The following is a 72,089-nucleotide window of genomic DNA, read 5'->3' as shown; positions in this document are numbered from 1 at the left end:
GATCCATCTACAAAAATATAGATATTCAATTATATTATAAATAAAATTTAATAATAATTTTACTAGTAGTAGTCCTAAAACTAGTTTAGTATTGACAAAACCACATTATTTAATTTAACTTATTTAAACAACTTAACAACCTTTTAACTTGAACTAGTTTAGTTTTGACTTAATTCCAACAACTAAATCCATCAACAAAACTACATTTTTTAATTGAACTTATTTAAATTTAAAGCTAAGTGTCAACACTAGATGGACACAAATCGATCTTGCAAGAAAATCAATTTTGTCATCAATAGGATCAACTAGTGTTGGTACTCATGCTTAACAAATATATTATTTCTAAATTTAAAGCTAAGTGTCAACACTAGATGGACACAAATCGATCTTGCAAGAAAATCAATTTTGTCATCAATAGGATCAACTAGTGTTGGTACTCATGCTTAACAAATATATTATTTCTAAATTTAAAGCTAAGTGTCAACACTAGATGGACACAAATCGATCTTGCAAGAAAATCAATTTTGTCATCAATAGGATCAACTAGTGTTGGTACTTATGCTTAACAAACAATCGATGGACACAAAAATATTATCATAAAATTAAAGCTAAATATCAATACTAGATGGACACAAACACATTATTCAAAACAATTGTACTTGAACTTTAGAAATTTAGAAGCACCAACCTTATCTCCTACTTTGATGAAAGAAGCAATATAGTCTTGTATCAACTTTTTTAGATGTTGAGCTTTCTCAGTTGCCTAGCACGAAAAGTTCTAAAATTAGTTAAATTTCAAGTTCAAGTTCTAATTTCAAGTTCAAGTTCTAATTCTAAGTTCAAGTTCAAGTTCAAGTTCTAAGTTCAAGTTCTAATTCTAAGTTCAAGTTCAAGTTCAAGTTCTAAGTTAAAGTTCAAATTCTAATTTCAAGTTCAAGTTCTAAGTTCAAGTTCTAATTTCAAGTTCAAAGTTCAAGTTCAAATTCTTCGTTCAAGTTCTAAGTTCAAGTTCAAGTTCAAGTTCTAAGTTAAACTTCAAATTATAAGTTCAAGTTCAAGTTCAAGCTCAAGTTCATGTTCATGTTCAAATTCTAAGTTCAACTTCAATAATAATTCAAACTAGTCCTAAATTCAAAATTCAAACTAGTCTTAAAATCACAAATTCAAACTAGTCCTAAAATCCCAAAATCTAACTAGTGCTAAAATCCTAAATTCAAACAACTCCTTAAATACCCCAATTCAATCTAATCTTACAATTCCAAAATCAAACTAATTAACTCAAGAAATACCGAATTTCAAACAAATCCTAAGATACCCTAATTCAAACAAACCCCACCATTAAAATTTTCATTTCACAATCAACAAACACAAACTAACAATTAAATAATCCCTAATTCAAACTAACCATCAAAAACCCCTAAATCATTCACTTACTAATTAACAATCAATCAAACTAACAATCACTAAAAAAACTAATTCAATACACTAATTAACAAATTCAATACTAAAATTTCAAGTTCTAAGTTCAAGTTCAATTTCTAAGTTCAAGTTCAAGTTCTAATTCTAAGTTCAAGTTCAAGTTCAAGTTCTAATTTCAACATCAAGTTCTAAGTTTAACTTCAAATTCTAAGTTCAAGTTCAAGTTCTAATTTCAAGTTCAAGTTCTAAGTTTAACTTCAAATTCTAAGTTCAAGTTCAAGTTCAAGTTCTAAGTTTAACTTCAAATTCTAAGTTCAAGTTCAAGTTCAAGTTCATGTTCAAATTCTAAGTTCAACTTCAATAATAATTCAACCTAGTCCTAAATTCAAAATTCAAACTAGTCTTGAAATCACAAATTCAAACTAGTCCTAAAATCACAAATTCAAACTAGTTCTAAAATCCTAAATTCAAACAACTCCTTAAATACCCTAATTCAATCTAATCTTACAATTCCAAAATCAAACTAATTAACTCAAGAAATACCGAATTTCAAACAAATCCTAAGATACCCTAATTCAAACAAACCCCAACATTAAATTTTTCATTTCACAATCAACAAACACAAACTAACAATCAAATAATCCCTAATTCAAACTAACCATCAAAAACGCCTAAATCATTCACTTACTAACTAACAATCAATCAAACTAACAATCAATAAAAAAAACTAATTCAATACACTAATTAACAAATTCAATACTCAAATTGAAAGAAATTAAAAATAATATTATGAAACCCTAACCTTCAATTAAAGGAGAAGGGCAGTGGATCGAGGTCAGGGTCAATTGGCCGGAGATGTTGTTGCTCTCCTCGCCGGCTGCTGATGTTGATTGCTTGGATCTCGCTGGCCGGAGCAGTTGAGGGAGAGACAGAGCAGCAAACTTTCGCTGATTGGAGAGACGAAAGAGAGGCGGCGATTTGTCTCGCCGTTCTCGCCGGTGAGAAGAGACGGGAGGGAGCAAGGAGAGAAGAGATGAGAAGAGGAGGGCGACGGGAGGAGGCTGGGCTGCTTGAGAGAAAAGAATGAGTTTTCAAAATTAGAGGGTTTGGTCTTTTTTTAGGTCAAAAATAGGAAGGTTAGGTAGATTTAATTTGAGTCATTGGATTAGTTAAGATGAGCGGCTAGGATTTGATCTAGGATTCACTTAAAGGATGGACGGTTAAGATTTAAACTAATGTTTCAAGATTTGGACAAAAAGGGTTATAATTGCAATGAATGAATGGCTAAAATTGCAACTAAAATTGATATAAGAGGCTATAATTCAAAAACGAAATTGGATTGAGGTGGCTAGAATTGCAATGAATTGAATAAGGAAAAAGCTAAAATTGAAAGGAATTAGATTAGAATGGGCTAAAAATTAAATGATTTCGAGAAAAATTAAATAAATGCTATCCAATTAAAATACTACCAATATTATAACATTTTATATAATAAAAATCACTTAAATTTTAAAACATTTGACTAAAATAATTTTCCGAGTTTTACTTATAATTTTAAAAATATTTTAATAATATTTATGATAATTTTATAAAGCATGCAAACTAAAATATATAATTTTTAGACAAAATCGATTAAAAATTTAAACTCGGAATATTTTTAAAAAAACACATATTTAACCAAATAGCACTTCCGAAAGGGTTATAGGTCTGTCAAAATTGGGTGTCAACATACCGACATCGTGAAGTCGATATTATCTAAATAAAATAATTATTTAAATATACCAACCTCTTTAGGTCGGTATTTATTAATTTATTTTAATATAAACTCACCTTTTGAGGTTGATTTTATTAATTAAAATTACATATACATATGCATACATACATACATACATACATATATATATATATATAATTTAACTACACATCAACAAAATTTTAATTTAATAAATTTAATTTATCGATCAAGTTAATTTTATAAATTTAAATTATATACCTTCTATATATAATTTAACTACACATCAACAAAAGTTTAATTTAATAAATTTAATTTATCGATCAAGTTAATTTTATAAATTTAAATTATATACCTTCTAATTATATAAATGTAATTTTATTGATCAACAAAAGTTTATCAATATCAAATTTAATATATAAATCTCCTTAAATTGATCATCGATATTTCTTTAATTGATAATGTATTTTATATCTGAACCACTAGTAGATAATACTTGATTTGTTAAACTACTCGAGGAATATATATATAATTAATCAACGTATTTCATACGCTGATGAAGTATCCTTTACATGTCATCATAATTAGGAGGTGATCACTACACTTGACATCCATTCAAGATTGAACGTATATAATAATCCTATCTCGCATTTCATACTGGAATGGATTATATGTTAGCTCTTCACCTCTATTACATCATGACATGAGATATTAAGTTTATGATTAGACGACGGACTGATAGGATTTGTACATTACTCTATAAATATAAGTATAATTATCTCCTAATTCATATCAACGTAGTTTCATACTCTAAATATGGATTATAGATATTTTTTTATTTATTTCACGAATTCTAACATTTTATTTGTAAAAGTATACAAAATTGTTACACTTTTTGAACAATTAATCGTAGGTGTAAAATAAAATTTTAATATTATGCACAATAGCAAAATTATGATTAATATGAATATTTTAAACATACCGACCTCCGGATGTCGCTTTTATTAAAAGTAATTAGATATAATAAAATATACCGACCTCATGAGGTCGGTATCACATTAAATTTTTAAGATAAATAAAAAGTAATCATGTTAATTAAATAATATTGACATCGGGAGGTCGGTATTTTATATTAAATTATTTTTTAACTTATATAAAACCGTCATTCGGAGGACGATTTATTTAAAGTTAATTGAAAATATTAATTTATTACATACTATTTAATTTTACCGACATCTGGAAGTCGGTATTATAATTTTTTTTGTTTTTTATTTTACACAAAACCGTTCTCCGAAAGACGATTTAAATAAAATTAAATCAAAATATTTCTCAATTTTGTTTTTTATATGTAGAAATGGGGAAAATCGCGTCTGCTAGTGCAGATATTTTTAAAAAGCGACAGACAACATCTCTATGTCCGTCGGTTTTTTAAAAAAATGTTTGACCAACATTTTGACCAAAAAGCGACAGACTAAGAGACATTGTCCGTCGCTTTCTTAAAATATTTGACCAGATATTTTGACCAAGAAGCGACGGACATAAAGATATTGTCCGTCGCTAATTTAAAAAATAATTAAACAATTAAAATTAATAAAAAGCGACAGACGGCGTGACTTTTCTTAATTAATAAATAATTATTTTTAATAAAAAGCGACGGACTGCGCCATTTTCTATATAAAATAATTAATTAGCAAAAATCCGCGAAAAAAAGCGACGGACTAAGTGATGCCGTCCGTTGCTTTAAAAAAAAAAAATTTAAAAAATATTTTAATTAAAAAGCGACGGACTAAGAGACGCTGTCCGTTGCTTTTTAAAAATGTTTGACTAGATATTTTGACCAAAAAGCGACGGACTAAGAGATGCCGTCCGTCGCTTTTTTAAAAAATTAATTAATTAAATAAAATAAATTAAAACGACGAACAGCGTGATTATTGTTTAATTTATAAATAATTATTTTTAATAAAAAGCGACGGACGACGTCTCTTTATATATTAAATAAATTATTATTAATTATATATATATTTTGCACAAAAATCCATAAAAAAGCGACGGACTAAGAGATGCAGTGCATCACTTTTTGTAAAATAATTTTAAAAATAATTATTTTAATTAAAAAGCGACGGACGGCATCTTTTAGTCCTTCACTTTTTTGGAGCGACGCTGTCCGTCGCTTTTTCTTCCGTCGTTTTTTAGCAATTTTTTAGTAGTGGTTAAGCTAGCCAAGTGGTCACATACGTATGTGATAGTGATACCATCAAATTAAAGGATGGAAGCAAAGCATGTGACAATTTGAAGAAGACATCTTCCTAACACCTCATCACCGACCCTAACATCTCATTTGCACAATTTCTAAATTCCACAAAATTGTTGAAAAAGGTGAATAGACCATTTCTATTTTGTATTAATAGCAAACTAAAAACAAAATATGTTGGTGAAGGGAGTGTTTCTCCTTTAATAATTCTTATTCGAGCCAAATCAAAATTAGTTAGGACCTCATAGGTATTAAATATTCTATCAAAATAAAATTTTAAAAAGTCATATTAAGTAATATCAAATAATAGTGTATAATTATAAATTTATATCAAAATCTACAATCTAATTTGGTAAAAATGAAAGTCAATTTGATTTGGTTGATTTTATCGATTTTTAAAGAATTATTGATACTTTGGTACGGTACTTTTTTTATAATAAACCTTATATGATGTAAATTCAATTGAGTTGAAACCCTCGAAATAAATATCAGATATTAAACATATAGCAAAAAAGGTAAAAAGAGTGAATTTCATGTTGAAGTAATACCTACCAACCAATAGGAAGTTCAGACTTGTACCTTTTCCGTTTTGGGCTTCATTGACTAATTAAGTCCTTTTTTTCCTCCGAAAATTATCAAGTGGATGAGGTTGTTTTTTTCTTAATGAAAGGTTTCATTTTTTAGTTTAAGATATAAAATAATTTCTTAGTAGTTAGTATAGAGTACTTTCCTCAAACGAGTTTTAATTGACATGAATTAAAATTAATTCGATTTCAGTATGAATATAAACCCCAAATAAAAAGTCTTCTTTGATAATTAATGTAAGAATGTTCTAAGAAACATAGTGTCCGTGAAACACACTCAACCCAAGTCCATTTCCAAGTCGTCTTTCCTTTTTCCCATCATGTCTTACCCATTAAGAAAAATAAGGAAAATACAAATATAAGCTAGAATATAACATTATTGTTTCTTAATAACTAAGATTTTTTTAACTACGACAGGTTCAAAGTAATTCTTTAATTGGATATTAAATTGACTTTTTAAGTTATCAAAAGTTTAACACTTCCAATTTTTATTAAAAGTAATAAAAATTAATGGTATGCTATATTTGAGAATGGGTTCAAAATAATTATTTAACTATATATTGAATAATTGTGGTTTTTGATAAATATGTTTTTTAATTTGGTTTCAGTTTGTAAACATGGCCTTCAATTTTGGGTGTATACAAATAGACACTTGAACTTGTATAAAGTTAAACAAATAGATATATGTGCCATGTGTGGTGTCCTACGTGGCCAATTTGCTTCCTATAGCAAGGCGTTCTACATATGTCTATTGTTCAACTTTATACATGTTTAAGTGTCGCTTGTGCACATTCAAAGTTGGAGGACATAGATGTCAGGTGAGATCAAGTTGTTAAATGGCATGTTTATGTATTTTGCCATGCCTATTTAAGGGAAAAAGGACAAACATACCCCGAACTATCGTAAATGGTATGCAGATACCCTCCGTCATACTTTTGGGACATTGGTGCCCCTATCGTCTAAAAACTAGAACATGTATACTCTTTATACTAACAGACATACACGTGTCATAATCTTATCCACAAACCCGACATTTATTAAATATCGGATCGATGGATACAATTGCGCCACGTATACCTATTTAGTCTCCCGTTAGAGTGAAGGGCATATATGCTCTAGTTTTTTACGACAGGGGCACCAATGTCCCAAAAGTATGATATAGAGTACATGCATACCATTTACGATAGTTTGGAGATATATTTTTCTTTTTTCCCACTATTTAATAACGAAATGTGTCTATTAAGTTTGACGGAAACTATGAAAAAAACTAGCGATAACTCACATTTCAAGATATAACTTTTGTAATTTCTGCTATTTTTTTTTGTTTATTTCTTATGGTACAACTTTTTTGAAATGTAATTTTTGTTGTCTTTTCTATCTCTTTTTTAATGCCTCGTGCATTTTTTGTATTGCATTTCTTAAAATTTAATGAAATCTTCTTGGTGTTTATGATTAAAAATTTTCGCCCTTCGTCAAATATAACAAATATAAAATTACCAAATATTTGATGGGAACAAAAAAAATTTACTTCTGACAAATTTTAAAAACTATAATTTGATACATTTAATGGGATATTACGAAATCAAATTTAAAATAAATTTATATAAACAATCAAACAAAATATAAATCATATTTCTAACTTAATTCTGAAATAACTCGCATATTCCACTTACCATGCCACCTTAGTAGTTCAATGTATACACATAAGATACTTGAACCAACCCTCAACACAAGGGAACCGATCATTTTTGTCATTTTATCCATCTTTTACTTCGGCGTAAACGCTCTCTTTTTTCAATAGACCTTATATGGTGTAAATTCAATTAGTTGAGACTCTCAAATTAAATATCGAATATTGAATATATAACAACAAAATATAAAGAGAGAATTTCGTATTAAAGTGATACCATCCAATTATTGGAGTTGTATTATTTGAGTTTTGTTCATCAATTAATTAAGTTTTTTTTCTTCGGACAATTATTAAATAGATGGAATTGCTTGTCTCTTAATAAAAGGTTTCGTTTTTAACTCAAAGGTACAAAAGAATTCTTATTAGAGAGCACTTTCCGCATAAATTTTTTCAATACAAATTTAAATTAATCGAGCCTATAACCCTTCGGGGTGGCCTAGTGATTTGGGCTTGGGCTTGGGCTTGGGACTTTTATGTTGGAGGTCTCAAGTTCGAAATCCCTTGCCAGCGAAAGCAAGGAGTTTTACCTTCTGGGTCGAGCTCATCGCACCGGGCTTGTCTAGTGCGGGTTACCTCTCTTATGTGATTTGCGAGCTATTGCATAGGAGCAACGGTTTAACCATGTGCACACCCAAAGGATAGCAACTGTGGGTTTCCCTTTGTCATAAAAAAAATAAAAAAATAATCGAGCCTATAAAACATTCACTCAAACAGCTAGTCCACTTCCTAGTCGTCTTTCTTGTTCCCATAATGTCTTGCCCATCAAGAAAAAAATAAGGACCATAAAAAATACAAGGTTGAATACATAACATTATCTTGACCGTTGATTATGTGTTAGTCAACTCATATCAAAATCAAAGGTTCAAATTTTACCATAAAATTATCTCGGTTGACTCAAATTTATTGTTTCTTAATCACTAATTCAGAAGACTCTAGAAGCCCTATTAGAGATATGACTAAGAAAATATGGTATGTTACGTTTGAGGATAGATTTAAAATATTTTTTTAATTATAACTTGAATATTTTGATCCTTTAACTTATCAAAAGTTAATGTTTTTAATCTCCATTATATATTTATTAAATTGCGTCTGTTAAGTTTGATTGAAAAAATATATAAAAAGAAAACAGCGAGGACTTATATTTAGAGATATAACTTTTGTAGTTTTTGCCATTTTTTGTTTGTTTCTTAAGTGATTAGTATTGCATAATTTTTGTGTGTAGTTTTTGCTATTTTTTTTCTATATCGTTTTAATGTCTAATGCATCTTTCTAAATTGCACTTTTAAAAATTTGATGAAATTTTATTGTTGTTTATGGTTAAATCTTTTTTTCCTTCGTCAAATATAAGTCATTAAATATTTTATGAAATAAAAATATTAACTTCGGACAAATTATAAAGATTATAATTTAATACATTTAATAAAATATCACAAAATTAAGTTTAAAATAAATTTATCACAATATAAATCTAAATCTCAAACTTAATCGACATATCTTCCTACCTACCAAATGACTCTTAATTGTTCAATGTGTGTACACATAACGCTACTTGAGCCAACCCTCGACATAAAGGACCCTTTTTTGTCATTTTCTCCATGTTTTCCTCGAAATTTTGTTTGTTTTTTTTCTTTTTTTCCGCCTATATAAGCATGTCCAAGTCTTCATTTTTTTTCACTACAAAACCTTGTTATTACTATCCACCAAAAAAAAAAAACAAAGAGACTTAATAGGTCAATGGCAGGGGAGAATTGCCATGATGTGATCAAGCTACTTGGTTCTTCAGATCGTGACTTTCTTATTCGCAACAATGGTGACAAGGTATCAATTGTTCCATTAATTCTTTGTTTGTTTTTTTTTTGTTATAGTAGCTGATGTTGATAAATGATAAATTGGAGTATGTGGCTGTAGTTTCTTGTTATTCTTTTGGTTTAAATATTTGTATATCCGAGTAGAGTAGAGGGTTGGTTCGATGGAATTTTTTTTTAATTATATATATGGTAGATGTTAAATTATTTTTTTAACTTCTTCCTTATATTTAATTATTTCTTCATAATTTGATCCTTTAGGGAAAAGTTTGGCTCGATCGTGTGTTAGGTAGATACTGAAAATCAATTTTCTCAAAAGAAGTACAAACGATATGACTTACGACAGGAGAGGACCTAAGAAGGAAGCAAAAGAGAGATGTTGGTACAATATGGGGTTTCTCCCTCAGGGGATCAAAAGATGTTGTATTAAAGTTTCAATGGATTAATAACTAATTCGGCTTTGTGCGGTGTAGGTCTCATTTAATGGGCAAGCACTCACTAGTCACTATCTTAGTTTCTTCCATTCTCCGAGACCTCTGGTTAAGGTTAGATGTGATCGCATCTATTCCACCTAGCTTTGAAATTCAAGATTCATTGTTCCCTTTTGTCTAAGTAAGACTTGTGGACTTCTTAACTTATCTAAGAAATGTTCTTATAAGATTGATCTAGGCCTTGGACAGTTTTTTGAGAATGTCCTCGAAAAGTTGTAAAAAATTGGATGATTACTTCTTTTTTTTTGTGACCATGTTTTCCGGGCTAGTTTTCACGCATTTTGACTAATTCAACGGAATATTTGACATCTCCCACCAGCAACAACAGGTACCAGATAACTCTATCCACCAAGGCTAGGACAGATGGGAAGGATGATTACTTTTTAATACGAAGTTCTTCAAACTCAATTGTGTTTGTACTGGTTTGTTATTCAGAAAGACATGATTATGATTTATAACCCGTTACTTTGCAAATCTATCTGCATTATTTACTCCACCTATGCTTTGGAAATGTTTAGAACAATATCCACAAGTTTGTAACATTAAAAAGAGTAATTTTACTTTTAAAAGAAACAAGATGAAATGACTTATAAGGAGAACGTACGAACATGATAATAGGGATGCATTAAATATGTAATTAAAATAAAATATAACATAGATGGAATATTCAAGATTTAGCCAGAAATTGTGGAAGTAAGTTTGGTTGATCTTGGTTTCTTAATTTTTAAGTGGTTCGGATTTGGCTTGATTCGAAACCAAAAACATCATTTTGTTGTCTTTTTATTCCTTTGTGGATGTTTGATTCTGTTTTGATTGAAAAAATTGTTCTTTTAACCAAATAATTACTTAATTTTTTCAAGGGAACTGTGGTAAAAAGTTGTTAGGACCAAGCGGTCTGCTTTCACGGAAATAGCTTTTTGTATCATTTCAAATATGATAATATGTTTGTAGTTACAAGGTATTATACCGAGCATAAGAAAGTGAGGTGTATATGCATTGTTTACCGTGTGCCTGACTTTTTAGTTTTACTGGTATAGACAGACATGTTAGGAAAGGAATAAAATGAATTTTTGGAAATTATAGCTAGCTCTGATTAACAGATAATTTCATTTATGGCAAGTTTTTCACAAACGTTTAATTCTCAGGTTAAGCTTGATACTTTAAAGGAGAAAAAAATCGGTTTGTACTTTTCAGCATCATGGTGTGGTCCGTGCAAACATTTCACCCCGAATTTGGTAGAGGCGTACAATGGGCTCCTACCAAAAGGAGACTTTGAAATTGTTTTCCTTACTGCTGATAAGGATGATGAATCTTTTAAGGAGTACTTTTCTAAAATGCCTTGGCTCGCTGTCCCATTCTCTGATTCTGAAACACGTAAACGTCTGAATGAATTGTTTGCTGTTAGGGGAATACCCCACTTAGTGATTCTTGATGCTAGTGGGAAGGTAGTGACAAATAGCGGGGTTGAAATCATTGTTGAGCATGGGGTGGAGGGCTACCCTTTCACTCAAGAATGGCTAAGCGAACTTAAAGAGCAAGAAGAAACCGCTAAAAGAGAACAATCTTTGAAATCTATCTTGGAGTCACAGTCCAGAAACTATGTAATTGCAGCTGATGAGAGGAAGGTTGATTCAAGATGCTTTTTTTTCGATCCTGAATTTTTTTTTCTCTTGTTTATTCATTAAAGTTTCTCTCATTACTTTTTCGTTATGTCTTGATAATTATTAGGTACCTATTGCTGATCTTGAAGGCAAGATTATAGGCCTATATTTCTCAATGACTTCTTTTAAAGGACGTGAATCCTTTACTCGGAAGCTGATTGAGATGTATGACAAGTTGAAGGCTCAGGAGGGAAACTTTGAGATTGTCATGATTCCTCTTGACGATGAAGATGAAGATGAATCTTTTAAGAAAGAGTTTTCTAGAATGCCTTGGTTTTCACTTCCCTTAAAAGACAAGACCTGCGAGAAGCTGGCCAGGTACTTTGAGCTCTCTACCCTTCCTACCTTAGTCATCATTGGAACAGATGGGAAGACTCTTCATTCTAATGTTGCTGAAGCCGTCGAGGAGCATGGTATCCTGGCATATCCTTTTACCCCTGAGAAGTTTGCTGTACTTGAGCAGATACAGAAAGCTAAACTGGAAGAACAAACATTGGAGTCGATTTTGGTTACTGGAGATCATGATTTCGTCATTGGAACAGATGGTGAAAAGGTAGGACACAAACATCACATGTTTGGTTATATTTTGTTTTTGTTCAATCTTTCGTCATCAATCATGCTTTGATTACTATACCACGATTAACATGACTGTCCTTTCTGTTGATATTTTACTCTTATCCTTAACTTCAACTAGTAACCAAAATTTCTCTCTGTAGATCCTGGTGTCTGACCTCGTAGGGAAGAATATTCTGCTTTACTTCTCAGCACATTGGTGTCCCCCATGCCGTGCTTTTACACCACAGCTTAAAGAGGCATATGAGACGATAAAAGCCAAAAATGGTCCATTGGAAGTGATTTTCATATCTAGCGACCGAGATCAAGCCTCATTTGATGACTATTTTGCTACAATGCCATGGCTGGCTCTTCCCTTTGGTGATGAGAGGAAGACATATTTGAGCCGCCTATTCAAAGTTCGTGGCATACCAGCATTGGTTGCTGTAGGGCCATCAGGCAAGACTGTTACAACTGAAGCCAGAAGTTTGATCATGTGTCATGGTGCTAAGGCTTTTCCATTCACCGAGGAGCGTATGAAGGAGATTGAAGCAGAAACTGCAGAAATGGCAAAGGGGTGGCCTGAGAAAATTATGCACAAACTTCACGAGCATGAACTTCTGCTTTCTAAGCGTTCTGGTTACAATTGTGATGTATGCGATGAGGCGGGACAGATATGGTCATTCTATTGCGAAGAGTGTGACTTTGATATGCACCCAAAATGTGCTCTAGAAGAGAAAAAGGAAAGCAACATGGATATGGATACCGAGGAAGATCAAAAGGATCAAGGCAAAGAGGAACAGAAAGCAAATGAAGGATGGATTTGTGATGGTGAAGTTTGTTTCAAAGGTTAATTTGTTGTTATTTATTGGTGGCTATGAGGAATTTGCTATCAAATCTTTAGTTAAGAAGCATATTTGTGTGTTTTGAAATTGTTCTTTGTGAGACACTTCTATCCTAAAATCTTCTGTTGTCACTTTTATTTATGCAATACAAGTTTCATTAAACATTGGACCTGTGTTTGATCCAGATTATACTGTCTATCTCCAGGTAAATTGTCTCTATGAGTGAAGTTATTTGTGCAAAGAATATGACATTGATTTTCTGAATCAGATTTCAATATTTTCGTTTCTCAGTGTTATGATTATCTACTCCATCGGAGAGTGTTGGTTTCACTATGATAAGCTTTTAAATTTTTTAGAATTTCTGGTAAAGAATGCAATGGTTTTATCCTTATGGTATTCCAAATGTTATGGATGCTTGATTCTGGGAACCTTTGCTTGTTTCACTCTAAGATGTTGTTCTTGTGTTCGAATTTTTCTTGCAGTACTTCTTTTCATGGACGTTTCAGGAAAAAAACACTATTGATAATTGTTTCTGGAAAAAAACACTAGCTCATGGGGTCCTTCACGCCCAGGTTCGACTAGAGCATGAACCTGGAGCCCAAACGAGAATGGACCTGGCTCTGACATGTCAGGTAAAGATGATTGACATGAAAATGATGTTCACTTACCTGGACTGGAAAAGCTTATAAGAATTTGCATCAATTAGTTCTTTTACTTTTCTCCTTCAGATGATAAGCTACATATGTACATGAAATATTACTATATGATTAATTAATGAAAAAAATCGTTTTTATCAGTAACACACTCAAAAAAGATACAGAAATAAAGAGAATTTTAATTAAATTGTTTGGAGAAGCCGGCAGGCCAAAGACAAAGTAGCATATATGAGGAATCTTGGTCAGTGGAGGAATCAAGATGCCACTGTCCATTCTATTAATAATAATAATATTCCATTTCATTTGTCACTATTGTATAGTCTATTTGATTATATAATATTGTTGCAAATTGTAACAAAATGCCCTTCAAACTTTAGTCTAGGCAGCTAATACTTCTAATCCAATTTAATATGTATTTGTGACAGGGCCGGCCAGGTTGAAACTTCAGATGAAATTGACCGGCAAGTGCTCGTTGTCCCTAATAAGTTTCCTTTAATAGAGAATCAAGAATGAAACATGTTGAGTGTTGTACAGTTTTGAGAGAGATAGGAATCAGTAACTGATGGCTATGGCAATCGATCTAGAAAGCTCCTCGAATGATCTCACAGTTGTACTGTCTTCAAAGGAGAGAGACTTTCTAATATGTACAAACGGCGAACAGGTGTGTATACTGGCACTATCCCTTCAAATGTTTCTAAATTAACCTTTTCTAAGTTGTTATAACGAGGTTTGACTGTATATACTTCCTCTATAATCTTATCTAAGAACGAGAAAGATTGAGCAAAAACAAACTGGAACACTGATCTTATGCTTGTTTGTAGGTTACATTGGGCAGCATAACAGGAAAGCTTGTGGGGTTGTATTTCTCCGGTTCATGGTGTGGTCCATGTCGCCAGTTTACACCAAAGTTGGTGGAAGCTTATGAGAGTCTATATCCTAAAGGTAACTTTGAAATAGTGTTCATTTCATCTGATAAAGATGACGAATCATTTAATGAATACTTTGGGAAAATGCCGTGGCTTGCTGTTCCTTTTTCTGATGCTGAGGCTAGAAAGAACTTAAAGCAGTTGTTCAAAGTAAGGGCAATTCCACATCTTGTGATTCTTGATGGGACAGGCAAAGTTTTGAGCAACGATGTACGAGTATGCAAGCTGGAAAGCTAAGCAGCATAGGCTAGAAGGAAATCTGGAAGAAACTGAATAACTTACCTGGCTCAACTCAACCTGACTGACTCATTTCAATATAATGCAATTTAAAACAAGTGCAATATAAAGAAAAGCTGTTTAAAACCTGCTATAAACTCTGTGGGTATACAAAGATACAATAAACCTGAGATGTATATAGAAATACAAATGAACTGATGTATATAAAAATACAATACTTTCTGTGTATAAAAATACAGTAACTGTTGTGGGAGTTTCTCTAACCGACAACCATCACATAGAGTTGTAGTGATGATACAACGATCGACCTCACGCTGCCAGAGCATCCTATACCCGGTCAAAGGTATAAGACCTGAACTGTTTAATGGATCCACTAGTCTATCTGGAAAAGGATTCATCTAAAAAGTATGATCCTTTTCTACCCATGGTGGCTAACATGGTTCTATGGGGGCTGTGTGTTCCTTGAACGCTCCCCCAACTCGGTGCTCGATACTACTCCCAAAAATATACTGGATCTTATGTTTAAAAAACATATTTCTTCCTGCTGATTTGAGATAATTACTCAAAAACTTAGCTCAAAGGCTATCTTGGAAATCTCAGTTTCCTCTTTTGCTTCATTTAGAAAGCGATAACTCTTTTTCTGAAAAACTAACCCGAAGGCTCTTTGGAAATCTCAGTTTCCAAAGCTTGTTTAAATGTGAAAACATTTATAAACTTCTTTGGGAATACATAGTCCCCATATACTTCTTTGAAGAAAAGAACTTCAAACCTTAGCTTTACTTTTAAAACAACCTCTTTCTTTAGTTTGAGAAAATTACTCAATGCTTAGCCCAAAGGCTCTTTTGGAATCGATGTTCCCTTTCTTGCTCAAATGTGTAAAAACATTTATAAACTCTTAGGGAATACTTAGTTCCCTTATAACTTTTGATAAATGAACTCAACTTTATACTCTTGACTTAACTTGAAACTCGATACTCTTTGCTTGACTGGAAACTCTATACTCTTTGCTTGGCTGGAAACTTGAGCCTTAAAATGAAGTTAAAACATTTATTAAAAACTCTTGAAAAAAACTTTAGAGACTTGCTTGACTCCCTTCTTAACTTCTAAGCTTGGATCTAACTTCACTTGACTTCTAACTTCACTTGACTTGGAAACTAACTCTCCTTGAATTTGATTATGGATTCAAGGTGTTTGATCACATGGTATGGACGAGTTCTGGACGTTTAAACGTACCTTGGAGTGTTGGAAACAACTATGAAACATAGGTACAATACCTAGGAACATGTATGAAAAAGTGGGGAAGGAATGGGAAGACTTGGCGCACTTGGCGCTCTGAGAGGCGCGGAGCGCCAGATCAAAAACTTCAGAAGGGTCTGGTTGGGGCTCTGGTTGGGGCTCTGGTAGGGGCGACGCCCCAAGGGCTGGACCTCAGAGTCCCTTTTGGGGCGCGCTGGCTGGCGCGACGCCCCAGCCCTTTTCCCTGAAAACTTGACTTTTCTCCTTCATTTTTCCAACTCTAAACCTCCCTTACCTTCAATGGTTTCAACCCCAAACACTAAGGATCATAAAATCACTCAACATACTAGAGATTCAACTCAAAAACACAACCAAAACATGTCTCAAATCAACAAGAACTTCAACAACACAATCAACAACATCAACACCACCACCAACAACTTCAACAACACAACCAATCTTTTTCTCATAAATAAAACGAGTTTGGCGTGTGGGGGAAAGGACCAACCCCAACAATATGAACTCACATACCTTAATAGGGATCACCCCCGACGATATCCACGACGATCTTTGACGAAACCTTGCTTGATCTTCTCTTTCTCCTCTTCCTCTCCTCTTCTCTCAAAAGCCCTAATTCTCACTCACTCTTTTAAAATGAGTAAAACTGATCAAAATCAGTCTAACACACTAATATATATCCAAAAGAAAAGGCTAGGGAAAAGACCAAAATGCCCTTAAAATTTCCGGACGGATTCCCTGCCAACTGCCCAACTTCCAAAGGGCATAACTCGCTCATACGAACTCGGAATCGAGCAAACTCGGTGGCGTTGGAAAGATCATTCCACGAGCTTCGCAAAAATAACTATAAATACGCCTAAATCATCCTGAGATATGAGTTATGACTGCTCAAAGTTGGCCAAAAACTCACTTTTCCCCATACTTAGCCAAATTTCCAGATTTTTAACTTCTTTCCAAAAATGACTATTTCCAATTCCAAGCTACTTCATAGAAATTTCAAATTGCCGGATGTTACACAAACTATGTAAAATTTTAAAGGTTCGACAAAAGTTATTGGGTTCATCTGAACCAGTAACCAAAGATAACCAAAAACCGGTCTTCATAACGAACCTGTAACCAAAGATAACCAAAAACCGGTCTTCATAATGAACCTGTAACCAAAGATAACCAAAAACCAGTCTTCATAATTAACCTGTAACCAAAGATAAACCAAAAACCGGTCTTCATAATGAACCTGTAACCAAAGATAACCAAAACCCGGTCTTCATAATGAACCAGTAACCAAAGATAACCAAAAACCGGTCTTCTTTAACTTTATGAGGATAAAAAGTATAGTATGAAAATAAGAAAGAAAAAGGAAAGATCCAAATGATTGAGAACTTCAATTTCAATGTATTGTAAAGGAAGCATCTTATAAAGCAAAGAGAACACAAGACTACATCCAATTCATCAATTTCAATATATTGTAAAGGAAGCATCTTATAAAGCAAAGAAAACACAAGACTACATCCAATTCATCAAGATACATACCAGATACGCAAAGATCATATTTTCCACAATGATCATGAAAGGATAGCCTTGTCGACATTTTACCTCTTCGTGCAGCCAAGAATTAGGAACAATGTGACTAAATTCAGGATGACTCAATGCCAGGTAAAAATGTATTATAGTGAAGTGATAAAAACACATTTACCTCGAGACTACGGGCATTCAAGTGGAGATCAGATGTTCAAGAGCAGAAAAAGACTCAAAAACCTTAGCAATGTCACATTTCCTACCCACAGTATTAACCAATTTTCAAGAGATATTAGAAGTAAGTGTTTATTGAGTGATCCCGTAGCTCAACCAACATCATCCAATTGAGGGTGCTTGAACAAATGTTATTGTAACACTTTGTAACTTCGGAATAACTCAACCTGAACCATCAATAATTTCATATGTGAAGTGAGGTACCTATCCTAATTAAGGAAAATCGAGTTTGGGAGGAGTGAAAGTAACTTGACCGTAAGGAGAGGAATGAAAAGCCAGGATGGCTTGGTAAGCAAGCAATCCGTTATGTAGGAGCCAACTCCAAGTTCATGGCTGCCTCAAAGGCTATCATTCGTAGGACGAGAAGCTAACCTACGCCCGTACATTCCAACCTGCCTCCTTGGGACTTAGCTCTGAAGATGAATTTCCGATTAACCGATCAGTTAGGAGAACCGTTAGAGGTAGGAAAAGATGCCGATACCATTAAAGAATTCTCCGTTCCAACGCTTCAAACCATTCACCAATTGGAACTCCATATAAAAAGTTATAGTAAGTGTTTTACTAAAAGTCGAGCATTTAAAAATTGAACTAAGAGTTCAGGAAATAGGGGCAGCGCGATGCGGAGCAGTGAAATAGGCAGTGTGGTGAAGTGCCCATCACACTGAAAGTCCCAGCGATGGGCAGTGCGGCGCGGTGAATTGTAGAAGTGAAAAATGGTTCGAAAATATGAGTAATCTTACCAGCACAATCGATTGGCTATTTCACCTTGTTCCCTTAAACACATAAATTATCATTCGAATCTATATATTCCAATCACTTGATTCAGTAGCTTTGAAAGGATATTTTGTGAACGAATTCTAGAGATAGATTGTTGAACATCTAGGTTTGGGCGTGAGGTTTATTTTATAATCTTCTTCTCACGTATGTCAATTTTGAAAACCTTCTTTCGAAGTACGTTATTTTTCCACATATCTAGTCTCTTATTCAGTGGCAAAGCCACCTTATGCTAACCTGAATTCCTGATACATCAATTTCTATCATGTTTAGAAGAATAATTTGTGATTTGCACTATTTATGTATGCGCTGTTTTGTGACTTACATTTTATTCTAATATTTTTAATAATTTACACTCTAATCTTTTAAGTTCTTTGCAAAATCATAAAAAAAACTTTTAAAAAAAAAATTATTTTTACAATAATAAAATATGGAATTACATATAAAGAAAAATAGAAAGTAATTTAATTAAAAATAAAAGTAATATTAAATACAAGTCATTTACCGTGGTATTTTCCATTAAAATGAAGAATAATTCATCGTTTCTAGTTCTTTTTCATGTTTTAGTCTCAACATTAATCTCTCTCGTGGGACAATAATTTTTTGAAGATAAGTATCTTTCATTTTGGCCAAACAATTGTTTCCTTTGTTTAAATAGTGATAATGCTACTCCATCAATCCATTACACCTTTCCTTATTTTGATTTATGCAAGTTATTAAAAGCTAACTCAAATGTTGTGGGTTTCTCTTCTCTTTTTTTCTCTTTTTTGTTAGGTGGAAATTTTCGTATATAAGTTGATGAAATGTTTGTTTCAGTCTTTGTTTTATTGACTTTGTATGTATATTAACAAAGAAAGATCAGAACAATCAATTAAATTATTAATAGAAAGAAATTTAATTTTGTTTTCAAATCCTAACAAATATAATAACTTGTTATTTTTTTATATTTGATCTTTATAAATAATTGAAAAAGGAGATTTTATTTTATTTTTATGATTTTGCAAAAACTAAGGAGATTAGAGTGAAAATCATTCAAAATAATGTGATAAGGTACAAGTCACGAAAAAATCAGGAATGCAAATTGCAAATTATTCTATTTAGAAGGTAGTATTTAGGGGTGTACATGGTCGGGTTGGTTCTGGTTTTTCAAATATCAAACCAAACAATTTGTGTCGGATTTTTGAATTTATAAACCAAACCAAACCAATAAAACTCGGGTTTTTCAAACCTCAATTTTTTCGGATTTTTCAAATTTTCGGGTTTTTTCAGGTCTTTCCGGCAAAGTATTCATACAAACATATAATTTACTTGTATTTCAAATATTTCTTTAGTCCTACCAAAATACAACTATCTAAGGTGTTTCTTAAGAAAATAACACAAAATATGATATGATTAATGACACTAAAATATCCAACAAAAAAATAATAATGAAATCGCGTAAAACAAATATTGCAAATTAATAAGTAATAATGACAATGATCATAATTTAAAAGTACTAAATCATGCTAAAATAAGTTTAATAAGTATTAGTTACATGACTAAATATTAAAGGAAATTAAAATTAGATTATGTATTTTAATTGTCTAAACCTATGTAAAACTAAAGAATAAATATTCAATATTATGGTCATTCTTAGTGTTGAATTGATTTTCTTTTTGCATTAGTATTAATTTGATTTTGATTTAAGCTTTATTATAATTACCAACATCTATGGACTATAATCTTTATTGGACCATTAAAAATTCTAACTTTCAAATATGAAATAGTATATTAAAAGATAAAAAATATGAAAAAATATAAGAAATATTTAAAAATTATATCAAAGTAAATATTTTTGCGTATAAAATAAAATTTTAAAATTATATATATAATGTCGGGTTGGTTTGGTCTCGGGTTGGTTTTTTTTAGTTGAAACCAAACCAACCCAAATATAATCGGGTTTTTTTTTCACTACCAAACCAAGTCAAACCAAACCACTAGTCGGGTTTTTTTTCCGGTTTGAATCGATTTGCGGTTTGGTTCGATTTTCGGTTTGGTTTTGTACACCCCTAGTAGTATTGATGTGTCGATGCTTTGAGTCACTAAAGTCGGACTTATTCTATTCAATTTAGTGATGTTGAGCGGTAAATATCTCACTTGATAATAAAACGTTATCTAATTGCCAAAACAATAAATATTTAGAAAATTAGTAGCTTCAATATTATTATTTTTCCTTGTTACTACTAAAAAATTGTCAAAAAACGACGGCCAAAAGCGACAGACTGCGTCGCTTTTTTGGTCAAAATCGACGGAAAAGTGACACAGTCACTTCCGTCGCTTTTTAGCTCGACGCTTTTCAAAAAGCGACGGACAACGTTGTTTTTCAAATAGCGACGGACTGCGTCCCTTTTAGAGACGGACTGCGTCTCTTTTAGCGACGGACTGAGTCGCTTTTTTACTATTTTTTTAAAAAAAGCGACGGACTGCATCGCTTTATTTTAATTTTCAATTTTTTTTATTTTCTAAAGGGCGACGCAGTCCGTCGCTTTTCTGGAAATTTTATTTTTGAAAATCCCAAAAAAGCGACGGACAAAACCACGCTGTCCGTCGCTTTTCTTGGTTTTAAAAAAAAATAAAACCCAAAAAAGCGACGGACTAAACCACGTTGTCCGTCGCTTTTCTGCAATATTTTTGAAAGTAGAAACTGGCAGTTTCTGTTGCCCACCTGCAAATGCAATTCAATTCAATTCTACACTATTCAGCCCAATCAAACACACAATTATAAACAATCTAAACAATACATAAAACAACAAACTTAAAATAACATTTAAAAGTATCTAAATCATAAATTAAAGACTTATAAAGTCTTTTAAAATTCGTTTTAAATTTTCAAAAAGTTCACAAATGTCCACAGATCTAAACTAGGGAGTGAGATCTATATAATCATCCTCATCACTCTCGTCGTCGGTGTCATCGGGAGCCGAAGTAGTAGGTCGACAAGCGAGGTTCATCACTTGTTCTTTGATTTGCTGAACGGTCTCACTCATGCTTTCTTGTTCAGCTACTCTTCTCCGCTCCGACTCTGCTAGTGCCGATGTAAGTTTAGTTATTTGATCCGACATAGCAGCAATCTGAACACCGTCAAGTGCCTCGGCTTGACGTGACGATCCAATACCTTCTAAGCCTGACTGAAAGCGTCTAACATCGTTTCGAGAGCCTAGACCATAGCATCTACCCTTGTGTGTCCCCCTACCACTTTTTCTTTCCAAATCTGAGTGGACAGTTCATGTGTCAATTGAACCGAACTATCTAGATTCTCAGCGACGTACTTATGAAAGTCATTCTGCATATTAAATATAAAAATTGACATCAATATATATACATATCATAAATATATTCACTATTGATATATATTATTCATATTAAATAACTTACAAAAGTTCGTTCGGCCCTTTCCTCCACCCACACATCTGGATCCGACTCATTTTCTTTCTTCCTGACATGAATCTTTTTGAAAACCTCTGGTTCAATGGGAGTGCGTCCCAATTCTTTTTCCTATAAATAAAAACTGAAATTTATAACGATATATATGTATCAACTAATTATTTATTTAAAAGTTTGAATTAGAACTTACCATCTCTCGTGCAATTGTTCCAACTGTCTTTGCACCTCCGGTGTGCAACGAGCCACCTTTAAGACTGCCTCTAGCCATTTTGGCTTGATCTGATATTGCCTTAAACTTGTCTGTGTTCCAATACTGACCCAATTCATCAAAAACATGAGGCAACATCCAACCGGGACGTTCACCACTATCCCGAATGCTCTTTAGCCAGCTAGACAGTCTGGCAGATGCCTTCCTCTCAAATGTGGTCCCAATGACCGAATTGTACCTCGACTTCCAAGTACACATAGTCTGAAAAAAAATGAATAAAGTTAATTAAATCGATAGTAAAAAAAAGTAAAGTATACTAAACTTAACTAAAAAATATATACCTTAAAGTTATTAAACATCGTCTGGCGTATACTGTTTGGAATCTCGCTCCAAGAGTGATAAGCTTGTGTATAGAGTCTTCTAACACACTCTTTTAACGCCCGGGCAGCATCCTTTGCAGGATACCACCTGCAAAACACATAATAAATATGTTAGTTCATGAATAATATATTAAAGTATAAGAAATAAATAAAATAAACTAACAAATAGATAACAAAACAAACTTACGATGATCGATCCAGCTCAATCATGACTCTACCAAGTCTATCCTTCTGGCCAGGAGCTAGAGCAGACATCGTATCATGTGGTGTAGCACTAGGTGCAGCTGTAGATGAGGGTGATACATCAGGATGCACAAAACGCTGAGTCAATGGAGGCGTACCGGCCATAGCATCTAACTGCTCGCTACTAGAATCTCCAAGCGTAATGGCAGATAACTGAAGAGATGTACCTGTGGGAGATGGAGTACCTACCGATAAGGGTCGTGCTCGATGAATAGTCTGTAAAGGTAGGTCCTCATAGCGTCGTGAAGGCAATGCATGTGAAGTAGATGAAGCACCGACTGGTCAACGATAATTAGGATAATATTGTCGAGGATCTGCCGTACCAAACGGAACAGCAAATAAATAAGTATCATGGTTGATGCGCTCTGGCGCAGAAGAAATAGATCCTGCAATATCCTCAGGATCTATCGGTCTCCTAGACTTCTTCTTCTTAGCCTGTTTAGTCTGGCTAACTCTAAGATTCTCGCGATGTCTATCACCGTCACCGCCTGATGACATCTGTATGCAAATTTACATGTATAATATATATAAAAATCATAAATTAAATAAAATTAGTAAAATACACTTACATATGTACTAGCTAGCTTTCATTCTACACTATTCCTCCTCGCTTGTTTCAATTCCATCATTCTCCCATTCTTCCTCCTCAGTTGTTTCATTTTCATTATCGTCCTATTCTTCGTCATCAAATGATTCATTTTCCTCATTCTCAGATATTTTTTCCTCAACATTCAATATCTCATCATCAGATACTTCTTCTAATATGTGTTGAGGATGTTGTAGTGTGGTTTAATTTCCAATTCAACATCAACTTGTTGTTGAACAATTGCAACATCATTTTGATACGCCACATCTAAGACATTGTCAATTTCAATTCTTCCCACAGGCTTACTTTTTATAACAACCCACCAATCAGCTTTGTCTCTACGCAATTGATATGAAGTGTAATACACTTGTTTAGCATGTTGTGCAATAATAAAAGGATCACAACTTCTGTATTTCCTGGTGTGCTTAACTTCAATTATATTATGTTGATGGTCCACCTTTGTGCCTCTATGTGATGGGTCAAACCACTCACACCGAAACAATACAATCTTCTTATTAGGCCAATCTGAATACCTCACTTCAATAATCTCTTGAATGACACCATAATATTCAATAGTTTGACCAGTACCATCAACATCACTTTGTATATAGACACCGCTATTATTTGTTTTCTTGTTCCTAGATATTTCTTCAGTTTGAAACTTAAAACCATTGACACAATACTTATTCATTGCCAGTACTTGAGATTCAGGTCCAAGGGTTACTTCTTTCACTAATTGCAAATGTTGGACACTTGAGTATTCATCGTAAACCTACGCGATTGTTATTTCAAGTAATATAATTTAGTATACCATGAATATATTATTAAATACTTAGGGATTGCACACTTACATAGTTCCTCAGCCATTTGGAAAATTCTGTATAGATGGCTTCATTACCCCATGTGTTTACGAACAAGCTGATCATTTTACATTAAAGTATTTCGTTAGTTAATGATCACTTATTAGTATGTAATTTAATAACATATTTTTAACACTTACTTGACATATGATTGAATCTCTGGACAATTAAGCAAAATATGTGTCACAGCTGATTGCATTTCCGTATCAGTGAAGCCTCGCTTTCTACGCTTTTTAGATCCTCGACCATTTTGATTAAAAATTGATATCGGTGGAAATAAAGGACCAATATCGCCTTTATCATTGCGATTAGGCCTGTTTCTCCTCCATGACACATCATGACCAAAGTAATAAGAATAAAAATCACATGTTTCTCTCCCAATATGACCTTGAACAAATGATCATTTGATCCTTCCCCTTTGCTTAATCGTTTGATCCGAACTACCAATTTTTCTGCATGCATATATGTACATATATGTGTCACGCCCCAAGCCTACACCCTGGGTGGGACCGGCACCCGGAGACCATTTCTAGCCTCAAGCGAACCCTTGGCCTCGCTTTCTTAACTCAGCGGAAACCTAACCAAACAGAATAACTCAATGCAAATGCAAGGTTACAAAACAACTTAACTTATAAAATTTGGCCACAAAGGCAACTCGAATCTCAAAACAAGATATTTACATATATACATAGATGAGAGACTCAAAACTAACTGACTGACTCTCTATGAAGCCTCTAAAATACTGAGATGGATGTTGGGACAGACCCCGCAACACCCTAATAAAACAAAACTAAGATTACAAAATAATTGAGTCCTCCGGAATGCAAGGAGGCTCACCACTGACTCTGGAGTGCTCAGCTGGATCAACGACGTGATGGATGCTGATCATGGGTACCTATGTCTGCATCATTATAAGATGCAGGTCAACTGACATCAGTACATGGAATGTACGAGTATGCAAGCTGGAAATCTAAACCACAACTTAAGCTTGAAAAGAGTACAAGAGAACACTTATCGTGGCTCTGTACGACTCATGAATAACTGAACTCAATATATATAAAGCAATAAGACACATACAATATATAAAGCTTGTAAAACAGTATAACAACATAGCTTGTTAATGATAAAACAATAACAAACTCAACTTTACTTATATAAAAGTAATATAACTTTTGTGGGAAATTATTTAACCGACAATCACCACTATGAGCCCTAGTGGTGATACAACGTTTTACCTCACGTTGCCCAAGGACCATCCTATACCTGGCCGTGATATAGGAAGCTATCTTTACTAAGTGGATCCACTAGCTTAACTTTCGTGATCATCTAAAAAGTATGACACGAGAAAATCTCATGTTGGCCGCATGGTTTTTATGGAGAGTTGAGTTAATATGAACTCGTGTCCCCAACTCGGTGCTCAAGACTACTCCCAAAAATATACTTTAGCTCATAAGTGTTTTAAACACACATTTCTTTAGTTTGAGATAATTGCTTAAAACCTAGCCCAAAGGCTCTCTTGGAAACGATGTTCCTTTCTTACTCAAATGTAAAAACATTTAGAAACTTCTTTGGGAAATACATAGTTCCCTAATAACTTTTGAGAAATGGACTCGACTTTATGCTCTTGACTTAACTTGAAACTTGAGACTCTTCACTTGGCTTGAACTCTATACTCTTTACTCGACTTGAAACTTGAACCTTAAAACGAAGGTAAAACGTTTAATAACGACTCTTGAAAAGCTTTAGAGACTTGGATGAGTTCTTGACGTTTAGAAGTACTTTGGAGTGTTGGAAACAACTAGGAAACATAGGTACAATACCAAGGAACATGCATGAGAAAGCGTGAAAAGAATGGGAACTTGGCGTCCTTGGCGTGCTGCAAGGCGCGGGGCGCCAGCCCTTGAAGCTCAGAAGGTCTGCTAGGGAGCACTGCTAGGCGCGGCGCCCCATAAGGGAAACTTCAGAGCCCCTGCTGGGGCGCGCTGGCTGGCACGACGCCCCAGCCTCTTTTTCCGCGAAATTCGACTTTCCTCTCTTGTTTCTCCAACTCTAAACCTTCTAAACTTCAAAGGTTCCAACACCAAACACTTAGAATCATAAACCCCTCAACATACAATAGATTTCAACTCAAAAATACAACCAGAAACATGTCCCAAATCAATAAGGAACTTCAACAACACAATCAACAACACCCAACAACTTCAACAACATAACCAATCTTTTCTCGAAAATAAAACGAGTTTGGTGTGTGGGGAAAAGGATCAACCCAACACTATGAACTCACGTACCTAGTAGGGATCACCCCCGACGATATCCACGACGATCCGTGACGAAAATCCTTGCTTGATCTTCTATTTCTCCTCTTCTTCTCCTCTTCACTCTCAAACCCTTAGTTTCACTCTTTTAAAATGGGACAAACTGAGATAAAAAATCAGTCCAACACTTAAATATAACCAAAAGAATTGATTAGGGAAAAGACCAAAATGCCCTTAAAATTTCCGGACGAATTTCCCTGCCAACTGCCCAACTTCCAATGGGCACAACTCACTCATACAAACTCGGAATCGAGCAAACTCGGCAGCGTTGGAAAGATCATTCCACGATATTCGCAAACATAACTGGAACTACACCTAAATCATCCCGATGTAGGAGTTATAACTGTTCAAAGTTGGCCAAAACTCATCCATTTTCCATGCTTCGCCAAATTTCTAGATTCTGAATTGTTTTCAAAAATTACTATTGCCAATTTCAAGCTTCTTCATAGTTATTTCAAATTGTCGGATGTTACAATATGTTAATATATAAAAGACTTGGCGAATATATATAACTTAGTGAATATTTCAAATGGATACATTCATCTTGTTTGAACCGGACCTCCGAGGCGGGCCTCTTGTACAAGGTGAATTGGAAGATGCTCCATCACATCAAAAAAACCACATGGAAATATCTTCTCCAACTTACTAGTAGTGACAAGAATATTTTCCTCCATCCTATCTAAACTACTCTCCAACAACTATCCAGAACACAAATCTTTAAAAAAAAGACTTATCTCTATGATTGGTTTTCATATCCTTTCGGGTAGATGGCTAAAAGCGATAGAAATTAAAGTTTCCATGAACACATGACAATCATGACTTTTCATACCTATAAATTTTCCTTTATTCATATTTGCCCGCTTTCCTAAATTCGAAGCATAGCCCTCTGGCATCCTCAAATTTTTAACCCACTCAATAATTTTCACGTTTCTCATCCAATGTGAATGAAAAGTTGGCTTTGGGCTTAACTATTTTACCATTCTGTAATTCCTGCAGCCATAACTCTTTTCTCCTACAATATTCCTTTATGTCCATTCTAGCTTTTGGATTGTCTTTTGTCTTACCCTTAACATCCATCACTGTGTTAAACAAATTGTCAAAGTATTTTTTTTCAATGTGCATCACATCTAGATTATGTCGTAGCAGATTGTCCTTCCAATACGGCAACTCCCAAAATATCCTTTGTTTGATCCAATTATGTTCAACACCATATCCAGGAAGTCTAGAAGGTGAAGCTTCTGTAACTTTAGGTAATTGAGAAATTCTCTCCCAAATTTGATGTCCTGTGAGTAATGGAGGTGGGGGGTCAGTTTCAACCTTATTTTTCCTAAATGCATTTTTCATCTTTCTAAACTCATGGTCCATTGGCAAGAACTGGCGATGACAATCAAACCATGTATTTTTTCTGCCATGCTTTAAAGTGAATGCCTTACTATTTTCCATGCAATACGGACATGCTAGCTTTCCAGCTGTCATCCAACCAGACAACATCCCATATGTAGGAATATCATTAATAGTCCACATTAAAGAAGCATGCATGATAAAATTCTTCTTAGTTGATATATCATAAGTCAAAACGCCTTCAAACCACAATTGTTTGAGCTCATCTATCAATGGTTGTAGATAGACATCAATCAAACTTTTTGGATTCCGGGGACTTGGAATAACACAACTTAGAAAGATGTAGGGACTGGTCATGCACATTTCAGGAGGAAGATTATACGGAGTAAGAAATACCGGCCAACATGAATAAGGCGAAGCATTATTAGAGAATGGTGTGAAGCCATCTTAACACAACCCCAATCTAACATTTCTTGGTTCACTAGCAAAATCAGGATATACATTATCAAAATGCTTCACCATCAGATGGATGAGACAAGACATCCGGTGGCCTTCTATATTCACGATGCCAGCTCATATGTGGGGCAAACCTCATCGATGCATACAACCTCTTTAACCTAGGAATGAGAGGTAGATAATGCATCGCCTGAACTGGAACCATCTTTCCAGCCAGAGACCTCTTATAACGAGTATGTCCACAAAACTTACAATTTTCTAATTCACTATCAGTCTTGTAAAACAACATGCATCCATTAACACAACAATGAATTCTATCATACGTCAATCCTAACTTGGACACCAAATGCTTTGCTTGATAGAAGTTCTTTGGTATGTTAAACTCCGAATTAACTAGTTCACCCAAAAGATCAACCATTGAGTCCATAGCAACATTAGGAACATTCCAATCTGATTTAATATTCATTAATCTAACCGCAACTGACAAGGCAGAATGCAGACTCCCTTCACATAGTGGACGGCTAGACTCTTCTAATCGATTATAAAAGCGTCTTGCTTCTTCATTAGGAGCTTCATCAAAATATTGTTCCGGTTCCATCCCACCTTGAACCCCGAAAGCATCATTGATCATTTCATGAACCCTATCATGTTCAACCCTATCATGTTCAACTCTAACTTTTTCAACCCTAATTTGGCCATGTGATGCAACCATATTATATACATCAACAGGCATCGAATTATAAAATATACCATCCAATCCATCACTTTCTCCATGATCAATCCATACAAAATATCTAGGCTTAAATCCATTACGGTACAAATGAACCATAACTCTATCTGGTTTAAAAAAATTTAAGCACTTACATGCACTACAAGGAAACCTAACCAATCCATTAATCTTGAAAATGTCAAGTGTCATTGTATGTTCAATAAAATTTCTAACACCGTCAATAAACTCAGGTTTCAAACCAGCACCAGTTTCATAATGCATATTATACATCCACAAACGATGATCCATCTACAAAAATATAGATATTCAATTATATTATAAATAAAATTTAATAATAATTTTACTAGTAGTAGTCCTAAAACTAGTTTAGTATTGACAAAACCACATTATTTAATTTAACTTATTTAAACAACTTAACAACTTTTTAACTTGAACTAGTTTAGTTTTGACTTAATTCCAACAACTAAATCCATCAACAAAACCACATTTTTTAATCTAACTTATTTAAATTTAAAGCTAAGTGTCAACACTAGATGGACACAAATCGATCTTGCAAGAAAATCAATTTTGTCATCAATAGGATCAACTAGTGTTGCTACTCATGCTTAACAAATATATTATTTCTAAATTTAAAGCTAAGTGTCAACACTAGATGGACACAAATCGATCTTGCAAGAAAATCAATTTTGTCATCAATAGGATCAACTAGTGTTGGTACTCATGCTTAACAAATATATTATTTCTAAATTTAAAGCTAAGAGTCAACACTAGATGGACACAAATCGATCTTGCAAGAAAATCAATTTTGTCATCATAATCAACTAGTGTTGGTACTTATGCTTAACAAACAATCAATGGACACAAAAATATTATCATAAAATTAAAGCTAAATATCAATACTAGATGGACACAAACACATTATTGAAAACAATTGTACTTGAACTTTAGAAATTTAGAAGCACCAACCTTATCTCCTACTTTGATGAAAGAAGCAATATAGTCTTGTATCAACTTTTTTAGATGCTGAGCTTCCTCAGTTGCTTAGCACGAAAAGTTCTAAAATTAGTTAAATTTCAAGTTCAAGTTTTAATTTCAAGTTCAAGTTCTAATTCTAAGTTCAAGTTCAAGTTCTAAGTTCAAGTTCAAATTCTAATTTCAAGTCCAAGTTCTAAGTTCAAGTTCTAATTTCAAGTTCAAAGTTCAAGTTCAAATTCTTCGTTCAAGTTCTAAGTTCAAGTTCAAGTTCTAAGTTCAAGTTCTAAGTTCAAGTTCAAGTTCTAAGTTCAAGTTCTAAGTTCAAGTTCAAGTTCAACTTCTAAGCTCAAGTTCATGTTCATGTTCAAATTCTAAGTTCAACTTCAATAATAATTCAAACTAGTCCTAAATTCAAAATTCAAACTAGTCTTAAAATCACAAATTCAAACTAGTCCTAAAATCCCAAAATCTAACTAGTGCTAAAATCCTAAATTCAAACAACTCCTTAAATACCCTAATTCAATCTAATCTTACAATTCCAAAATCAAACTAATTAACTCAAGAAATACCGAATTTTAAACAAATCCTAAGATACCCTAATTCAAACAAACCCCAACATTAAAATTTTCTAGGGCTGGGCATAAACACCGAGAAACCGAAACACCGAACCGTAACGAATTATTTCGGTTTCGGTATTTCGGTTTTCGGTTCGGTTTTTGATATATATTTTCGTATTTTTCGGTATTTCGGTTCGGTTTTCGGTATGTCATTTTACATAATTCGGTATTTCGGTGTACCGAAATATATTACACTATATTTATAATATTATTAATATTTTATTAATATTAAATAAAAAAAATAGGTAAAATTAGGTCTAAGTCCAACTTAAACTTTAACTTTTCAACTTTTACTTTTTTAGCATAGCAGCAGCCCTCAGCCGCACATCAATCTACAGTCTACAATCTTTGACTCTTTTCCACTTCACCCTTGGTACTTCCCACGTTTTCCGGCGACCGGCCGACCAGAACACAGCAGGCCACCACGCAGGCAGCAGTTATCACGATTCACGCAGCAGCGAGCCAGCGACCAGCATCACCTAGCAGTCGACCAGCGACCACCATCGACAGATCGACGACCACCATCAGGTATTGTATTTAATGGATTGATTAGTTTTTTGTTGTCAATATTTCTTCTTCCATTTTAAGTTATCAAGTTTCAAAATGAATATTTTTTCATCCTTTTTTTTATTATTATTTTAGCTTTTGTTACTAGTTAGCTGTTAGTGTGTGATTTGTGAATTTTTATTTTATTTTATATAGATGGCTGAACAAAATCAATTAAATATAGGTGTGGCTAGTCAAAGTCGAATAAGTATGGCTGATTCTACGAATAATACACCTACTAATAGCAATGATGCGTCAATTGGCACAAAGGAAACAAGAAAAAGAAAAGAAATGGATCCTAGATCTCCTGTTTGGCAACACTTTGAAAAAAATATTTGAAAATGGTGTATTAGTTAAAGCAAAGTGTTTACATTGTAAACAAAACTATGCTGCTAATACAACTAGAAATGGAACAAGTGGACTGAGACAACATTTGACAAACCGATGTAAAGTGTATAAGCCCCCGCCTGTTGCACCTGGTATTCAAAAATTGTTAAATATTCAAAGTAACAGTTCTTCGATAGAGACTTGGAAATTTGAGCAAGAGGTAGCTAGGAGAGCTTTAGTTGAGATGATAATTTTGGATGAACTACCTTTTAGTTTTGTTGAAAAAGAAGGATTTAAGAAGTTTATGAGTAAAGTCCAACCTTTGTTTCGGATTCCTTCTCGTAGAACCATAACAAGGGATTCTTATGAAGTTTATGGTGAATTGAGAATAGATTTGAAAAAGTCTTTAAGAGAAATACAACCAAGAATTTGTCTCACAACAGACACATGGACTTCGGTGCAAAGAATCAATTATATGTGTTTGACTGCTCACTTTATTGACAGGGATTGGGTGCTTCATAAAAGAATATTGAATTTTTGTCCTATCACTAGTCATAAAGGTGAGCATTTGGCTGAGTGTATTAGTAATTGTTTACTTGATTGGAATTTGGACAATGTCTTTACTGTTACGGTTGATAATGCCTCTTCAAATGATGTGGCGATTTTAGAGTTGTCCAAAAAATTAGATATGTGGGGAACTAATATGATGGATGGTAAGCATCTTCATGTGAGATGTATCGCTCACATACTTAATTTGATTGTGCAAGATGGTTTGAAAGAAATTGGTCCTTCTATCAACGGGTGAGACACATGGTGAAATATGTTAGATCATCTTCTACAAGGACAAGAAACTTCTTGAAATGTGTTGAAATGCAAAAGATAGAATGTGACAAAATGTTGTCTTTAGATGTGCCTACTAGGTGGAATTCCACCTATTTGATGTTGGACACGACAGAAAAATTTGAGAAGGCTTTTGAGAGGTTTGATCTTTATGATGGTAATTTTAATTATTTTCTTGCTACTGATGTTTGTGAAGATGGAACTATTGCAGGTTCAATTCAAAATGAGGATTGGACTAATGTGAGGAATGTCACAAAGTTTCTTGAAAAATTTTATGAGCTCACACTGAAAGTTTCAGGTTCACGGTATGTTACTTGTAATGTTCATTTTAAGGATATATGTGAGCTTGATGCATATTTGAAAGTATGTATGACAAGTGATGATGTTGATTTGAGTAAAATGGCTACGGGGATGAAAGAAAAATTCAAGAAATATTGGGGTACTCCTGAAAAGATGAACAAAATGCTTTTTATTGCTTCTGTTTTGGATCCTCGCAATAAATTTGTGTATGTTAGTTTTGCTCTTGAAGAATTACTCGGGGAAGAAAAGGGAAAGATAGTGAATAATGAAGTAGAGGCATACTTGAAGAAATTGTTTGCGATCTATGTAAGTAAGTATGCAAAAGGTTCTAAAAATCAATCATCTTCGTCTAACTTATCTGATTCATCTACTTGTGGTCTTTCTCAAAATGTGAAAACAAATTCTTTGAGAACTAAGTTTTACATGAAGAAACAAAAGGAAGATTCTGGAAGTTTAGGTGTTAAATCTGAGTTGGATAGATATCTTCTTGAAGACCAAGAGCCTGAATCTGAGGATTTTGATATTTTGATTTGGTGGAAAGTTAATTCTCCTAGATTTCCTGTACTTTCACAGCTGGCTCGCGATGTATTGGCTATTCCTATGTCGAGTGTGGCATCGGAATGTGCATTTAGCACCGGTGGTCGTATTCTTGATCCCTTTAGAAGTTCATTGACTCCCAAATGTGTGCAATGCCTTATTTGTGTCCAAGATTGGCTTAGACAAGAAACTAAGCCTATTTGTGTTGAAGAAAGTTTGGAGTTTCTTGAAAAAATTGAACTTGGTAAGACTTTTTATTTTTTATTTGTTTTTGGAAAAAATAAAATACTTATTGTGTTGTATCTTGTATGACATATTTGATTTTCTTATTTATAGAGATGGCAAATAGTGGAAGAAGCTCTTCCATTGTTGATCTATGATTGGCTTGCAAGTGGTGAGTTCAATACGTCATTTATTTAATCATATCATTTTTTTAATCTTAAAAGTAGTGTTCTAACATTTGATTTTATCTTAAAAGGTCCAAGAGTCAAGACAATGAAGAAAGACGTAAAGTACTAAGTTTTGTTAGTATTTTTGTTGGCACTTGAGACTTGAAAGTTGAAAGTGGTCTCATGGAAGAAAGTCAAGAAAACTGATTATTGTTGTTTGTTATTGTTGGCATTTGAAAGTGATCTCATGGAAGAAGGCAAGAAGCTACATTGTTTGTTGCTCATTATTGTTTGTTATTGTTGGCACTTGAAAGTTGAAACTTGAAAGTGGTCTCATGGAAGAAACTACATTGGTGCATTATTGTTACTTGTTAGATTGTTATTATGTTGTTGTGTAATGGCTTATGGCATGATCAATTGGTCATTGTATTTGTGAAGACATTAACTACAATGCACTTTTGTTTTAGTGACATTGTTAATTAAAAATTTGCGTGTTTTAGTGACATTGTGAATTAAAAATTTATGGTGTTAATGCCTAATTGCAGATTGGCAGTATGGCACTTCGTTTTGACTTCTAAGTTTTAATGTGAGCTTCTTTGGTGTTAATGCCTAATCGCAAATTGGACTTATGGTATCTTCTTTGGTGTTATTTTACAGAATATTGTAGCTATTATGACATAGCAATGTAACTATTTTTAGCCCATTAAGCTGAAAAATCAAACAAAAAAATTGTAAAATTTTAAATTTTAAACAGCCCACTAAGCAGGCCCATAAAAAAAACCGAACTAACAAAAACCGAACCGAAATAACATAAACCGAACCGAACTTAAAAACACCAAAACCGAACCGAATTACCGAATGCCCAGCCCTAAAATTTTCATTTCACAATCAACAAACACAAACTAACAATCAAATAATCCCCAATTCAAACTAACCATCAAAAACCCCTAAATCATTCACTTACTAACTAACAATCAATCAAACAAACAATCAATAAAAAAAACTAATTCAATACACTAATTAACAAATTCAATACTCAAACTGAAAGAAATTAAAAATAATATTATGAAACCCTAACCTTCAATTAAAGGAGAAGGGCAGTGGATCGAGGTCGGGGTCAGTTGGCCGGAGATGTTGTTGCTCTCCTCGCCGGCTGCTGATGTTGATTGTTTGGAGCTCGTTGGGCGGAGCAGTTGAGGGAGAGACAGAGCAGCGAACTTTCGCTGATTGGAGAGACGAGAGAGAGGCAGCGATTTGTCTCGCCATTCTCGCCGGTGAGAAGAGACGGGAGGGAGCAAGGAGAGAAGAGATGAGAAGAGGAGGGCGACGGGAGGAAGTTGGGCTGCTTGAGAGAGAAGAAAAGAATGAGTTTTCAAAATTAGAGGGTTTGGTCTTTTTTTAGGTCAAAAATAGGAAGGTTAGGTAGATTTAATTTGAGCCATTGGATTAGTTAAGATGAGCGGCTAGGATTTGATCTAGGATTCACTTAAAGGATGGACGGTTAAGATTTAAACTAATGTTTCAAGATTTGGACAAAAAGGATTATAATTGCAATGAATGAATGGCTAAAATTGCAACTAAAATTGATATAAGAGGCTATAATTCAAAAACGAAATTGGATTGAGGTGGCTAGAATTGCAATGAATTGAATAAGGAAAAAGCTAAATTTGAAAGGAATTAGATTAGAATGGACTAAAAATTAAATGATTTCGAGAAAAATTAAAGAAATGCTATCCAATTAAAATACTACAAATATTATAACATTTTATATAATAAAAATCACTTAAATTTTTAAAAATTTGAATAAAATAATTTTCCGAGTTTTACTTATAATTTTAAAAATATTTTAATAATATTTACGATAATTTTATAAAGCATGCAAACTAAAATATATAATTTTTAGACAAAATCGATTAAAAATTTAAACTCGGAATATTTTAAAAAAAACACATATTTAACCAAATAGCACTTCCGAAAAGGTTATAGGTCTGTCAAAATTGGGTGTCAACATACGGACATCGTGAAGTCGATATTATCTAAATAAAATAATTATTTAAATATACCGACCTCTTTAGGTCGGTATTTATTAATTTATTTTAATATAAACTCACCTTTTGAGGTTGATTTTATTAATTAAAATTACATATACATATACATACATACATACATACATACATACATACATATATATATATATATATATATATAATTTAACTACACATCAACAAAAGTTTAATTTAATAAATTTAATTTATCGATCAAGTTAATTTTATAAATTTAAATTATATACCTTCTAATTATATAAATTTAATTTTATTGATCAACAAAAGTTTATCAATATCAAATTTAATATATAAATCTCCTTAAATTGATCATCGATATTTCTTTAATTGATAATGTATTTCACATCTGAACCACTAGTATATAAGACTTGATTTGTTAAACTACTCGAGGAATATATATATATATATATAATTAATCAACGTATTTCATACTCCGATGAAGTATCCTTTACATGTCATCATAATTAGGAGGTGATCACTACACTTGACATCCATTCAAGATCGAACGTATATAATAATACTATCTCGCATTTCATATTGGAATGGATTATATGTTAGCTCTTCACCTCTACTACATCATGACATGAGATATTAAGTTTATGATTAGACGACGGACTGATAGGATTTGTACATTACTCTATAAATATAAGTATAATTATCTCCTAATTCATATCAATGTAGTTTCATACTCTAAATATGGATTATAGATATTTTTTTTATTTATTTCACGAATTCTAACATTTTATTTGTAAAAGTATACAAAATTGTTACACTTTTTAAACAATTAATCGTAGGTATAAAATGAAATTTTAATATTATGCACAATAGCAAAATTATGATTAATAGGAATATTTTAAACATACCGACCTCCGGATGTCGCTTTTATTAAAAGTTGTTAGATATAATAAAAAATACCGACCTCATGAGGTCGGTATCACATTAAATTTTAAGATAAATAAAAAGTAATCATGTTAATTAAATAATATTGACATCTGGAGGTCGGTATTTTATATTAAATTATTTTTTAACTTATATAAAACCGTCATTCGGAGGACGATTTATTTAAAGTTAATTGAAAATATTAATTTATTACATACTATTTAATTTTACCGACATCTGGAAGTCGATATTATAATTTTTTTTGTTTTTTATTTTACACAAAACCATTCTCCGGAAGACAATTTAAATAAAATTAAATCAAAATATTTCTCAGCTTTGTTTTTTATATGTAGAAATGGGGAAAATCGCGTATGCTAGTGCAGATATTTTTAAAAAAGCGACGGACAACGTCTCTATGTCCGTCGGTGTTTTAAAAAAATGTTTGACCAACATTTTGACCAAAAAGCGACAGACTAAGAGACATTGTCCGTCGCTTTCTTAAAATATTTGACCAGATATTTTGACCAAGAAGCGACAGACATAAAGATGTTGTCCATCGCTAATTTAAAAAATAATTAAACAATTAAAATTAATAAAAAGCGACGGACGGCGTGACTTTTTTTTTAATTAATAAATAATTATTTTTAATAAAAAGCGACGGACTGCGTCACTATCTATATAAAATAATTAATTAGCAAAAATCCGCGAAAAAAAGTGACGGACTAAGCGATGCCATCCGTTGCTTTTAAAAAAAATATTTTAATTAAAAAGCGACGGACTAAGAGATGTTGTCCGTTGCTTTTTAAAAATATTTGACTAGATATTTTGACCAAAAAGCGACAGACTAAGAGATGCCGTCCGTCGCTTTTTTAAAAAACTAATTAATAAAATAAAATAAATTAAAACGACGGACAGCGTGGTTATTGTTTAATTTATAAATAATCATTTTTAATAAAAAGCGACGGACGACGTCTCTATATATATTAAATAAATTATTATTAATATTATATATATATATATATATATATATTATTTTTTTGCGCAAAAATCGATAAAAAAAAGCGACGGACTAAGAGATGCAGTCCGTCACTTTTTGTAAAATAATTTTAAAAATAATTATTTTAATTAAAAAGCGACGGACGGCATCTTTTAGTCCGTCGCTTTTTTGGAGCGACGTTGTCCGTCGCTTTTTCTTCCGTCATTTTTTAGCAGTTTTTTAGTAGTGGTTAAGCTAGCCAAGTGGTCACATACGTATGTGATAGTGATACCATCAAATTAAAGAAAACAAAATTAAAGGATGGAAGCAAAGCATATGACAATTTGAAGAAGACATCTCCCTAACACCTCATCACCGACCCTAACATCTCATTTGCACAATTTCTAAATTTCACAAAATTGTTGAAAAAGGTGAATAGACCATTTCTATTTTGTATTAATAGCAACCTAAAAATAAAATATGTTGGTGAAGGGAGTGTTTCTCCTTTAAAAATTCTTATGCGAGCCAAATCAAAATTAGTTAGGACCTCATAGGTATTAAATATTATATCAAAATAAAATTTTAAAAAGTCATATTAAGTAATATCAAATAATAGTGTATAATTATAAATTTATATCAAAATCTACAATCTAATTTGGTAAAAATGAAAGTCAATTTGATTTGGTTGATTTTATCGATTTTTAAAGAATTATTGATACTTTGGTACGGTACTTTTTTTATAATAAACCTTATATGATGTAAATTCAATTGAGTTGAAACCCTCGAAATAAATATCAGATATTAAACATATAGCAAAAAAAGTAAAAAGAGTGAATTTCATGTTGAAGTAATACCTACCAACCAATACGAAGTTCAGACTTGTACCTTTTCCATTTTGGGCTTCATTGACTAATTAAGTCCTTTTTTTCCTCCGAAAATTATCAAGTGGATGAGGTTGTTTTTTTCTTAATGAAAGGTTTCATTTTTTAGTTTACGATATAAAATAATTTCTTAGTAGTTAGTATAGAGTACTTTCCTCAAACGAGTTTTAATTGACATGAATTTAAATTAATTCGATTTCAATACGAATATAAATCCCGAATAAAAAGTCTTCTTTGATAATTAATGTAAGAATGTTCTAAGAAACATAGTGTCCGTGAAACACACTCAACCCAAGTCCATTTCCAAGTCGTCTTTCCTTTTTCCCATCATGTCTTACCCATTAAGAAAAATAAGGAAAATACAAATATAAGCTTGAATATAACATTATTGTTTCTTAATAACTAAGAATTTTTTAACTACGACAGGTTCAAAGTAATTCTTTAATTGGATGTTAAATTGACTTTTTAAGTTATCAAAAGTTTAACACTTCCAATTTTTATTAAAAGTAATAAAAATTAATGGTATGCTATATTTGAGAATGGGTTCAAAATAATTATTTAACTATAAATTGAATAATTGTGGTTTTTGATAAATATGTTTTTTAATTTGGTTTCAGTTTGTAAACATGGCCTTCAATTTTGGGTGTGTACAAATAGACACTTGAACTTGTATAAAGTTAAACAAATAGATATATGTGTCATGTGTGGTGTCCTGCGTGGCCAATTTGCTTCCTATAGCAAGGCGTTCTACATGTGTCTATCGTTCAACTTTATACATGTTTAAATGTCGCTTGTGCACATTCAAAGTTGGAGGACATAGATGTCAGGTGAGATCAAGTTGTTAAATGGCATGTTTATGTATTTTGCCATGCCTATTTAAGGGAAAAAGGACAAACATACGCCCGAACTATCGTAAATGGTATGCAGATACCCTCCGTCATACTTTTGAGACATTGGTGCCCCTGCCGTCAAAAAACTAGAACATGTATACTCTTTATACTAACAGACATACACTTGTCATAATCTTATCCACAAACCCGACATTTATTAAATATCGGATCGACGGATACGATTGCGCCACGTATACCTATTTAGTCTCCCGTTAGAGTGAAGGGCATATATGCTCTAGTTTTTTACGGCAGGGGCACCAATGTCCCAAAAGTATGATATAGAGTACATGCATACCATTTACGATAGTTTGGAGATATATTTTTCTTTTTTCCCACTACTTAATAACGAAATGTGTCTATTAAGTTTGACGGAAACTATGAAAAAAACTAGCGATAACTCACATTTCAAGATATAACTTTTGTAATTTCTGCTATTTTTTTTGTTTATTTCTTATGGTACAACTTTTTTGAAATGTAATTTTTGTTGTCTTTTCTATCTCTTTTTTAATGCCTCGTGCATTTTTTGTATTGCATTTCTTAAAATTTAATGAAATCTTCTTGGTGTTTATGATTAAAAATTTCCGCCCTTCGTCAAATATAACAAATATAAAATTACCAAATATTTGATGGGAACAAAAAAAAAAATTAAAAACTATAATTTGATACATTTAATGGGATATTACGAAATCAAATTTAAAATAAATTTATATAAACAATCAAACAAAATATAAATCATATTTCTAACTTAATTCTGAAATAACTCGCATATTCCACTTACCATGCCACCTTAGTTGTTCAATGTATACACATAAGATACTTGAACCAACCCTCAACATAAGGGAACCGGTCATTTTTTTCATTTTATCCATCTTTTACTTCGGCGTAAACGCTCTCTTTTTTCAATAGACCTTATATGGTGTAAATTCAATTAGTTGAGACTCTCAAATTAAATATCGAATATTGAATATATAACAACAAAATATAAAGAGAGAATTTCGTATTAAAGTGATACCATCCAATTATTGGAGTTGTATTATTTGAGTTTTGTTCATCAATTAATTAAGTTTTTTTTCTTCGGACAATTATTAAATAGATGGAATTGCTTGTCTCTTAACAAAAGGTTTCGTTTTTAACTCAAAGGTATAAAAGAATTCTTATTAGAGAGCACTTTTCGCATTATTTTTTTCAATACAAATTTAAATTAATCGAGCCTATAACCCTTCGGGGTGGCCTAGTGATTTGGGCTTGGGCTTGGGACTTTTATGTTGGAGGTCTCAAGTTCGAAATCCCTTGCCAGCGAAAGCAAGGGTTTTACCTTCTGAGTCGAGCTCATCGCACCGGGCTTGTCTAGTGCGGGTTACCTCTCTTATGTGATTTGCGAGCTATTGCATAGGAGCAGGGGTTTAACCTTGTGCGCATCCAAAGGATAGCAACTGCGGATTTCCCTTTGTCATAAAAAAAATAAAAAATAATCGAGCCTATAAAACATTCACTCAAACAGCTAGTCCACTTCCTAGTCGTCTTTCTTGTTCCCATAATGTCTTGCCCATCAAGAAAAAAATAAGGACCATAAAAAATACAAGGTTGAATACATAACATTATCTTGACCGTTGATTATGTGTTAGTCAACTCATATCAAAATCAAAGGTTCAAATTTTACCATAAAATTATCTCGGTTGACTCAAATTTATTGTTTCTTAATCACTAATTCAGAAGACTCTAGAAGCCCTATTAGAGATATGACTAAGAAAATATGGTATGTTACGTTTGAGGATAGATTTAAAATATTTTTTTAATTATAACTTGAATATTTTGATCCTTTAACTTATCAAAAGTTAATGTTTTTAATCTCCATTATATATTTATTAAATTGCGTCTGTTAAGTTTGATTGAAAAAATATATAAAAAGAAAACAGCGAGGACTTATATTTAGAGATATAACTTTTGTAGTTTTTGCCATTTTTTGTTTGTTTCTTAAGTGATTAGTATTGCATAATTTTTGTGTGTAGTTTTTGCTATTTTTTTTCTATATCGTTTTAATGTCTAATGCATCTTTCTAAATTGCACTTTTAAAAATTTGATGAAATTTTATTGTTGTTTATGGTTAAATCTTTTTTTCCTTCGTCAAATATAAGTCATTAAATATTTTATGAAATAAAAATATTAACTTCGGACAAATTATAAAGATTATAATTTAATACATTTAATAAAATATCACAAAATTAAGTTTAAAATAAATTTATCACAATATAAATCTAAATCTCAAACTTAATCGACATATCTTCCTACCTACCAAATGACTCTTAATTGTTCAATGTGTGTACACATAACGCTACTTGAGCCAACCCTCGACATAAAGGACCCTTTTTTGTCATTTTCTCCATGTTTTCCTCGAAATTTTGTTTGTTTTTTTTCTTTTTTTCCGCCTATATAAGCATGTCCAAGTCTTCATTTTTTTTCACTACAAAACCTTGTTATTACTATCCACCAAAAAAAAAAAAACAAAGAGACTTAATAGGTCAATGGCAGGGGAGAATTGCCATGATGTGATCAAGCTACTTGGTTCTTCAGATCGTGACTTTCTTATTCGCAACAATGGTGACAAGGTATCAATTGTTCCATTAATTCTTTGTTTGTTTTTTTTTTGTTATAGTAGCTGATGTTGATAAATGATAAATTGGAGTATGTGGCTGTAGTTTCTTGTTATTCTTTTGGTTTAAATATTTGTATATCCGAGTAGAGTAGAGGGTTGGTTCGATGGAATTTTTTTTTAATTATATATATGGTAGATGTTAAATTATTTTTTTAACTTCTTCCTTATATTTAATTATTTCTTCATAATTTGATCCTTTAGGGAAAAGTTTGGCTCGATCGTGTGTTAGGTAGATACTGAAAATCAATTTTCTCAAAAGAAGTACAAACGATATGACTTACGACAGGAGAGGACCTAAGAAGGAAGCAAAAGAGAGATGTTGGTACAATATGGGGTTTCTCCCTCAGGGGATCAAAAGATGTTGTATTAAAGTTTCAATGGATTAATAACTAATTCGGCTTTGTGCGGTGTAGGTCTCATTTAATGGGCAAGCACTCACTAGTCACTATCTTAGTTTCTTCCATTCTCCGAGACCTCTGGTTAAGGTTAGATGTGATCGCATCTATTCCACCTAGCTTTGAAATTCAAGATTCATTGTTCCCTTTTGTCTAAGTAAGACTTGTGGACTTCTTAACTTATCTAAGAAATGTTCTTATAAGATTGATCTAGGCCTTGGACAGTTTTTTGAGAATGTCCTCGAAAAGTTGTAAAAAATTGGATGATTACTTCTTTTTTTTTGTGACCATGTTTTCCGGGCTAGTTTTCACGCATTTTGACTAATTCAACGGAATATTTGACATCTCCCACCAGCAACAACAGGTACCAGATAACTCTATCCACCAAGGCTAGGACAGATGGGAAGGATGATTACTTTTTAATACGAAGTTCTTCAAACTCAATTGTGTTTGTACTGGTTTGTTATTCAGAAAGACATGATTATGATTTATAACCCGTTACTTTGCAAATCTATCTGCATTATTTACTCCACCTATGCTTTGGAAATGTTTAGAACAATATCCACAAGTTTGTAACATTAAAAAGAGTAATTTTACTTTTAAAAGAAACAAGATGAAATGACTTATAAGGAGAACGTACGAACATGATAATAGGGATGCATTAAATATGTAATTAAAATAAAATATAACATAGATGGAATATTCAAGATTTAGCCAGAAATTGTGGAAGTAAGTTTGGTTGATCTTGGTTTCTTAATTTTTAAGTGGTTCGGATTTGGCTTGATTCGAAACCAAAAACATCATTTTGTTGTCTTTTTATTCCTTTGTGGATGTTTGATTCTGTTTTGATTGAAAAAATTGTTCTTTTAACCAAATAATTACTTAATTTTTTCAAGGGAACTGTGGTAAAAAGTTGTTAGGACCAAGCGGTCTGCTTTCACGGAAATAGCTTTTTGTATCATTTCAAATATGATAATATGTTTGTAGTTACAAGGTATTATACCGAGCATAAGAAAGTGAGGTGTATATGCATTGTTTACCGTGTGCCTGACTTTTTAGTTTTACTGGTATAGACAGACATGTTAGGAAAGGAATAAAATGAATTTTTGGAAATTATAGCTAGCTCTGATTAACAGATAATTTCATTTATGGCAAGTTTTTCACAAACGTTTAATTCTCAGGTTAAGCTTGATACTTTAAAGGAGAAAAAAATCGGTTTGTACTTTTCAGCATCATGGTGTGGTCCGTGCAAACATTTCACCCCGAATTTGGTAGAGGCGTACAATGGGCTCCTACCAAAAGGAGACTTTGAAATTGTTTTCCTTACTGCTGATAAGGATGATGAATCTTTTAAGGAGTACTTTTCTAAAATGCCTTGGCTCGCTGTCCCATTCTCTGATTCTGAAACACGTAAACGTCTGAATGAATTGTTTGCTGTTAGGGGAATACCCCACTTAGTGATTCTTGATGCTAGTGGGAAGGTAGTGACAAATAGCGGGGTTGAAATCATTGTTGAGCATGGGGTGGAGGGCTACCCTTTCACTCAAGAATGGCTAAGCGAACTTAAAGAGCAAGAAGAAACCGCTAAAAGAGAACAATCTTTGAAATCTATCTTGGAGTCACAGTCCAGAAACTATGTAATTGCAGCTGATGAGAGGAAGGTTGATTCAAGATGCTTTTTTTTCGATCCTGAATTTTTTTTTCTCTTGTTTATTCATTAAAGTTTCTCTCATTACTTTTTCGTTATGTCTTGATAATTATTAGGTACCTATTGCTGATCTTGAAGGCAAGATTATAGGCCTATATTTCTCAATGACTTCTTTTAAAGGACGTGAATCCTTTACTCGGAAGCTGATTGAGATGTATGACAAGTTGAAGGCTCAGGAGGGAAACTTTGAGATTGTCATGATTCCTCTTGACGATGAAGATGAAGATGAATCTTTTAAGAAAGAGTTTTCTAGAATGCCTTGGTTTTCACTTCCCTTAAAAGACAAGACCTGCGAGAAGCTGGCCAGGTACTTTGAGCTCTCTACCCTTCCTACCTTAGTCATCATTGGAACAGATGGGAAGACTCTTCATTCTAATGTTGCTGAAGCCGTCGAGGAGCATGGTATCCTGGCATATCCTTTTACCCCTGAGAAGTTTGCTGTACTTGAGCAGATACAGAAAGCTAAACTGGAAGAACAAACATTGGAGTCGATTTTGGTTACTGGAGATCATGATTTCGTCATTGGAACAGATGGTGAAAAGGTAGGACACAAACATCACATGTTTGGTTATATTTTGTTTTTGTTCAATCTTTCGTCATCAATCATGCTTTGATTACTATACCACGATTAACATGACTGTCCTTTCTGTTGATATTTTACTCTTATCCTTAACTTCAACTAGTAACCAAAATTTCTCTCTGTAGATCCTGGTGTCTGACCTCGTAGGGAAGAATATTCTGCTTTACTTCTCAGCACATTGGTGTCCCCCATGCCGTGCTTTTACACCACAGCTTAAAGAGGCATATGAGACGATAAAAGCCAAAAATGGTCCATTGGAAGTGATTTTCATATCTAGCGACCGAGATCAAGCCTCATTTGATGACTATTTTGCTACAATGCCATGGCTGGCTCTTCCCTTTGGTGATGAGAGGAAGACATATTTGAGCCGCCTATTCAAAGTTCGTGGCATACCAGCATTGGTTGCTGTAGGGCCATCAGGCAAGACTGTTACAACTGAAGCCAGAAGTTTGATCATGTGTCATGGTGCTAAGGCTTTTCCATTCACCGAGGAGCGTATGAAGGAGATTGAAGCAGAAACTGCAGAAATGGCAAAGGGGTGGCCTGAGAAAATTATGCACAAACTTCACGAGCATGAACTTCTGCTTTCTAAGCGTTCTGGTTACAATTGTGATGTATGCGATGAGGCGGGACAGATATGGTCATTCTATTGCGAAGAGTGTGACTTTGATATGCACCCAAAATGTGCTCTAGAAGAGAAAAAGGAAAGCAACATGGATATGGATACCGAGGAAGATCAAAAGGATCAAGGCAAAGAGGAACAGAAAGCAAAGGAAGGATGGATTTGTGATGGTGAAGTTTGTTTCAAAGGTTAATTTGTTGTTATTTCTTGGTGGCTATGAGGAATTTGCTATCAAATCTTTAGTTAAGAAGCATATTTGTGTGTTTTGAAATTGTTCTTTGTGAGACACTTCTATCCTAAAATCTTCTGTTGTCAATTTTATTTATGCAATACAAGTTTAATTAAACATTGGACCTGTGTTTGATCCAGATTATACTGTCTATCTCCAGGTAAATTGTCTCTATGAGTCAAGTTATTTGTGCAAAGAATGTGACATTGATTTTCTGAATCAGATTTCAATATTTTCGTTTCTCAGTGTTATGATTATCTGCTCCATCGGAGAGTGTTGGTTTCACTATGATAAACTTTTAAAATTTTTAGAATTTCTGGTAAAGAATGCAATGGTTTTATCCTTATGATATTCCAAATGTTATGGATGCTTGATTCTGGAAACCTTTGCTTGTTTCACTGTAAGATGTTGTTCTTGTGTTTGGATTTTTCTTGAAGTACTTTTCGTGGATGTTTCAGGAAAAAAACACTATTGATAATTGTTTCTGGAAAAAAACACTAGCTCATGGGGTCCTTCACGCCCAGGTTCGACTAGAGCATGAACCTGGAGCCCAAACGAGAATGGACCTGGCTCTGACATGTCAGGTAAAGATGATTGACATGAAAATGATGTTCACTTACCTGGACTGGAAAAGCTTATAAGAATTTGCATCAATTAGTTCTTTTACTTTTCTCCTTCAGATGATAAGCTACATATGTACATGAAATATTACTATATGATTAATTAATGAAAAAAATCGTTTTTATCAGTAACACACTCAAAAAAGATACAGAAATAAAGAGAATTTTAATTAAATTGTTTGGAGAAGCCGGCAGGCCAAAGACAAAGTAGCATATATGAGGAATCTTGGTCAGTGGAGGAATCAAGATGCCACTGTCCATTCTATTAATAATAATAATATTCCATTTCATTTGTCACTATTGTATAGTCTATTTGATTATATAATATTGTTGCAAATTGTAACAAAATGCCCTTCAAACTTTAGTCTAGGCAGCTAATACTTCTAATCCAATTTAATATGTATTTGTGACAGGGCCGGCCAGGTTGAAACTTCAGATGAAATTGACCGGCAAGTGCTCGTTGTCCCTAATAAGTTTCCTTTAAGAGAGAATCAAGACAGAACATGTCAAATGAAACATGTTGAGTGTTGTACAGTTTTGAGAGAGATAAGAATCAGTAACTGATGGCTATGGCAATTGATCTAGAAAGCTCCTCGAATGATCTCACAGTTGTACTGTCTTCAAAGGAGAGAGACTTTCTAATATGTACAAACGGTGAACAGGTGTGTATACTGGCACTATCCCTTCAACAAATGTTTCTAAATTAACCTTTTCGAAGTTGTTATAAGGAGGTTTGACTGTATATACTTCCTCTATAATCTTATCTAAGAACGAGAAAGATTGAGCAAAAACAAACTGGAACACTGATCTTATGCTTGTTTGTAGGTTACATTGAGCAGCATAACAGGAAAGATTGTGGGCTTGTATTTCTCCGGTTCATGGTGTGGTCCACGTCGCCAGTTTACACCAAAGTTGGTGGAAGCTTACGAGAGTTTATATCCTAAAGATGACTTTGAAATAGTGTTCATTTCATCTGATAAAGATGACGAATCGTTTAATGAATACTTTGTGAAAATGCCGTGGCTTGCTGTTCCTTTTTCTGATGCTGAGGCTAGAAAGAACTTAAAGCAGTTGTTCAAAGTAAGGGCAATTCCACATCTTGTGATTCTTGATGGGACAGGCAAAGTTTTGAGCAACGATGGCGTTAAATTTATCAAGCACTTTGGTCCTGAAGCCTATCCATTTACATCTGAAAGAATTAATTACTTGAGGCTGGAAGAAGAGAGGGCTAAGGAGAATCAGTCTTTGAGGTCTCTTCTGGTCTATGGATCACGCGATTTCTTGATCTTGAATGAAGAGAAAAAGGTAATGTCCTTGAGTTGATCATTTCTATGCATTGTAGTTTTTGTGCTTATTTTCGACATGCTTGTTTACAGATTTTCGTGTCTGAGCTTGAAGGGAAAACAGTTTGCCTATATTTCGGAACGGGTACTCATAGAGGGTGCATAAATTTCACCTTGAAGCTAGCAGAGGTATACGAAAAGCTTAAAGGAAATAACTTTGAAATTGTGCTGATTTCTCTGGATGAAAAATATGAGGATTTTAAAGAAAGCTTTGAAGCAATGCCATGGTTGGCTTTACCTTTCAAAGACAAGAACTGTGAGAGACTTATTCAGTACTTTGAGCATAAATTCCTACCACAGCTTGTCGTATTAAGTCCAGATGGGAAGACTCTGCAGCAAAATGCAGTTAAATTTGTCGAAGAATATGGAGATGAAGCATTTCCTTTCACACAAGAAAAGCTTGTAACTTTGGCTAATCTAAAGAAGAAGAAACTAGAAGCACAAACATTAGAGTCCATTCTTGTTACTGCAGATCGAGATTTTGTCATTTCAAATGGCGGTTTAAAGGTAAGTTTAGTCGGTTGAAATAAGTGAATGAAACTGTGAGCTCATTTCAAAGGGATTGATGAAGTTAGTGTGTGCTAATCATGTTATTTTTCATTGTACTTGTTCAGGTTCCTGTACACAAACTGGTAGGGAACAACATTGTACTGTATTTTGCAGCAAGTTGGAGTCTCCCAAGTCGAGAATTTCAACCCAAACTCGTAACTGCATACCATGAAATAAAGAAGAAAGACGGAACATTTGAAGTGATTTTCATCTCTAGTGATCAAGATGAACCTTCCTTTAATAACATCTTCTCAAGTATGCCCTGGTTGGCACTTCCTTATGACGATGAAAGGAGGTCATTTTTGTCGCGCAGATTCAACATTGTAGGCATTCCAGTGGCCATAGCAATTAGTCCTAATGGCTGCACTGTGAATACACAAGTAAGGCAGCTGTTAGAGACACACGGTGCAGGAGCCTATCCCTTCACAGAAGAACATATAAAGAATTTGCAGCAACAACTCGACAAAAATACAACGGGTTGGCCCAAGAAAGACAGAAATGAAATTCACAATGAGCATGAACTTGCACTGATACATCAGCAAGTGTATCTCTGCAGTGGGTGCAAGGAGATGGGGTACGGGTGGGCTTTCTTCTGCAAACGTTGCGATTACGGGCTCCATCCAAAATGTGCTCCAAAACAAGAAGAGATGAACTGAAAAAAAATGTTTGATGTAAAGCCAAGCTCCTTTTAGTAACATAGATCCACTTTAACCTCATACATGACCTCTAGTTCATCTTGTGATTAAAATAGTGATTTGTGTGTAATTTGTATCATTTTTATATCTGACCTTCTAGTAAATAGTTGTCAGTTCATCTTAATTATGAAACTATGTATGGTAGTAGTGGTTCTTTGGGTTGATCACAAATTTTTGGCCATGTACATGAGCCGAGGGTTTTTTGGAAACAGTCTCTCTACCTCCACAAGGTAGGGGTAAGGTTTGCGTACAATCTGCCCTCTTCAGAACCATCCTGTGGAATTCCAATGGGTATGTTGTTGTTCTTCAGTTGACCTTTCTTATTTTCATCTCACAGTGAGAACATGGAGGGTAAACTCGGTCGTCAATTTAACTGTCCTTATAGATAGGCAAAGCCACCTCCTTGACAGGCTACGAAGCTACCAAGCTTATCTAAAAGCCAAAAGAGGGGCAGTCTGGTGCACTAAAACTCCCACTATTATGTGCAGGGTCCGGGAAGGGCCAGACCAGAAGGGTCTATTGTACACAGTCTTACCTTATGTTTTTGCAAAAGACGTGTTTTTAAGGCTCGAAGTCAAGTAGTAGAACAATGAGAGCCAACATGATAATTACATTTTTTTTTTCTCCACGAGATGACTGGAAGGTGCTAGATGGACTAAAGTCAAACAGAGAAAGAAAGCAGAGGGCCCTATGTGTCGGATCCTCCAAAAAAGCATAATTGTTGGAGGATCTGTACACACTCCTTTGACATTTTTAAAAAATACAAGCAACATAGATCTAACTTTTTCAATAGAAAGTGTCGGGTAAATATAACAGACAAAAGTTGCAAAAAAATTGCAAATCCTATATATGAAATCCTATCTACCCATAGTCACTAATCTCTAACACATTAGAACTTCACAAATACTTCAATGAATAAATAAAAAGTTGCCATCAGGCCCATTATGTTGTTCTTAATTTGTATTCCCAATTCACACTGCAGCGGCTATTTCGGGAGTGACGCTTCTAGTAGGATTTTCTCCATACTCAGGACTCGAACTCGAACTTCACCACAACTCATCATGTTGGTATATTGTGCCTTGAATGCTCTTGTTAGTTTGTGGCTATTAATTTCCTTAAGGCCTCATCAAAAACAGGGAAAATTATGAGGACAGGATATTACAAATCACTATTTTACTAACAAATGGATGGCTGAAAATGAATTCTACCCAAAAAAAAAATAGAAGCCAAAATCAAGCATTTCATCCTCTCTATCTTGCACATAAAGTGTTTGAGGAAAATACTGATTGAGAAGTAAAAACAGTTAGAAAGAAGAACAATGGAGGCTCTGTTATCTTCCACTACTCTTCAACTTAAACCCCTTTATCCACCCTCTTCTTTCTCATCTCTTCACTCTCCATTTTCTTCTATTTCTGTTCTTAGAGTAAAGGGTAGCAAAAAAGCTGAAACTTTTATTCAAAGAAGCCAATTTTCCACTGTTTTGCCACTTAGAGTCTCTGCTAGTTCTCAAGCTGCAGCTGCTCAAACATCCACAAGCATTTCTATTCCTTCTGAAATGAAAGCTTGGAGTTATACTGATTATGGAAGTGTTGATGTTTTGAAGTTGGAGTCCAATGTTGCAGTTCCTGACATTAAGGAAGATCAAGTCTTGATTAAGGTTGTTGCTGCTGCTCTTAACCCTATTGATTTTAAACGAAGGCTCGGAAAATTTAAGGCCACTGATTCTCCACTTCCAGTAAGTTTAGGCACCCTTATCTTGTTATCTTTGAGTTTAGTTTTTATCTTTGAGTTTAGTTTGAATTCCATGTTTTAATGGTACAATTGCTTTTCTCATGCTTGTGTTATAATGTTTGTTAGAGTGGGTTAGAACCCACATTGGTTGAGGAATGGATAGGTGGTCTATTTATATGGATTTAGGCCATCCACATTGGTTGAACATGGAGTTAGGCCCAACTGTCATATGTTTACAGTGATAGAGCAACTTTTCTCCTAAGATTTCAGCACAGAAAATGTTCAAACTGTTTTTTGTGACGTTTCACTTCATGACTGTAGTGTTCACTACTTCTTAAAAATTACCTTCGAAATCATGGGAGGTCAATATTAAATTAGAGATTATCTGCACTATCCGTGTTTAACTATGTGATATTTCATCTAAAAGTTCCCTCACATGAGGGTTTGATTCTTTTTCATGAGTCAAGCACATGATTTTTTCTCTGATAATGGGTGGCAATGAGATTTGAACTTGCGACTTCTGCCTATTCTGATGCCATGCTGAAGTGTGTTACATCTCATCTAAAAGCTTAAGTTGTTAGAAAAAAGCACACATTTATTTACTTAATCATATATCTCGGCATCGTTGCAACTGTTGAAGATTGAAATGATTGAATAGAAGTATGATTTTTCTAAAATTTTGTGTTTTTAGATGAGATGAGCACACAATTTAACATGTTGTCTGTGCAATTTCCATGTGTGTTTTTGTCAGAGCAATTTTCATGTGTATTTGGCCCATGGAAAAGAAACAGACTCAGAAGTGAGAGGTCTTGTTGAAGTTATAATTAAGTAAACAAAAGTGTCTTTTAAGAAGAGATGATCATACAAGTCAAATGGAAAATAGGACAAAATCACACAATTTTTCCTGTTGTGGAATATGTAATCTAAAACAGATACTTTCTTGTTTGTGTAGACTGTGCCAGGTTATGATGTTGCTGGTGTGGTAGTGAAAGTTGGTAGTCAAGTAAAGGAGTTAAAAGAAGGAGATGAAGTGTATGGAGATATAAATGAGAAAGCAATAGATGGACCAAATCAATTTGGATCTTTAGCTGAGTACACTGCTGTTGAAGAGAAACTAGTTGCTTTGAAACCCAAGAATCTGAGTTTTGCGGAGGCTGCTGCTCTTCCTCTAGTTATTGAAACTGCTTATGAAGGTCTTGAGAAAGCTGGATTTTCTGCTGGCCAATCCATTCTTGTTTTGGGAGGTGCTGGTGGTGTTGGATCCCTTGTAATCCAGGTATGAACATTTCAATAAGTCTAGTTTAAATGTATATTTCAGTTTTAGAAAAACATGATTTCTAGAAAAGTGTTCAGGTCCATCTAATGATAACTATGAGTAGCCTTCCATAAAGAGTGAGATTAGTAACTTAGAAAATAAGACAGGCTGTCCACTACAACAGATTAAAATATTCTGGTGCTAGCGTCTACGTAGATAGCAAACTGACTTGGCTTTCGGTAGGATTCTTTGAGGACAATGCCAAATTAAATTGTTTTTTCAGTCTTCATCATTTACTCCCCTGAATTAGCAGTCACCCGTCTTCTTCATCTCGCACATTACATCCGATGGATTCAATATTCCATTGGGCATTTTTAAAGATAAATAAAATGGCCTCTTAGCCTATTTTTGTGTAAACGATCTAGTAGGCTGGGGCCTGGCTAGCTTTTGCTATCTTTTCTGCATGTTCAATCCTTTTTTTATTTTCATGTGCCCCTGCTGCTAAGCTGAAGTGTCGCTTTTTTTCTGTTACAGCTTGCTAAACAAGTATTTGGTGCTTCAAAAGTAGCAGCTACCTCTAGCACAGGGAAGTTGGAACTCCTGAAAAGCTTAGGAGCTGATTTAGCTATTGACTACACTAAGGAGAATTTTGAAGATCTGCCTGACAAGTTTGATGTTGTTTATGATTCTGTTGGTAAGAACTTAGTTTCAACTTAAACAATGGCCATTTTAGTATACACATTGTCGGGACAAAATGCACGTACAAATTTAACATAACACATAGCTAACTAAATGGTTTAACAGTTAATAATAGTGAATATTCACAAGCATAAAGATCAAAACTGCATATTTTGAATCAATTGATGGTCAAATGGGCAATGTTTTGATGCATATGTTGAATCAATTGATGATCAAAAACTACAATTGCAAAATTTCCTTATTAAATTCTGAACTCATCATTTCATAAGTACAATGTTGGGATCTTTACATAAATAGCCCGCCCGATTCATTATTTACTTTCTCTAGCCGATCTACATAAATTTTATACTGATTATAAATGGTTATATACATATTATGCATCTGACGGCTATCTTTAGTTTAAGCTGTTGAGTGGGCTGCTAATTAGGTTAATTCTTCTACAAAGTTTCCAGCGCTAAGAATCTTAATGGTTGAATCCATCGGTTTTAATTAGATTTTGGATCCACCTCTACTAACAACTTCTTGGTACTGACTACAGGTCAGGGTGAAAAGGCGGTGAAGGCAGTGAAGGAAGGTGGGAGTGTGGTAGTGCTAACAGGGGCAGTAACACCACCAGGTTTTAGATTTGTGGTGACATCAAATGGAGAAATGTTGAAGAAACTGAACCCGTACTTGGAGAGTGGGAAGGTGAAACCAGTGATAGATCCAAAGGGACCATTCCCATTTGATAAGGTTGTGGATGCTTTCTCTTATCTTGAAACTGGAAGAGCCACTGGGAAAGTTGTTATTCATCCCATTCCTTAAAAGATAGCTCTCATTTTGTGCAATTTTTAATATATTTAGGGAAAAGGAGAAGTTGTTGTTCCTCAAAGCCTATTGCGGCATGTGATTGATCAAAACAACATGTATGTTGATCATGTTGGACATAGATATAATTACTAAGGAGGATTTTTGTGTCCACTCTTTTTGAATCCAATGTCTGATGTCCGGTACCTGTATTGGAGCCCGACTAATCTGGATTCACGCCTTGTTGTGTTTCGCTCAGTTTGAAACATTGTTTTACCAACTTTTGAATTCATAGCACAAGGAAGAATTTTATTTTTACCAAACTTGGGCGGAATAAAGGAACCATATTTTTATGAACTAATTTTGTCTTCCCTACCTTAAGGATTCGATCAATATTTAATCATGGCATTGTCTAAAACTAATCTTAGAACTGACAAACTAGCTGATGAAAATATGGCTCACCCAAGTTTGAGTAGGTTAATAATGCTCTCATTTATTAGCTCAATTTATTTTCACTCGTCAAATTCAGCCCATCTAGCACCTCACCATCGCAATCATGAAACTTTTAGACAAGTGTTATCACTATTGAAAGAATTGACTATATATTAATTATGATTTGTGATAATGATAAAGAACTGCATCAATTAAGCGCGCTTCTACATATACATAATTTGTTTCATAGTGAAATATGCTTTGGAAAATTATGTCCAAAACACATTTTCAAATTCAAACGCTAGCTAAATTTGTGAAAGGTTTAATTATCTCTCATCTTGAAACAGGCAGAGTCACTTAAAAAAGGTTGTCATCCATCCAATTCCTTAAAAAAGATAAGACTTACATTTTTTAAACACTTTTTATCTATACTACTTTAAGAAAAGGCAGAGTCTCTGTTCCTCAAAACTTAGTGGCATTGAAGATGTAGATTGTAGAGTCATAGGGTGTAAGTGCCGTTGTACGTATTCTCGTTTGATAATAAGAATCTTTATTTACCGAAAAAGAAAACAAAATCGATTATCCGTTATAACAAGTAAAAGTAACTGATAATGTAAAAATTTCATACACCGTCAATAATAACGTAATATGATTTAAGCTCAAAGCTGAAAACAGCCATTTTAACATTATTTATATATGTGATGATACACCACATTGTTGTTCAGTAATACATTTACATCAAAATGCAAATCAAGTAAAGAAAAAAAACTTGAAACACAATTACAATTGATTACATGAAAATTTGTAAATTTTTCAACATGCATGGTTTAGAGTGAAACAGAAGGAGTAAGTTTGAAGTCAATATTCCAAAGCTCAAAGGATCCATTCTCAAAATCATAGTGTCCACCTTTTAATGCAATGTTTTTCTTCACCACAGCTTCTCTCACAAATGGATATGTCAATAAATTGCCTAGTGATACATTCACAGCTTCCTGCTCAACATCATACAAAAAAATTAACATTACATTTATGTTTTGTGCGCATTTTGACTGAATACAAAGTTTAAGAGATATTTTTGAAACTTACAATCTAAAATGAGTTTTTTGAAGTTGTGTTTGAATGTTCATTTTATTTAGAAAAAAGTTGAAGTTCTGTGAGCAAAAGTGAAATGTCACCCAAGAACTGGTTTTGACCAGTTTTTTGGGACTTCCAAATTTCATGAACTTCAATAAAAAAATTTAAAAAAAGTATACTCTCAAAATCTATGGTCAGACGGGAGCCAATCAAGTCATAGATGTCATACCAGTGAAGCTTTCACTCATTAAGAGTAAAATGAGAAATTTAAGCTAAATTACTTTTAAATATAAAAAAATATTTTATTTATTTTTTTGCAACAAATATTTATAGAAACAAAGTGCATCACATGAATTGAGATATACCTTCTCCAATTTTGTGCATTGTTCATTGTGATCCAAATCGCAGAATTCTGCCTTTACCTTTGCCTTGGCAGTTGAGCAAATTTTCACCCATTCTTCAATGAAATCACTGCATTTTTAATGTACTCAAAGTATAAGAAGACCTTTAAATATAATTTTATTTTTCTAGATTCAAACTAGATAAACCTTAATCAATATTTAAATATATTTTTTTCATCATATTTAACCTAAGAAAATAACTATTCATAATGTTTTTCATATAATTTTTTAACATACAAAAAACTAATTAAAAAAAAGTTAAGATATAATTTAATAAAATTAGTTCAAATTAATGTTTGAAAAGTAACAAATATCACATAAATTAGGAGAAAGAAAAAAAATTCTTTATTTTTTAAAAGTATATAATAAATATATGTAGGAGCTAAATGACAGATGAAAAGGACAAAAGAAAATACAATTTATAAACAAAAAATAAAAAAGTTGATGAGTAGACTTGCTTTTTTAAAAAGTCAAGTTGATGATCATCTTTTTATTTATCAACAACTTTATAAGGGTGACTATTCACTTATTGATAAGTCCATTTTCATTATCAATCATTTTCACACATTTATTTATTTAATTAGGGAAATTAAAAACCAACCTTTTAGTGGACCCATCATCAGGAATAGACATAAGTCCTTTAATACCTCCACAACAGCTGTGCCCAATCACCAAAATATTCTCCACCTATATAATTGAACAATATTCATTCATTTTTATATTCACAACTCCAAATAAGTAGGAGAAAAAAGAAAAAGTATAGCCAATTAATTTATTTTTTAATTAAATGATTTTACTAATCCCTATACTTAAGGTTTAAGTTATGAGCTGATTTAATTAACATGCACATGGGGTACATTTTGAGGCAGGTTACAGCCAAATCAGACAAATAAATCTTGTTGGACTTCAATATTTTTTTTAGAAGTTAATAATAACAGAAATATTGTCTCTGAAAAGCTGCACAAAAAATGTTTAGAAAGTTAAAAATGTTTCTAAATTAGGAGAAATTTAGTTTATTACAAAGAATATCCTCAATTAAATGTGATTGACTCAACTCTTCTAAATCAAAAGATAGAATGACTCACGTTCGAAATAATAACTGAGCAAAATTAACAAGATGGTGTCCTTTCCTTAAAATAAATTAGGCTCGACAATTTAAAAAATGTTAATTTTTTCTTTCTTAAATATGGATGATTATAAATGGTCAATGTCACACAAGTTGACATTTTCAATTTATATAAATATGAGGAGAAGTTAAGTAAGAAAGGAATCTCTTTAATTGAATTAGGTATCTTTGGACCAATATTGGACCATGAAATAACATGCTAAAAGACATGTACTTTTTTCTTGACCTCATTAATTAATTAATTAGGATAAAATGAGCTACCCCTTTATTATTTATTAATTATTAATTAATTAAGCAGAGGTGTAAAAACAAACTTCATATGTCATAAAAATGACTGACCTTCAAGTGGACAACTGCATATTCGACTGCTGCTCCCACTCCAGAATATTTTGTCTGTAATGTATAATTAACAACAAAATTAGAGTTTAAATCAAGAATAACGTGGAAAAAGTAGAGGATAAATAATAAATATGGGTTAAAGAATCTGCAATTCAACTACGAATATTAATCTAAACTTTATGCCATAAATATCCACATCATTATTTTGATCTTTTACTTTCTTTTCTTTTCAGATTTTTTTTTTATTTCTTGTTGATTTGTCTCTTTGGGCTTTATTTCGAAAAAGGTCATATAAGCAGACCATCAGTCTATTCTCGAATGAAAATTTACCTGGTCGTAAGGAGGGACCATGTTGGCGATGTTACGGACAACAAAAGCTTCTCCTGGTTGGAAATTGAGGATGTGTGATGGGCAAACTCGAGAATCGGAGCAAGCAAAAACCAAGAACTGCACGTAATTTAATCACAAATTATACATAAGTACTCATTAACGTGCCTTAAACGTCATTACCATTGTTGTGAAGTCCAAAATATAAAACTAAACTTAATATTTAGGAACAAAATTCGCATTTTGGACGGCAATTATTGATGTTGATTTACATTAAAATACTTTGGGGATATAATAGGGAATAACGCCTACGAGTATATATGCAAGAGAGAATAATTATTCTTGAGAGCTTTGATTGGAGGAAAAAGACTTAAGAAAATAATATAATATATAAATTCAATATTTGGTGAGAAATCATGGTTAAGGATAATTTTTTCCATAAGCTTTTGATCATAGGAATTAACTAGATTAACTAATCAAGGCCATGATTAACTATGTTCACTTTTACTTGAATTGTTGTATAGTATTTCAAATATAAAGCTATATATAAATTAATATAAGTATTGTGATAATTAAAATATTCATGTTAATTATTATAATTTCTTAAGAAATATGTAAAATTTAAAATGAACACATAAAAGTGAACGAGTATTATGAATTACCTTAGGGCTTTGACCTTTGGCAAGTTGTCCATACAACTCTGGGTTTTTCCTATAAAATGAAGTACAAAAACCAAGGTTAAGATTTTAAATATGTTTAACATGATTAAAATTGGCATAAATATTTACTAACGCTATCTAAAGAAGCTTTTCATTCAAATTAGAAATATTCTTTAGCTTTTGGACTACATAAATAATTAACCCCACAAATAAGAGAATTAGGTGATATATCATTCCCTTCTAATCATTTAAGAGTAGGGTTCTTACATTTTTTTTTTTAGTGAATTTTTAAATATATATGCTTTACTTTCAAGAATTAGTTGGAAATAAACTTAAAATTCTCTATCAAAACAACTTTTTTTCTTATCTTTTTAGCTAAACTTTTATGTAGTCGTGCCATATTATACTCCACTAATTTGAAAGTCTTTTTCTCAATGTACGACCATAATTTTATACAAGAAGAAATATAGTGGGCATATAATATAAGGGTAGACCTTCAATGATCAAGATTCCACTATTTTCCATACACAAGTTGAACACTTGGCAATCCACTTATCCACTCATATCAAAGAGTTGTTTTCCATAGCTTTCATTTTTAGGACCAACAAGATATTAACTGGTACCGTTCATTTTACTTGTTCATAAATTAAAAATAAATACTTTTGATATGTGCCAAAAAAATAATTAAATTTCATATCCAGTCAAATATATTTTCATATGAATAAAGGTAAAAGAGTAATACTAATTGGCAAACTATGATAAATTACTTTCCATGCCATTTTTTTTTGGCACACCTATGCCTACTAAGAAATGTGTTTAATAACATCAGTTATTAATAGGGTTGGATAAATAATAAATTACTTCTATTTTTATTTACTAAAGTACAGTATGACCTTGTTAGAATAGTTTAAACCTAATAGTGAAATGAATAAAATCATTAATACCTTCTTTGTACTACTATTATAAAATGACATAAATTCTATCAACATCAATGAAAGCTCTAAACGACAGACATATCCACATGATAATTAAGTGACCCACAATTTGATTTTTTATGTTTTTTTTAGATTAAAGTAACAAATAAAAATTAAAAAATTAAAGGAAAACACTAATATCCAACCACTAATAATTCAATTGAGTAACACTTTCAGACGGTCGGTCAAACTGTCAACCTTCAATTGTGGAAAATAAACAATCAATTCTGAATCAAGTCAGCTCAATACTCAATCGATTTCATTTTAATTATCGTTTTAACTTTTTCTTTTCACATCTACTTAAAAAATAATAATAACCATAATATATAATTTATTAAATACTTTTCGAGGATGAAAACGATATTAAAATGATTTTCTTAAGAAAATAACTGAAAATAATTGCCAATTTTAATTTTATTTATTTATTTTCTTAAAAAAAAACTGGCAGCATATCGGAGAATGATGCAATATTTGATGCCACAAAGGTTCCGGACATAACTTTTTAATAGCAAAGGACAGAATTTATTTACGGTAAAGTACAATTTCCTAATTTTGACTTACTCATATTTCTCCGCCTTGAAATGCGCGAATCCGGATCGGATCTTCTCATCCGGGCCGGACTTTTTCCCGTTGGCGCCTTCCAGCTCCGCCGTCAACTGCCTTATCTTCGCCGCAGCTGTGTCTTCCAGCTCATTCTTTTCACTACCAACCACAAAAAATAATAATTAAAAAAATAAATAATTAAATTACTCACTCCGTGTGGGACCCAGCGTTAATGTAAACAGACAAACAGTTAAGAGGATTGGGGGATGAAATCAGAGTCTGTTTTCCAATTTTATCGGAAACTGTGAAATTACGGATCAGGACAGAATTTATTACAGTAATTACGTTATGGAAGCTACAGAAAGTCCTGATGGAAAAGGACAAAAAAAGGAAAATCTCTTTCTATACCTGAGAAGCTTTTTCAGTCCTGCAATGGCGTCTTCGTATGAATCTTCTGCCATTTTCGTAACCTGCAAGTCAGAAAAAAAAAAAACAATCGTAATTACATGTTGATTAGTTGATCTTAATTTGTTTTGATAATTCTACGAGTAAAAGGATTCGATCGTATTTGATTTTATATATGCGAAGATCGAGCAAAATTCAATATGAAAATATGCAAATTACGAAGAAGTATGAAGATTTGTCAGATTTGAATATACCTCTCGACTTGTAGAAAATAAAGTCATTTTCGTTGATGATGAAGAAACTAAGGGAGAAAGAGGATGAATAAAACGCTCAAAAGAGTAAACAAACTCACGTTCTTTGTGTTGTAAAGGACTATTACAAAGAGTATTTATAGAAAGAGATTTGGGTATGGTTAATTGGATTGGGATTTCGATAAATATTTTATTTACCTAAATTGAAATTGGAAAATTATATATTTAATTATATTGAAATTTTATTTTTGTGAATATTCAACGCCTTATTGGATGGAACGTCACCCATTTGTGGTGCGGTTATGGAGGAATGGGCCACTGGTTTCACTTTCTATGTTAATCAATTAAAATTCTTTTTCATTTCAATTATGACATTTTATAAATTTTCTTTTTAGTTATCACACTTTTTATTTTTAGTCCAATATATGAATGTTGATCGATATTTTAAAATATATTGTTATTCATATTAATATGGAAATATTACAACTCTTATAGTACTTTTAGTTAGTTTTTGAATATTCAAATTTTTATGTTAAAATATAGAATTAATGTTATCTGATTTATCTATGAAAATTAGTCAATTTGACTCTCAAAATGGAATTAAGGGAGTATGTGGTGACTTTGACTTTACACGAAGTATAAAAAGGAAAGAAACACTTTCGAAACTTGTAATTTAAATTAAGTCATAAATTTGTGTTACTATGAATCATTTACTAAAGATAAAATAAGTATTTTAAATTAAATTATTACTGAATATAAAAATGTCATTCTTTTTTAAGAGGACCAAAATGACAAGTGAATCATACTCCCTCTGCTCAACAATAGTTGTCCACATACTAAAATTAATTGTCCAACAATATTTGTTCAATTTAGAAAATCAAGAGATAATTTACTTTTTGTCTATTTTGCCCTTGCTATTAAGTATTATTTATCATCTAACACATTTTTCAAAGGATTATATTTAATAAGGTCAAATAATAATATAGTAATATTACCCCTATTATTTATTATTTCTTAAGAGGTATGTCAAGTCAGTAATGCACAATTATTATTGGACAGAGAATATAAATTGAAACAATAAAAATAGTATTGTTGTAACAACCTACCTCATTGGTGATTTTACTCACTTTCAATATAAGTTCAAACAATTAAAAAAATATGTTCTATGTATATGTTTCCTTGTAAATTTAATATTTTTCGTTTGTCCTACCATTATTTCAGAGGTGTGGGAATTGCTTAAATTTGATTGAGTGTTAAGGTTCGCCCAATCCTCGGTCATTATGACTTAAGGTTGCACTAATTTAATGACTACTTAATATTAGATATAAAATACATCGTAAAATTATTAGATTTTATATTTCGTATCAAACGACTCTGAAGGTGTTAACTGGCTCAGGGGGTACAATAGTTTAGTGGACATAATAGAATACTGCTGTGTCTCCTAATTATTATATGACTAAGTCAAAAACAGGATTATGATTATTAAATATTGTAATTTATTATAAGGTTTTATTAGGTGAAGGGGTAGTACGTGTAATGTGGCCTTCCTGGCTTGCCGGTGGCTGTTTGTTTCCCATGGGCAAGTCAACCATGGAGTGCCACCACATTCTACTTTTGGCTTTTGGACTCAACATTTCATCAATAATTTTTATTCTTTAATAATTTTGTGTTACTCATTACATCCTATACATTTAATTAAAATACTATCAAAATGGACTTTTCTTCTTCATATTATAAATAAACTCTTTTAATTTCAAGATCCTAATTTGTTGGAAAAAGTCCATCATTTCTAAATTGATTCACCTTTTTCGGCTTATTGAAGGTCAATTGACCATTACAACGATCTCACAAATCAAGTTTGAAGGAAAAAAAGGTGAAAAAAAGAGAAACAAAATGAGGGCAATCACAATCAATTGACCATTCTTCAATGATAATTAAGACTTAAGTTTTATCGATGTTTGGGAAAATAGTTAAATTTGTTCTTCAATTTTGGGAAATGATCCAAATTTTGGGATTCTATCTTTGTTGTTATTGATATGAACTACTCCTTTCATCCAACAATAATGGTTCGTTATATTATTTTGAGATGTTCAAATACTTGTCCACTTTATGAAATTAATGACTAATTTTATACTTAGTTTCTAATTTATCCTTATTATTAATTATAGTCATTTTCTCTTATTACATTTTTCAGGACATTCTATTTATTATATTTCAATGGTGATATAATAAAATTACTTTTCTATTTATAACTTTTTAATAAGTACTCTTTTTGTCCCTAATTACTTGTCCAATTTTCCTTTTTTAATTGTCCATTTTGACAAATCAAGAAAAAACAATTTTATAATACCTATTATACCCTCAATTTATTTAGAGAGTTAATGCTTTTGAAAAAGGTAGAACCTCTTTAATGAGTAAATTGATTTTGAAATTATATCAATTAATAGGGGTAAAATGATAAACTCACTATGTTAATTATTATTTTCTTAATAGGTGTGTCAAGTAAAAATGGACAAGTAATCACAGATAGAGTGAGTATGTAAAATCAATAGTAAACAAGTATTATTGGACAAAGAGATTAATTTTATTTTATTTTCTTATTCACAAACAACTAAAGCTAGCTTTCCATTATATGATTTTTTTATAAGAAAAAAAAAGATTAACTATGCTCTTGAACTATGTGAGAATTATAACCCTCTAAACTTGAGTAGGGTCCCTATTTTGATGGCGACTCCATTATCTTCTTTTAATAACATTTAAAACCTTAAACAACTATGTCTCTATTCCCTAAGCTCAAATTAACTACCATTAATTTCAAATCAACTACATCATCAAATTGATTTTTCACTTTCATCGAAACTCCATTGATCACTAATTTCGTAGATTGGCAGTAACTATATTAGAAATTCACACCAAATATTAAAAGAAAAAAAACCAATGCACATAGAATTTTTAATCTCAAGGACGAATTTAATTGACAAATCTAAATTGTTTCACATACTTCAAGGGCAATTTAATCTTTCACTATTATTAAAAGAGAAAGAAAAAGAAGTATACATATTGAAAAACTTTTGTGATAAGTCAAAGAAGAATAAAAACTCACCCACTTTTTTATAAAGGAAATGATAGATAAATTAGAACCACTTCACAAAATTCATATGCAAATTGAAACATTTTTCTTAGAAATGATGAAAATTTATTAGTTACTTACTGTATTTGTTTGTATCCAAATATGGAATTATTTTGAAACAGAAAGACTAATGACTTTGTACGTAATCCTTATCCTATCAAATGTATTTATGACCAAACTCCAAACTGAATTCCAAAACAAAAGCATTAATATCCCAAATTATTCTTTTGAAATTGGAAAGGTTAAAGAGGACTATAAGGAAATGCTCTTAAGAAAGTCGAAAAGGCCATTTCCCAATTTTCAACCTTACCATTTTATATAACTTTCATCACCACAAATGGTTTGTGACGTGACGCCCTTCTTTATTGGTTTGTTTCTATTCTAGTGAGCTCTTCTCACCATTTCTTCTTTTAATATATACTACATACAGGCTCGTGTCAACATGACTAGTATATGTAATTTTTCATATTTTAATTTTGTAATATACATATAATTTTTGAAAATCAATCAAAACAAAAATTATAGCATTATTTTTAAAAATATGTTAAATTTCTTATTATCATGATTTATAATACTTTTAATATAAATTATTGGAAATACCTTTACTCCTTTGTTTTGATTGATGTGACACAAATGACATTTGATGAATCAACCAAAAGTTTTTATATATTTTTAAAAATATTTCAAGTTGTTATTTATAATAATTTGTGAAGTACTAATATTTTTTACCTAATTTTTAAATATATAAATTATTAAATTTTCAAATAACAAAAGTATCCTTTAATGCAATCTTAAATTTTTAATCCTAATTGAAGCATACATGTCGATAAAAAATATGTGTGCTTCCAGTCTCTTCTATATATATATGTTGTAGATGAATTTTGTGAAAGGTTTTTATTGCTATTAATGGTTAAATATTTATAGGTGCGGGAAATGGACTATTTGGGTTGTGATATGTAGTATAAAAATTTACTGAAGGAAAGTTTATGGCACTAAGCTTAGCATTTTATAAATTAGTTTAGGAAGATCAATTTTTCAAAATTTATAAAAAATTGATTTGAGCAAATTTTGATATATAAAAGAACTAAATTACTGGGGTTGGACAGTGACGAATTGAATTTGAACTGACTTTGAGCTAACTTTTATAATGAATTAAGATGAACTATACCAAATTTTAATTCGTTTATGATCTTATCCAATTAATTAAAATTTGAACAAATTAAATGAATCATATAGGTTTGGCTTGAATTTTCCGGCCCTAACATTTACCAACCTTATGTAGCAAACAAGTGTTCAAATATATCTGTTCAGTATGTTGCAAGAAAAATAATATGTTTGTATAGTAAAAATATTTTTTAATTTTAATGATATGATTTTATAATTACATAATATTTTTTTAGTCATAAATTTAATAAATCTGTATCTCATTTTATGATAATCAAACACTTTCATGTAAATTTGAAGAGAAATAGTATTTTCAAATTGTAGCATTATGAATTTGAATTTGTGTAATCACTTAGACAAGTACAATTTAATTGGACAATCCTTGCTCCCGAAAAAAAATAAGGATAAATTTTAGGTTTAGCAAACATAAAAATAATATTTGTATGTTATAGCTATAGCTGCATAATTGCGCTTCATAGCAAACTTATGTTTGCTATGAAGCATCAGATTTGTATAAATCGTTGGCAGGCCTTTGATTTGTATAAAAGCGCAACGATTGTATATGTATATCGGTTAGATAATTGTATATATGTAACTAATATGTATATATATCAATGATTGTCATTGTGTTTATATATTTGCATAAAATTTGAATTTGTATACAATTGAATCGAAATAAAACATTTGTCTTTCAAATATCTCTCTATCGCTTTATACAACACAAATTATACATTGTAATTTGTATAATTTGTGTTTGCATAAAGCGAGAAAGAGAGAAAGGCAAAAGAGAACTGGTAGGGGAAGATCTGTATTTGTATTATTATAAGTGTATATGACGAAAATATATGTATTTGCATTTGTATATATAGTTTTCTCTCTCTTTAGACAAACACAAATGCAATTTATACATTTGTGTTTGTATAAAGTGTGGGAGGCAAGGGAGAGTGACGAGCAAGATCTGGGAGAGAGGCGAATGTCAAGTGTTTGCTACAGATGACAATTAAATGAAACTGTGGTTATAATATTTAATTTAAATTAATAGTTTGCTAATTTATACAAAAATGCTCTTATAAGTAAGTAATCTTAAACTTTTACTCTAGGACCACGAGAACATAATTTTAAGTTTGACAATTTTTTGCAAAAATGAATACCACTTTTGATTTTTGAATTTAATATTTTATGATAAAGTTTAAAATCACTTATTTTAAAAATTATTAAGTGAAATTTCCTAGAAAAAGGGGTGGTGGGTGTGTGTGTGGGGGGGGGGGGGTGGGTTAGGGGTTTGGGTTGGAGCCATCTAACAAATTTTTGAGTTTTGGGCTTGTTGGTCTTAAGTGGATCGGGCCTTTGGACTTATAAAAGTTACATTTAAAATGATCAAAACGTGGTCCATTAAAGAAGTTTGGGCTTGTTGATCGGATTGAAGTAACAACTTTAAAAACAGTCCGATTTACGGTCGCTAGCCTATATTATATAAAACTATACAGTAATTATACATAAAATATGTCTATAATTATTTTAATGGACAACTATAAGGTGTAAAAGTATACACCTATTTTCCCTTGGTTTTTTGTTATTAAATTTTGAAGTCTTTTACGCGGGGAAATTTCAACAGAATGAAGAATTAAAACGAGAATATCCAAAATTTATTAATCTTATTTCGTAATTTATATCATGATCCAATCTAAAATTTGAAAGTTATTTTCCATTATTGACCTCCATTATATGGTGAATAGATAGAATCGAACAATGTGGCTAGTATACAAACCATGAACATATGATAAGAGGCCCAAATGAGAAAGACTTGACAAAAGAAAGTTAGAGTCGAGCACGTAACTCACAACCTTCGGATTAAAAGTGAGGGGTGTTTACCATCCGAACAGCGCCCTCTTATTTAAACACTCATTCTATATTATCCTCTCCGCCTTAATATATTGTATACTTCTCCTTCATACTAGAATCATTTACCAATTTTTTTTTAATCGAAGTTAGACTAAACTAATTCAGTATAAATATTTGAATTTTTTGAATCTCGTAAAGAAAAAATATACCAAGAACATTTTGTGACAGAGGGAGGTTTATTTTATGGATTTCCCTTTATAGTATTTTAGTAATACTTGTAAATTCTTAAGTAGTTCGCTTTCAGATTTAGCTTTTCTATCCTCACAAGGTAGATGGAAGGTCTGTGTTGGTCACATCACCTTCTCCAGATCCCACTTGTGAGATTACACTATGTATATTATTGTCGTAGTTTTTTTTAGAATTTTTTTTCTTTCTTTTTTTTTGGTTGGAACTAACAAAGTCAGAAACATAAGGGTGTTATATATATTGCGTATCACATATTTACCAACTATAGTTCATAGTTCATTATTTGACTCAAAATAAAGACACAAAAATATAAAATGATAAAGACATCCATGTAGAACTAACCTGATTGAGAGACTTTCTTGAACAACACATTAGCATGCATTTCCTTAATTTTCCAGCCATAATTAATAAGAATTAATCCTCAATAATATTCCTGGCAATAATTCAGCCACTTATCATATACATTGGTTAACAATATCATATATATATATAGTAATATGCAATACCCACATTATATTCCACACACCAAAAAAGATAACAAATTTGTTTGATCTAAAACTCCTACTATTCCATTAGTATATGCAACTACTTAGCTTTTGCCTAAGAATATGAATTTACTATCCAATTATGAGAAAGCTAAATGACATGACATGATTAGTTCAAGTTCTCCCTAAGATATAAAAGTGATACGTACATAGTTATCTTTTAAGTGATCAGATTATTCAAAATTTCAATGGTAAGAAAGAGAAAGAGAGAAAGTGTACCTTATAATTAGAATTCAAGACTTGAGAAGTATCATCAAGGAGTAGAGAAGTGTGATATTTGCCCTTATAATAGCAAAATTGTCATTGAAAATAAAGCCAACAAGGCAAAAGTGATAAGAGTAAACCACAAAAATAAAAGTTGTCCTCACGGAAATTCCATCAAATGAAAACCACAAAAAAGGATAAGAATAGAGACAAAAATAAAGAATGAAAGAGAGTAGAGCTTTGGATAACTTCTACGTTTGGCACACCATTTATTTTTAAAATTAGAGATAGCAAACTTACATAACCATTTTTGGGCCACATTTTCATCATCTTACTCAGCATTGGTCAATCCTACTTATCAAATTCTGACCAAGGGTTTGTGGCTTCACCACTTACTTACAATAATAAAATAAACTACACACAAGCATTTCCTCTAGTTAATGGAATCAGAATTTGAAATTTATGACTTTATGATTTTAGTTCATTTGAGTTATTGGGTTTTAAGTTAATCATTTGTACATATTCTATAGATCTTTTAAAACAAATATAAGATTTGAACCGAAGCTACTCTATAATTTGACTGAATACCTAACTCGTATTTGATCTAAATTCCATTCCTTATCTGAATAGAATAATTATCGTATTTTGAGAGTGAAGCATAATTATTGTGATAAAGTGTTTTCTCTGATTAAAAATGTAGTATAAATTTTCGATAAACAGGATTCGAACGATTTCCATGCCTTCACCCTCCTCTATTATTCATGAAAACGACTCTCAACTCCCAAGAGGAGGGGGGGTAGGGGGGGGGGGAGGAAAAGAAAAAAGAAGTGTACCCTTTATCTTTTGGGACTTTTAGATAAAATGTGACAACTCTTAGCTAGGTGGAGGATTGGTCTTTTATAAGAATTCCCAAAAAATTGGAAATAGTTGAGATAAGAGAGGTTGACAAAGATAAACGATGGCTATAAAGATGGTATTATACCATTATTATATTATGAAAAGCACATGAAATTGACAATTCACGTTGATTGTTGCAAGAATTTCAATATATATATATAGCTTTCTAGTTGCTTAGTTGTACTCTATTTTTTAAATTAAATTTAAATAAGTGATTATTCCAAACTTGTGATATAGACAAATAATCATGTACTTCTTATCATATCCTACTAATTGAAAATGAACCTACCTCACTTGCTTTGTATGAATTTGGTAATAGTAGGTCCCTTTTTTTTTTTTGTATATCTTTAAGCTGTCTCTTAAAGAATTGGGAAATGGTTTGAGTTAAGACTCATGGAGAAAAATAAATGATTGACATATATAATTCTATGTAGGCATATTACATAAACATAATCCTTAACTTGGGGGCAGCGGATAACTATGACTTTTAACTTTGGGTATGCACAAATATGCACTTAAACTTGTATAAAATTGAACAAATATACACATTAGTCCTACATGGCACCTTACATGACAATTTTTCGTCCTACGTGTATTATGTCATGTAGGACACGTGTGTCTACTTGTTAAATTTTATACAAGTTTAAGTGTTTACTTGTGCACACTCAAAGTTGGAGGACATAATTGTCCGTTGAAGTCAAGTTAAGGGTCATGTTTGTGTATTATGCCTTCTATGTATGAGTCCGGAGTCAAAAGGGAAAAAAAATTGCTAAAAATTCCAAAAGGGCACATCAATTTTTTTTAAACCAAAAGGGCAAAATCGCTCCTGACGGAGCGATTTTCTTCTGACAAAATTGACACCGTTAATTTTATTTTTTAACATCGCTGCCCCTACAACGTTTTTCTAAAAAAAAAACTTTATAAAATTGAAATCGCTGCCTTTTCCTTAAAAAAAGTTAATTTTTTTAAAAAAGAAAAATCGCTTGCAAGGCTTAAAAAATGGGGTTTCTCAAAAACCAAATAAGCCAACAAAGAAATGGGGTTTCTCAGAAACCAAATAAGCCAACAAAAAAATGGGGTTTCTTAGAAACCAAATAAGCCAACAAAGAAATGGGGTTTCACAGAAACCAGAGATAAGCCAACAAAGAAATGGGGTTTCTCAGAAACCAAATAATCACCATATTGTTGAGTGTACCAGCTCTTTAGGTCAACCAACACAGGAGGAAATATGTGTTTAGGAAGGGCAACTTGGCCATCAAATAGTGGAGCAACAATGGCGATTAACAAGAAGTAAACGAAAAGAAGCAAGTACAATAGCTTAACAAAAGCACCCATTTTGGTCTTCGTCTCTTTGCAGCAATAGAGGCAGGCACCAAACAGTTCAGCTAATTTTTGAGAAAAACGCTGCAGGGGCAGCCTTGTTAGTTTTTTTTTTTTGACAAAATCGCTGCCAAATTTTAAGGAAATTTTTTTTTGGACAAAATCGCTGCCCCAGCAGTGATTTTTATGTTTTTTTAACGGATTAACGGAGTCAATCGCTCCATCAGGAGCGATTTTACTCTTTTGATTAAAAAAAATTTGATGTGTCCTTTTGAAATTTTTAACAATTTTTTTTACCTTTTGGCATCGGATTCTTCTATGTATAATGCTACTCCTTATTTATGGACAGAGCTACCTTAGGATGGGTCTGATACACCCCTTATCAAAAAATTATGTGATATATAAAAATAAATTATTTAATTATTATGAATGTTTATTTAATTTTACAGGTCTTTAACACAATTAAAAAGAAAATTTGTATATCCTTGCCAAATTTTTGGCACCGGTCATTATTGTATAATTAAAAGCACATGCAATTGAAGATTCCACGTTGATTGTTGCAATCATAACGATTGCTTCCGAGTTCCGTATATAGTTCTACTTTGTAAAGTAATATATATAAAATCCGTCTATTTAATTATCTCATTATTTGATAGCCAAACATATATTGTAGCTAAAGAAATGAGTTTTTTTTCCCTTTACCCCTTCCTAAGAGCTCCTACTTTTTATTGGGGTGATTTAAATTTACAATTTTCAAGTTGAGAGTAAGGGGTGCTTATCATTCGAGCAACTACATCTTGTCAATTAAAGAAATATTCAAAAGTAAGGATAACAATATAACCTAATCCCAATTCCTAATTATATTATAAGTATGTGAAGTTACCCCACAACACTTGCTTTTTTTGATTTTTTTTTTTTAGTTCTATCTATTATCAGTATCATGCGTTGTATTTTTATTAATAATAAAATGATAATGAATAAGATATTTATACAAGGAGAAGAAAGTGGCTCCTACGAGTGTCAATGATTTTATAAATGAATGAGATATTCTTACAAGCTAAGGGTGACTCTACAAGTGTCAATTATTTTAATTTTTGGACCTACGTTAATTGTATCTAGTAAAATAGAAGCAGACAAAGTAGGAACTCTTTATGTTAGACTAAAAATATCGCCTTCTATTGTGGAATGTATTAATGCGTATAATGTAACCTCAACTCCTGCCCCAAACATTACTAACGGATCTATACTCGGCCACTTACATGATGCATATTAAGTTTTAATATATCATCTTGTTTACCAAAAAAAAAAAAAGCTTCAAACTCTTTCCTAACGATTCGATTGCCGTCCAACCGATTGTTTCCTTCATATTGAGAATGATGATGGACTCAGAGGCAGAGCCAATGTTAGGAATATGGGGGTTCTAAATCAATTTTGTTTGGAGGTTCACATGTTAATATACATATATTTATTTAATTTTCTAATACAAATATATGGTCTACGAAAAAGCTAGTGAGTTCGTCCGAACCCATAAACCTAGCTTCGCCTCTGATGATGGTATTTTTCGCAAAAATAATAATTTAAAGCAACTTAGCAAAGATTAAATAATAATTTAGTCAAAACAATACTGTAACTGTCCTGTCCCCATGTTGGTTGCCAAACTTTTTAAATCCATAACTTGAAGTAACAATTGAATTTGTTTAAATGGTTCAAGGACACACAAATTAGAGTGAAAACAATGAGATTGTTGATGCTAAATTACTTGTTTTATATGATTAAATTGATGAGCCAAATCAGTCAACAATAAAACATTAGCGAGAGAAAAATAATTAATATTATTCATGTGTTTTTATCTTAGTCGTCTGACAATATCACCGATATAGTTAGGATTTAATGATTTTGAGGGTTATAGTTACCATGCTTGAGGGGAAATGACAATTCTGATGTGATATAAATGTGGGGAAATGGTATACTTACAATCAAACTCTAAGTAATGTTTTTCATGGATTTCGCCCCTCATAGTTCATAACGTCCCATATAGACACGTTTCATCAACTACATTTGTGACTAAAAAAACTGCTGAATTGGATCCCATATTCTTTGAAAGAGATTGCAGCCAATATTTATCTTGACAATCCACCGCTATATTCCAGTCTTGCATCTCTGGAGCCAAGTGAGCCAATAGTATAGATCCAAACTTAGTACATACGAGAGTCAACAATCTTACCAAACGATCTCAAATGATAAGACAAGTATCATTCTCATTGAATCATGTCTGATATGTCTTCAAACCCACGTGTCACATTCTGATGTGTCCAGATCGACCTCGGCATGAATTAGAATGATTAATCAGTTGTAGAGGTAAAACATAGAACACTAATTTCTTTAGGGGCATATTAGAACTTTTAACAATTTCGTGAGGTGGAAAGTGATATTTATCCCTCTCGTCAAAACCAATGCCCCATTCCGTTTTCTTACTTCCAATTTGAATCTAGATCGACCCCGGCCTAAATTAGAATGATTAACCAGTTGTAGAGGTAAAACATACAACATTAATTTCTTTAGGGGGCTTATAAGAACTTTTAACAATTTCGTGGGGTGTAAAGTGATATTTAGCCCTCTCGTCAAAATCAAATCTACATTCCGTTTTCCTACTTCCAATCTGAATCCTGATCAACCCCGGCCTAAATTAGAATGATTAACTAGTTGTAAAGGTAAAACATAGAACATTAGTTTCTTTAGGGGGCATATTAAAACTTTTAACAATTTCGTGGGGTGAAAAGTGATATTTAGCCGTCTCGTCAAAACCAAAGCCCCATTCAGTTACCTACTTCCAATCTGAATCTCCAGAAGAATACTCAGATCTCAATTTTTCTCTTCAATTCAGGTAAATCAAAAACTAAATCTTTATTATTTCTTCAAAACTGTAACTAGTCAGTATATTAAATTCAAGAATTTGT

At 32.5% G+C, this 72,089-nt stretch overlaps 7 protein-coding genes across 8 annotated transcripts in view; 6 read left to right on the top strand and 1 right to left on the bottom strand.

Annotated features, from left to right (window-relative positions):
- The first annotated feature begins 9,384 nt into the window (after positions 1–9,384).
- LOC125824787 (probable nucleoredoxin 1) lies at positions 9,385–13,294 on the top strand. The gene is made up of 4 exons (XM_049504135.1): positions 9,385–9,494; positions 11,118–11,597; positions 11,701–12,186; positions 12,350–13,294. Exons 1-4 carry the CDS (start codon positions 9,411–9,413, stop codon positions 13,037–13,039), a joined length of 1,740 nt encoding a protein of 579 aa, XP_049360092.1. The 5' UTR covers positions 9,385–9,410; the 3' UTR covers positions 13,040–13,294.
- A 19,837-nt stretch (positions 13,295–33,131) lies between these two features.
- Positions 33,132–33,706, top strand: LOC125824792 (zinc finger BED domain-containing protein RICESLEEPER 2-like). The gene is made up of 2 exons (XM_049504141.1): positions 33,132–33,554; positions 33,647–33,706. The coding sequence occupies exons 1-2, from the start codon at positions 33,197–33,199 to the stop codon at positions 33,688–33,690; spliced, it is 402 nt and encodes a 133-aa protein (XP_049360098.1). The 5' UTR covers positions 33,132–33,196; the 3' UTR covers positions 33,691–33,706.
- Positions 33,707–41,865: 8,159 nt separating this feature from the next.
- Positions 41,866–45,539, top strand: LOC125824788 (probable nucleoredoxin 1). The gene is made up of 4 exons (XM_049504137.1): positions 41,866–41,994; positions 43,618–44,097; positions 44,201–44,686; positions 44,850–45,539. The coding sequence occupies exons 1-4, from the start codon at positions 41,911–41,913 to the stop codon at positions 45,537–45,539; spliced, it is 1,740 nt and encodes a 579-aa protein (XP_049360094.1). The 5' UTR covers positions 41,866–41,910.
- A 1,171-nt stretch (positions 45,540–46,710) lies between these two features.
- LOC125824789 (probable nucleoredoxin 1) lies at positions 46,711–48,743 on the top strand. Its single transcript, XM_049504138.1, has 4 exons — positions 46,711–46,857; positions 47,021–47,500; positions 47,572–48,045; positions 48,153–48,743. Exons 1-4 carry the CDS (start codon positions 46,759–46,761, stop codon positions 48,741–48,743), a joined length of 1,644 nt encoding a protein of 547 aa, XP_049360095.1. The 5' UTR covers positions 46,711–46,758.
- A 1,084-nt stretch (positions 48,744–49,827) lies between these two features.
- LOC125824765 (2-methylene-furan-3-one reductase) lies at positions 49,828–53,429 on the top strand. The gene is made up of 4 exons (XM_049504115.1): positions 49,828–50,517; positions 51,466–51,789; positions 52,303–52,462; positions 53,006–53,429. Exons 1-4 carry the CDS (start codon positions 50,101–50,103, stop codon positions 53,269–53,271), a joined length of 1,167 nt encoding a protein of 388 aa, XP_049360072.1. The 5' UTR covers positions 49,828–50,100; the 3' UTR covers positions 53,272–53,429.
- An 862-nt stretch (positions 53,430–54,291) lies between these two features.
- On the bottom strand, positions 54,292–67,171 carry LOC125824769 (carbonic anhydrase 2-like). Of its 2 annotated transcripts, XM_049504117.1 has the most exons (10): positions 66,931–67,171; positions 66,509–66,599; positions 59,537–59,598; positions 59,147–59,287; positions 57,615–57,663; positions 56,956–57,072; positions 56,626–56,679; positions 55,762–55,847; positions 55,125–55,230; positions 54,292–54,677 (listed from the first exon to the last, which is right to left on the bottom strand). In XM_049504117.1, the coding sequence occupies exons 2-10, from the start codon at positions 66,566–66,568 to the stop codon at positions 54,513–54,515; spliced, it is 840 nt and encodes a 279-aa protein (XP_049360074.1). In that variant the 5' UTR covers positions 66,569–66,599; positions 66,931–67,171; the 3' UTR covers positions 54,292–54,512. The 2 variants fall into 2 exon arrangements, with proteins under 2 accessions (XP_049360074.1, XP_049360075.1); XM_049504118.1 differs by lacking the exons at positions 66,509–66,599; positions 66,931–67,171 and adding an exon at positions 59,788–60,097.
- A 4,733-nt stretch (positions 67,172–71,904) lies between these two features.
- The window catches only part of LOC125824772 (uncharacterized protein At4g28440), a 3,911-nt gene continuing 3,726 nt past the window's right edge, over positions 71,905–72,089 (top strand). Inside the window, exon 1 of the mRNA XM_049504122.1 lies at positions 71,905–72,016. The gene's annotated coding sequence lies outside the window, so the exon portion shown is untranslated. The remainder of the gene's footprint in view (positions 72,017–72,089) is intronic.

Source organism: Solanum verrucosum, unplaced genomic scaffold, assembly GCF_900185275.1.
Source record: "Solanum verrucosum unplaced genomic scaffold, falcon-dt-bn FXZP01000200.1, whole genome shotgun sequence".
Taxonomy (NCBI): Eukaryota; Viridiplantae; Streptophyta; class Magnoliopsida; order Solanales; family Solanaceae; genus Solanum; species Solanum verrucosum.
This window is presented reverse-complemented; position numbering and strand designations above follow the sequence as displayed.

Excerpts from the sequence above, each read along its gene's own strand:
- LOC125824787 (XM_049504135.1), top strand. The coding sequence starts at position 9,411 with ATGGCAGGGGAGAATTGCCATGATGTGATCAAGCTACTTGGTTCTTCA. Across the intron at positions 11,598-11,700 it reads TTGCAGCTGATGAGAGGAAG|GTACCTATTGCTGATCTTGA; the intron begins GTTGATTCAAGA and ends GATAATTATTAG. Across the intron at positions 12,187-12,349 it reads TTGGAACAGATGGTGAAAAG|ATCCTGGTGTCTGACCTCGT; the intron begins GTAGGACACAAA and ends TTCTCTCTGTAG.
- LOC125824792 (XM_049504141.1), top strand. The coding sequence starts at position 33,197 with ATGAAGAAACAAAAGGAAGATTCTGGAAGTTTAGGTGTTAAATCTGAG. Across the intron at positions 33,555-33,646 it reads TCTTGAAAAAATTGAACTTG|AGATGGCAAATAGTGGAAGA; the intron begins GTAAGACTTTTT and ends TCTTATTTATAG.
- LOC125824788 (XM_049504137.1), top strand. The coding sequence starts at position 41,911 with ATGGCAGGGGAGAATTGCCATGATGTGATCAAGCTACTTGGTTCTTCA. Across the intron at positions 41,995-43,617 it reads TTCGCAACAATGGTGACAAG|GTTAAGCTTGATACTTTAAA; the intron begins GTATCAATTGTT and ends TTTAATTCTCAG. Across the intron at positions 44,687-44,849 it reads TTGGAACAGATGGTGAAAAG|ATCCTGGTGTCTGACCTCGT; the intron begins GTAGGACACAAA and ends TTCTCTCTGTAG.
- LOC125824789 (XM_049504138.1), top strand. The coding sequence starts at position 46,759 with ATGGCTATGGCAATTGATCTAGAAAGCTCCTCGAATGATCTCACAGTT. Across the intron at positions 46,858-47,020 it reads TATGTACAAACGGTGAACAG|GTTACATTGAGCAGCATAAC; the intron begins GTGTGTATACTG and ends GCTTGTTTGTAG. Across the intron at positions 47,501-47,571 it reads TCTTGAATGAAGAGAAAAAG|ATTTTCGTGTCTGAGCTTGA; the intron begins GTAATGTCCTTG and ends GCTTGTTTACAG.
- LOC125824765 (XM_049504115.1), top strand. The coding sequence starts at position 50,101 with ATGGAGGCTCTGTTATCTTCCACTACTCTTCAACTTAAACCCCTTTAT. Across the intron at positions 51,790-52,302 it reads TTGGATCCCTTGTAATCCAG|CTTGCTAAACAAGTATTTGG; the intron begins GTATGAACATTT and ends TTTCTGTTACAG. Across the intron at positions 52,463-53,005 it reads TGTTGTTTATGATTCTGTTG|GTCAGGGTGAAAAGGCGGTG; the intron begins GTAAGAACTTAG and ends TACTGACTACAG.
- LOC125824769 (XM_049504117.1), bottom strand. The coding sequence starts at position 66,568 with ATGGCTGGAAAATTAAGGAAATGCATGCTAATGTGTTGTTCAAGAAAG. Across the intron at positions 57,073-57,614 it reads CCAAAGGTCAAAGCCCTAAG|TTCTTGGTTTTTGCTTGCTC; the intron begins GTAATTCATAAT and ends AATTACGTGCAG. Across the intron at positions 56,680-56,955 it reads TGGTCCCTCCTTACGACCAG|ACAAAATATTCTGGAGTGGG; the intron begins GTAAATTTTCAT and ends TATACATTACAG.